This window comes from Argopecten irradians, chromosome 1, assembly GCF_041381155.1.
Source record: "Argopecten irradians isolate NY chromosome 1, Ai_NY, whole genome shotgun sequence".
Classification (NCBI taxonomy): domain Eukaryota; kingdom Metazoa; phylum Mollusca; class Bivalvia; order Pectinida; family Pectinidae; genus Argopecten; species Argopecten irradians.
The window spans coordinates 23,622,070-23,683,017 of NC_091134.1; the positions used below are offsets into that span (position 1 = coordinate 23,622,070).

Sequence of the window (60,948 nt, forward strand, 5' to 3'; positions counted from 1 at the left end):
AAATATGGTTTCAATTCATGTAAAAGTCTGGGACAAGTAGCGATCGAAAAGATTTACGTCTATTTCTATATTTTTTTCTAATACAGATTTTTGGAAAAAAGGAATTCATACCATACCAAAGTTTAAAATGTAATAAAAATTAATATGGTAATACGATATTTATTTATTTCGATGATAAAATTATATCTTGAAGACTTGCCGGATAACATTTGATGTATGGGAATTATTAATCTGAATATGCAATGAAAGAACATAAGATAAGACCTGTCATAAGCAGACTGCAAACCCATCAACTGCTCTTTGTTCAGTTTAGAAATACTTTCGTACAGTGTCTACAGAATTACAATAGTTATTAGAACGATTGGTTGAATCTTCTGCAGCATAATGTTTTTGCCTATACGGCAATTTATATCTAGCTAATGTTCTGAGAATTAGATGTTTACTTTGTTTTTTGGTCCTGCAGGTAGGGTGTTAGAAATGAACCTACTGCCCCAATATTGCATGAAGGGAAGAGGCGACTAAATTTAAGATTTGATCTTTTCAGAGATAAAGTCTCTTCTTCTTATCTTCTCCCTTGACACCGCCTCACTATTGGCCTTTCGATGAGCGCTGGCCCCTAAGAGGTAAGCTCACCAAAGTATATAAAAGTGGTAGTTTCTACTCCTGCTTAGCACTCGACATATATATAATACTAGAGGAACTATATGAACCAAAATTTTTACAAACTGTGTTCCACTTCCCCCAAGGAATTTTCTGTCCAAATTTGGTTTCAATCCATGTAGAAGTCTAGGACAAGTAGCGATCGAAAAGATTTACCTCTATTTCTATTTTTTTTTCTAATACAGATTTTTGGCAAAAAAATGAATTCAAACCAAAGTTTAAAATGTAATAAAATTAATATGGTGATATTTATTTTTAGCTATTGTGAATAAAAAATGGCTATTTGACGTAAGTTATGATTTTACCGGAATTTCACTGTTTTGGGCAGACAAACTAAATCAATATTTTGCAAATTAGTTGTCCATTACGTATGAACATTCCCTAAATTGACAAAATGAATGTGTTTTCTTTAACAATATATTTTAAAGATGGAAATACCTCGTTTATCAACTCATGCATCATCTCATAAGAAAACATGTCGCTGTTTCTAAAAATACCATAAAAATAGAGGGTCTGTGTACATTGTTATTTTTCAGCATTTTTCGCTTAAACTTAAAATTAATTATCTTCACTTATACGTAAAAAATCAAAGCCGATATGTTATGATTGTAACCTTAAATGATTAATACTTTCATCTCAGTAAGCCTAAACAACTTAACAGCGAACATATTCTTGATACTGCTAAATCTGTTATGGCACCGGCGAGTTAAGTAAAACCATTGAAGTATAAAAGGGTGAAATTTCACCTCTCTGCAAAGTGTAAGAAATACATCTTTTCAAAATGGCCACCAAATTGGTCATTTCCTAAAATTTCTGTACAAAAACTTCTACAAGCATCAACAGAAGTCTATATAGCAACTTGCTACAACTTGAGACAATTAGTTGTTTGAAAATCCCAAAAACTTTTGCCCTTTGTAAACTTTGATTAATGTTGAAACCAGACTGAAACCTCACAGGAGCAGATCCTTTAACAAGAGGCTCACAGGGCCTGTATCGCTCACCTGGATTGTAATGCCAAGTCATATTTTCTGAAGAAATTTTGAAGGTTCAACTCTAATTTCCCTATTGGGTCCCACTCTTTCTGCTCCAGGGGGTCGGAGCTAAAATTTGTACAATCTCTGTTCCCCTTTCCCAAAGGATATTTCTGGTTAAATTTGGTTACAATACATGCAGAACTCTAGGAAGAGAAGCTATTTAAAGGATTTACCTCTATTTCCTCCTCTACTGGGCCCCGCCCCTCCTGTCCCCGGGAGGTCAGAGCCAAAATTCATACAAGCTCTGTTCCCCTTTCCCTAAAGATGTTTCTGGCAAAATTGCCAATTACAATCCATGCAGAACTCTAGGACAAGAAGCGTTTAAAAGGAAATGTTGACGGACAGACGACCGACTCCGCGCCGTGACATAAGCTCACCGGCCCTTCTGGCCAGGTGAGCCAAACAATTAAACCAATCATCAAATTTACCTTCAGAGTGATTCTTTTCTTTAAAGAAAACAAATCGGAGCAAAGGAATATTGTACATACGAATTACAGGATGAATTGCTGACTGGTCATTTAGTTGTATCACTTTAAAATGACATGCGTTATATAATGGTCTGTGTCTTCTCGGCTGATAACCATGCCACAGGGATTAAATTGTCAATCTTCTTGTGTGTGTAGCTTGTATACTGCCACTTCAGCTTGGTAGTTGAATCGATGATCATAAATAAAATGGATTGTATTGGATTGTATTGTATTGGAAGAAATGATAAATACTGGTTCAAAAATTTCTTTAAAACAAGTCGAGTCTAGAAGGGATGTACTTACTCCTTCCTATAAAACATCAGTATATGGATAAATGGTTACCCCGTCAGTGAAGTTAGAGCAGATGTAATATAATGGTGTTTTCTTGGGTATGTATCAATGAGGTAGTGGTTTTCAACAGGCATAATCAACAAGGAGACACACCAATAATATTTCAGCAGTCTAAATACTTATAGAGTTTCAAATACTGGGGAGAACGTTTTTAAATTATCTTAGCTGTTAATTTGTTGAACATAATTAACGTATAAAATCAAAGCAGTATTAATTCTCTCCATTGTTGGGTGTTTTGTTAAATAGGCTTGATTTTAAGTTAATTGTTGAACCAGAATAATAAAAAAGATATTGTCTTAGGCGCACAAGAATATGATTTTTGTCTCGTGACCTAGACACATCATATTCTTCAAAATTTGTAGTACTCCTGCTTCCCATTACCAACGATAAAAGTGTGATGTTTGGCTTGCCTGAAGTAACTATAACATGATCAGGTAGAATGTGATGTTCAGTGTCATTGCCAGCATTCTCCAGTGAAATAACACTATAAACTGGGTAAAGGTTCCTCTATACCAGAGGTCATCCATTACTTCAATTTACCACAGCTTTACGTTAACTTCGACGACGATCCTCAGAAACAAACAAACATTGTCATCAATATATTGTATGTATACAGCAGAAGGAAGTTATTATAGATGGAGCGATTCGATGACATTCATTAGTGTTAGGAATTGGTTGGTTGATTTTGTTTAACATCCGGCCTTTTACAGCTAACACTATTTAAAAACAATTCCGTGCATGTCATTTGTTACTTTTTTTTTGTGTGTGTGACCTTTGACACTGTGGTATATTTTTGTTGGGTTTTCTTGTAGTAGTAAAACGTGGCACATTTTATATGGAAGCGATTAAGGTGTTTTTGATGATTTTGTAATACACACATTTTAGATATAATGATATTATATTTTCAGTTTGATTATCGCTCCAATACACAATACTCTTTGGGGTTTTTCACAGAATAACACACAGAAAAAAAATAAGGCTAAAGTATTCGTACACGAGACATCGTCACCGTTTCTATTGCATTTGGCGTTGATTTAACACCTCGGAGACAGTTTGAGCAGGGAGTGAAATATATCAATCACCATGCATGCCCGCTGTCTATTACCTTGCGCAATGCTTTAGCAGAAAGCTCGGCGTTTTTCAAACTAGTTGTCTTGTGTAATTAACAGGGGAAACAGGCAATTTTCGCAGGCTTTTTATTCATTTTGCATGGTTAAATAGGTGCGACAGCTACAAGGATACGTGGTTGTTATTGTTTGTTAAAACAACTCTTGACTTTAAAGCAAAATTGCTCGTTTTAGAGATTGTGCATGGTATTTATTCCATTAAATCAATATAATCGACGGATTGCATTTATGATACAATCAGAAAAATAGTAGCGTCGTTGGTGTCTTCAATTTAGACTGTTTAACATGGTCAAGATTCTTAATGTCTTCCGTTGTATTAAAGGGTTGCGTGCGTGATCTCCATACGAAAAAGCGTTTATGTTGTTTGATGTTCTTCTGGTAAGTGTGGAACAATGTTTTTTTTGTGTGTTTTTTTAATTAATTTTGTTATTCGTTAATTAGTTAAAGATATGACACAATATGTTATTCATTAAATGATTAGATGGTTAACTTTAAGTTTAACGTTAAGTGTTGTTAAGTATCGACCAGTGCCACATCATGTTTCGTTTTCTTTTTAAGTGCCTCCTACTTAAATGTTGATATAGTTTGATACTCTTTTGATTTCTTTGTCTGTACAATGCTGTTTCATTTAGTAATATTTTCCTTTTTTTGCTGTTTATTTAAAGGTGTTACGCAATGGATAAAAAACAGCCGATTATAAGAGAAAACTCTGCACTAAGAATGAAAAAAAAATATATTGTTGTTTTCGTTTTGCAAGAATAATTTCTTTTTGTCTGTTCAGCCAAACAATTTCGATTTGGATGGTCCATAGCTAAGGTGCGATTATATACAATATTAGTACCTTTGCTGATACAACACATCTTGTGTGCCTATCGTGCTGATCACGTGGGTATTTACATTTCATAATAATAAATAATCAAAGTGCGCTTTCATTGTGTTTCGTATTGGAGTCAGTGTCCAGTTATCCTCATCAACCCACACAGGCATTTATAAAGTGAGCCAACAGGGCAAAGATTACATTGAAATGCGATATATCAGTTCACCATATTGCGAGTTTAAATCTAAAAATTCGTGTCCTTTAGAATATATATTAATATCTAATTAAAAAATACTGAATAAGTAAAAAATGAAAAAGTATGAACCGCATTTAAATTTGAAATTGGAGCGGCCGAGTGACATGTATGTGTGAAACATCGAATAAGACAATTCTTGGATAGGTGACGGCTGCGTTGTTTACAATGCTAAGAAAAATACCTTTAAGCTGCTGACTTACCATTAAATACAGTCCAATATATCGAGTTATTGCATTCACTTTTGTATGAATGATTAACTATCAATCAATGCTTGCAAAAATTGCATAGGTAGTTTTGTTCAAATTTTACCAATATGAGGCTTTTGTCCGATTACCATAATATCTCAGGCGTTTGAAATTAAATACAAATACCATTTTGTATGAAGAAAAAAGTTATTGAAATCAGATTTCGATAGTTTGATCAAATTTTCACATAAAATAATTAAATAACTGTTGAAGTTGAGTTATGCACAGCCGAATTTACTAATGCATTATTTTTTTCTTGGCAACAATGAGGTTTATTTTTTTTTGGAAAGATAGTCTGCTTTAATATTTGAGCATTCCGTCGAAGATGAAATACTTGCGCAGCAATATTTAATGTGAACGATGGGTATGAAACCAATTTTACTCACGTAAAAACAGACAAGCGGTTTCAGTTACACTCCTGTATGGTGTAACAATAAGACCATTGACTTAAAACTCTCATCGTTGATATTAAATAACCTATCTTTGTTTTAAAGTTGTATGGTCTGTGACATGCTGTATTTATGACATAGAAACAGTATTTAAAGTGTTCTACATATTTTTCTCCGCCTTTCCAAGTTTTGGACTTTCAATATTTACCGACTTTTGTAAAATTCGTATTCACAAAGTTATAAACAGAATAAATTTAAATATTGATTTTTAACGTGTTCACGTTTTAAATAGCTCGGAAGTCTCCGAACTGTTTCGATATGTACGGGTATTGCCGATGTTAGCGACTTGATACGACTCGGGAAGTTCCTATTTATACGGGTATCGCCGATGTCGGTCACGTGATGCAACTCGGTTTTCCTATATTACCCGAAAGTTTTGAATGTAGCGTCGACTACAGCTGTTCTTTCAAAACGTGTTTTATTTCATGCGACATTAACCTCTATGTTAATAGCATATTGGTGCCTTTATGGATCTGAACCATCATAGATAAGCATCCATATTCACATGTTGTATCTTTTATGACAGTTTATGAAGGTGGAAATAACAATAAAGATAACTTTAAATGCGTTAAATATGTAATATTTGGTGTCCAAATGGGCGATAAATAGACATAAACGACTTGTTAACATATTGCACTTCGAAAATGTGTTGGAAGAACGACAACTCTTGCAAACGTATAGCTCTGCAATTTCAATAGTAGGGTTTTATTTTTACCTATAAATTGTCAGTTGTATTATGTACACGAGAAGGAAACATCTTGGGAATTTGTATCTTACTCAAAAGATTACTAAAGAGGTTTGACTTCCTCAAATTAAACTTGTAGGGTCACCATGGTCATGCATGAATTCCGCATATTCATTTCATGACAAATAGCATAACATGACAGTGGCTATAATATATTTGACAATTATTGAAGCGTATTTCTGCTAAACAAAACTTTATTTGGCGTTTTGCCATGTGCATTTAATATTAGCAGAAAAAATACCCTTTTCTATTGTTTGACATAAACCATTATTTTACGGATACCTCTGAGATATTCTGTTAAAGTTGTATGGTCTATCACTTTCGCTCTTTTTGTCATAGTAAAAACTGTATAGGTGCTATACACATTTTTCCGAGGTTTAAACTTTCTAATTTTACCACTTTTTATAAAGTTGCAGCAATGGAAGTATTTTAATTACAAAAGTAAAAAAATCTTTTTAACGTGTACACGTAAAAAATAGGCTCGACAGATACCGAATCTTTCCGAACTCTTCCGAACATCGTCGCGACAATCTCGAAGTAATACGAGAGTTGTGAAACCAAGAGAAATGTCAACAATTTTTCGTAAACAAAACACGTGGTCGACCTCAGCAGACTGGATGTACAAAGAAATTAATGCTAAAACATTACGATTTTTGATACACACTATTGAATTACGGCAATGTGTGAATGAGATGTTTCAAATAATCGCTCTGTGGACATAAACCAGCACGATTTGCTTATATTAGTCAGAAGGAAAACGTAAACAAACACATGTGGGCTTACGCTAGTTACCTGGATCTCCACGTGTAGGACGTGTTGACGCCAGTCACGTGATACGATTCGGAATTCCGACAAAACTCGAAGGTACTGAATTTGGCGGAGATTGGAGGTGTTTTATTCAAAACCAGGAATATATTATCCCTAGATTTCGGCTCTCTTATAGGCCGACATATGCTTTTGGGGAGCTAAATCATCAAGTTACATGTCCATGTTCAAATATCAAATGTTAAAACGACATATCGTTACAGTGAAATTTACCAGAAATACAACTTTAAAGTCCATAGATTACCAGAATTGAAATATCATCAGAGAAAAAATATCGTTTTATGAATAAATGCTGAATGTTTATTGTTTATTTTGTTTAAGTAAATGGCTGAAAAGAAATTTATTCTAAATAAAGAATAAACATTATTTCGATATTTTGATTACATGTATACTTTTATGTTAAACATTATGTATAAAACTATCTTCTTCTTAAATATAACATACTTCCTATTGAGCTTTCCTAATGTATTTAATTTACCAGGTATTTTACTCGGACTTTTCGAGAACATGAAATACACGTTATATTTGTATTGCACCATAATGTATGGCGTAAAATGCCACTGTACATATGAAGTCGCAGATAATCTTCCAGGAGACAAGAGTTACGTCTCTTTGGCTGTAATACACATGTTAGCAATACTGTGGTTAGGAATTAAAACAAATATGTTGAAAACTTGACAGAACTGTTACTCCGAACAATGGTTACAGATAAATAAAACTATGAATTAAAAATATAGGTTTGTTTACTACGCTATGTTTTAATGCGTCATGTCATTTGTTTTTATTATTTTTCATTTTTTTTTCAATGGCTAATGTGATCGTTTAAAGTGAATAGTCGGGCAAAGAAAACCAGTCTAAATGCGTTCATTGGCCTTCCAAAGTTCTGACATATTAATACGACTGTCAAGTTCTGCTTAGTTTCCCAGTTCTGACCATTAAAGTAAAGAAAAGTTGAAAGCATTGAAAGCGAGGCTGTGTGGAAATGTAACCACGGACATAGTGTGCCGGGAGGACGTTTTAGAATTCCCATACTTTAAATTAATTTCTTCGTACGCAGACAGATTTTGACGAGAGATTTTTATTTTTCCATTTCATAAGAAATTATACTGGATACATTCACACCATTTTTACCGACTTTAGCCATCCTTGCCCGACTGTTCACTTTAATGTTCTTGTGATCCAATAACACCCAGTGTAATAAGTGTATACAGTGCTATTTAGTAATTACCTACACCGTAATAATTAGGTTATTACACATATCTGTACCTCTCAACGTACTTAAGCCTACTGGCGATATCAGGACAGTTCGCCTAAGTTAAGAAGGCTTTTGGTCCTTAATGAACACGTCATAGTCTAGAAAAGTGGTAACTTCTGTTCCTTCTTTACCGAAATGAGACTTATTTGCTAGTTGAAGTTCAATCAGTCTGGGACGTTAGAATTGTATCTGCTGCCCTTATTACATGATCGTAAAAGGCGACTATTTTTTTCTTTTTAACGCCTCCCTTGACAACGCCCCACTTGTGGCCTTCGGTTTAGTGTTCGCCCCAGGAAGGCCCTGGGTTCTGCTCCTGCTTTAATCTAACAATGCAAGTTAAAAAACATGCATTTGAAATTAAAAAAAAAAAAAAAATGAAATACTTTTTGAAAAAATTGTTTCTGAGACATTCTCCAGTTATGACAGTGTCGTATCCAAGGAAGTGGCAGCCATTTTTCTTTTTGCTCTGCTTAGTTTCCTTCACTGGCCAATTCCCGATATAAAGCACGGGACTTGACAAACGTGCGTCACACAGCCCCGATATTGCAAATAACAATTTCAAATTGAAAATAAACACTGCAATCACCTTAAAAGGTTTTTTTTATTGCAACAATACATGAATGTGTTGTCAGCTAAATCCCAAAATATATCCAAAACGAGCTAATATACACATAAACCGACACGTGCTTGTTCTTGGTAGTTGTGGCTTTTTCGGGACAGGTAGTCACGTGCACATGGCCAGTCAAGTACATCGGTTAAGGTTCATGTAATGGCTTTAAACAGTGATATTTTGCAAGCCTAAAACTCATTACTGTGCTGCAATTGAACAGAACTAATTTCATTAATTGTTGGTATATACCCTGGCTAACTGTCAGTCTTACTGTTGATATGTAATTTGTGATGCTGCGTGTAAAATACAGTAAAATATGAGAAAAATGTATATTTCTGGAGAAGACATAGAACTCGTGTGAATTGCATTGATGGAACCAAATAATCATGCCATCGTGTTCAGTTGTGAATATGCCAGGTACTCCAACAGTTTGTTTGGCAAAATCGGACCAGCAAATAGCGCAGGAGCCTAGTGTAGTAAATGCAAATGGCTGCTATAAATGGCGGATCGAAAATATCGCATATAAGAAGCCATCTCAATTGATACAAATGTTTTTATATACACCATAAGGTACTCTGAACATAACAAGAAGACTCTTCACGAAAAAAATAGTTCAAACAATCTGTTTGGGGCGAAAAATGCAAATTTCCGGAAAGAGCCTCAAAGTCCACATTTTAACTATTTTTTTCGTAAATATTCTTCTTGTCATGTTCAGAGTACCTTATAGTGTATATAAGAGCACTTGTATCAATTAAAATGTCTTCTTATATGCTATATTTGTGATCCGCCATTTAAAGCAGCCATTTGCATTTACAACAATAGGCTCCTGCGCTATTCGCTGGTCCGATTTTGCCAAACAAACTGTTGGAGTACCTGGCATAGTCACTACTGAACACGATAGCATGTTTATTTGGTGCCATCAATGCAATTCACACGAGTTCTATGTCTTCTCCAGAAATATACATTTTTCTCTTATTTTACTGAAATTTACAGCAGCTTCACAAATTACTTATCAACAGTAAGACTGACAGTTAGCCAGGGTATATACCAACAATTAATGAAATTAGTTCTGTTCAATTGCAGCACAGTAATGCGTTTTAGGCTTGCAAAATATCACTGGTTAAAGCCATTACATGAACCTTAAGATAACATACGTGGAGATATGTGGACGGTTTATCATTTTGATTTCTATTCACTTGATTAGAAATTTTATTATGACAAACATGTTAATGATAGCTTAGAGGAGTTGACGTATTTTGTTGCCAAAACAAGCCCCATATACCTTTACAGGTAAGTTCTTTGTTTACGTGTAGTAGGTGAAACACAGTGGACAACTGCTAGGTGTGTATGGAAGTGTTTAAACTGAGCGCACGTGTGTCGATTCACGCACTTAGAGGTCAGTTAGAGCACAGGATACAAATCAAAAATGGCTGACCTCGACAAGGGGTTGTTTCATCAACGATTCTTGAAATACAAGTGTGTTTATTTTTTAATCTGAATTAAATACTGTTTAACTTGCATTGTCAGCTATAATGCTCAGCATGAAGGGAGTGGGACAACTATTTCGCCCGTTGTAAGTATAATGTGACCGGATGGAGTGTGTTGCTTGGTGTCTTCGGCGGCATGCATCAGTGATATATAACACTATAAAAAGGGCAAGAGTTTTCGCTATACAAGAAGACAAAGCACGAATATACCGCACGCGGTCTCCCAAAACGCGCGCCACGCACTTCATACACAAAACACACCGTATACATAGGAGGTCGTCCTTAGATGACCGTGACTTTTTATAGGACGTTAATTGATCAAACAAACAAATCAATCGGGTCCAGTTCGAACAAACGAAAGCATAATGTATACCATAATTGCCTTTATCCCTGCAGGTAGGGCGTAAGAATTGTACCTGCTGCCCCTATTGCATGATCGTAAAAGGCGACTACATTTAGGATCTTATCTTTTCTCTTCTTCCTAACTGACTTTATCTTTCCTAATGCCTCCCTTGGCACCGCCTTACTTTTGGCCTTGAGTTGAGCGTTCGCCCCTGTGAGGAAGGCTCTGGGTTCTGTCCCCTGGCCGAGACACACCAAAGTCTATAAAAGTGGTAATTTCTGCTCCTGCTTAGCGTTCAGCATACAGGGAGTGGGACGACTGGTTCGCCCGTTGTCAGTATAATGTGACCGGGTGGGGTGTGTTGCTTGGTGTCTTCGGCGGCATGCTTCAGTGATATAGCACTATAAAAAGGGCAACAGTTCCACTATACAAGAAGACACAACACGAACATACCGCAGTCTCCCAGTACACTCACCTCGCACAACATACACGCAACACACCGCATACATGGGAGGCCGTCCTTACATGACCATAGCTGTTAATAGGACGTTAATAAATCAATCAAACAAACAGACTTTTATAAGCCGTCCGCCGGTTATACGATTATTTTGGATCAAAAGATGCCTTACGCGGGCTAACTGAGGAAACAGATCAGAAGATGCCTTACGCGGGCTAACTGTGGAAACCTTTACCAGATTTGAAAAATATGTGGCTACACGTTAAGATATTTCAAATACACTGGAAATAGCTGAAGTATAAGCAACTCCTTGGCTATGCTTAAAATCACTCAGCTATATATATCACAAAACTATGCTATTGATAATTTTACATCAACCTATATCCCCTTCGAAATGAAATAACCATAACATGGACTCGTGTACAATTATTACTACATGCTACATATATATGTTTACTGTACTTTCAAGGACTACATCGACGTGAAAGCCGCGGGTAATCCGTCGGTGTGGGTTATTTGGACTTTGCTTTACAAAATCATAGAAAATGCCTGATTTGGGTTTTGCTATATCCCATTGCGGGTAATTTTCAGGGGAGTTATGAAAAATCGGTCGTTCGCATTCGTAAATGTTGAACTCTAGCAAAAGCCAATACCCTACCCTAAACTTTGATTTTCAGGTATATTTGATCTAAAACGGCTTCACCCAGTATCGAGTAACATGACGCATTCGCTAGTAAGAGGGCATTCACTTGATATAGCACTATACAAAGGGCAACAGTTCCACTATACAAGAAGACACAACACGAACATACCGCAGTCTCCCAGTACACTCACCTCGCACAACATACACGCAACACACCGCATACATGGGAGGCCGTCCTTACATGACCATAGCTGTTAATAGAACGTTAATAAATCAATCAAACAAACAAACAAACAAAGCATTCACTTGAAACAACAAAGGTTTACAATACAGCATTAAACGTTACTTCAATAGAGATATGAAGCTGATAACCGCCTAAAACACGTAAAAAAATTTAAACTTCTGTACTTAAAATGATAAACTATCACTAAATACTAGTTATGCCATATTAAATAAACCTTTAGACATAATTTTGTGATTTACATTTTATATATCTTTATCAGGAATATAACATGTTACAGGACATGTATTTTAATCTGGATGTAAGTATACAGCGTTTATATAATATGCCAAAACATTTACTTGTAATTTTAATACTTACAAAATGCGCCAAATTTATAGTTGATGTCGAAGAAAATGTATCAGGTAACAGACTCGGGTTGTATTGTGTTGTACTTAAAGATGATATAACGAACAATATAAAGAAATAGTGTCTTTGATTATCAAACCTAATAAAACCAACTAAAATACTACTTCTTCTAATAGGAACCTTTTTGAAGAAAGAAGGGGAATAATTTGATAGCAGACAAGGTTCATGCTATGTTCACACAAATATCTATTTACGTAAGCACCAAATATCAACGGTGTCGTGTCCGTGTAAGAGTTCGGACCACATACCAATACAAGGTATTCGACATCCAAGGACGTAAACAAATATGTTTTACCAACGTCATTTTTGTAACTCGAAATCCGCTAATTGAATATTCAAATGAGGTTTAAATAGTGGTTGCCGATTATCATATCTAGAGGCATATCAATAATTAGAAATGCATAGTTCCATCATTGACGATAACGAATGATTAATTTATTATAGATGCAAAATCCCGTGGTATTTCAACATTAAATTGTAACCAAATGTAAATATAAACATTGAACGTCTTTCCGTTGGTATTCATAGCCAACATGAATGCCAACTGGACAGAGGCAAATCAAACATGAAGCGTTCAATGCTAACACGGCGTAAAAACGTTTTACGCCACCACTGTGACCGAATACTTTTGACACGGTTCTCTTTGTAAATGGGTATTGGACAACCAAATTACGTTAGTTATATCCGCGCTAATTAACAACAAATTACAGTTTTTCACATTTGCGCTGAAAATTGACTGCACTAAAATAACATTAACTATGTGTATGAACTTATTCTTTCAAATATTTGCCAGATGCCGCGATACAATCATTTATTATTCATTTATTTGTTAATTATTCATTTCAAGTATGTCAATATCAGAGATTCCCCATCTGATAGAAAATGTTCTCGTTTATGGTTGCCGGATCATTTTATATTGTGAACTGTACCTTTCTTGTTATCTTAATAAATAATATTTTTTGAATTGCTCTGGAATTGTAATATAGTATGTTACGCTGTTTCAATACGCAATTTAGTGTTGACTGAGAGATATCCATGCCTTTCATCCTAAACACTGACAAATGTCGATTTATTTTCCCAACATACAATTATTAAGAAGATCGAATTTAAATGTAATTCATGGTTGTCCTGTCATTTCCCGCTTCGTTACTTTGCAGATTCCATATGGAGTCAACGTTATTTATGTCTTCAATATTTCTAGTTGATGTATTCTCCCAATTGTTTTTACTTATTTTAAAATGTTTGGCATTATCTATAATTCTACTAACAATGCCGATAGCTGATAGCATGATCCTAGAGGCGAACCTTTTGAAACCATTTCACAGTTAAGACTTTTTCTGAAGGTTTCAAATAATAACTGCCCTCTCAGATATGACGCCAGACTGGATCCTTTTCAGCACCATTTGTGATTGTTATATTTAGGTTAATGTCCAATTAACATGTAAGTTCATTTAATTTCGGTATTACCTGCATGCGATGTGATGCAGTTGAGAAACGCCCAAGTGTTTAGAAATATGTGATATGATTGTGTGAAGTGGAAACCTGTCCTTGTTGTTTTGCTGAAGCATTCTGCAAAAGACCAGACTCGGTCGTGTTATACTAACTGCAGGCAAGCCATTGGTCTTATTGCCTTTATAAGGAACGTTTAATTAAAGGTTGATTAAATTGTTTGATTGTCAGCTCAAGGCCAGAAATGAGTCGGTTTCAACAACGATGTTAGGATGAAGATAGTGAGAAAGAAGATAGGTATGACTCCAAATTTAGTCGCCTTTCATTATCACCGTTAGGAATGAAATTTGATTCTTATATATATATATATAATATTAGGCTTAGTCTTCCTTTAACAATGTTTAATGCTGTTTCATGCTTGTTTTCTTGACAAAAGTGTCAACTTAAACATCATGCCTTGTACGCTTCTCCATTTTTCCAAGAAATTAAATTGCAATTTGCATCTTGTTAATTGTTTTACCTTTAAGTATATCAAAATTTATATGTCCCATAACTAGGTGAAAACTTTGACATATCATTCTTTTTTCAGTAATCTATTGAAACCCTATGCATTAAACCCTATGCATTGTAAGTATTGTAATTCTCAAAATAATGGTAACATTTGGTGGTGCATAGCATACTTAAACATTTTTGATTCACCAGTATACAGCTATGGGACATACACTTTTAATGTTCTATGTATGCTTGTTATATTTAAGGAATCTTTTCATCGTGTGGAGAATGTTATTAGGTGACGTGGATTTGAATATTTTTATCTTGGACTACTGTTTAAACAGTCAATGGATACACTTCTCATTTCTAGGATTTCTTTCCTTATTCATTATCAGCGTGCACTTTTTTGCACATTAAAGGTTATTTTTTCGAAGTTGAATTGATTACTCGCTATCATGCCGCGGTGGTCAAGCGGTTACTTTTAAAAGTTGTCTCAATATATTATCACATGCCCTGCAGGTAGGGCGTTAGAATTGTACATGCTGCCCATACTGCATGATCATAAAAGGCGAATAAATTTAGGATGGATCTCTTTCTTCGTAACTGACTTTACCATTCCTTATGCTACCCTTGGCACCGCCTCACTTTTGGCCTCGAGTTGAGCGTTCGCCCCTATGAGGAAGGCTCTGGGTTCCCTGGCCGAGACACACCAAAGTCTATAAAATTGGTAGTTTCTGCTTCTGCCCTCGACAGGGTGTTGTTTCATCAACGATTCTTGAAATACAAGTGTGCTTATTTTTTAATCTCAATTAAATACTTTTTAAATTGCATTTAATGCTTTAATGCTAAGCATACAGGGAATGGAACGACTGGTTCGCCCGTTGTCAGTATAATGTGACCGGGTGTGGTGTGTTGCTTGGTGTCTTCGGCGGCATGCTTCAGTGATATAGCACTATGAAAAGGGCAACAGGTCCACTATACAAGAAGACACAACACGAACATACCACAGTCTTCCAAAACACGCACCTCGCACAACATACACGCAACACACCACATAAATGGGGGCCATCCTTACATGACCATAGCTGTTAATAGGACGATTATTAATAATAATAATAATTAAAAAAAAAAAAAAAAAACCAACAGAATTCCTCCACCTGGGTAGCGAATTCTCATATGCGACGTTTGGTTGTTTCTTCCGGCTTAACTCTACCTATAACCCCGACACGTCCTAAAATGACCCTAGCTGTTAATAGGACATTAAACTAATCAAACCAAACCAACCCGTTATTATGACCGTATTTTGTTACGTGTAATTAGGTCATAGAGTTCTGTTTCTTTAACTGGTTGGTTGAGTATACTTTACCTTCTATTAGCAACTGATATAATTTAATGACTGACACCCCTGATATTCGATTGTGACGTGTGCGCAATGATTTTGGAATATTTCGGTATATCGATGATATAATTGCAAGGACATCCATCTAGCAGAATGGCGTGATGAATATTGAATTGTAGTTATTTATAAACTATTGGCTTTGTTGAGGTTCGTATGGTGTTATACCGCCCTGGTAAAATAAATATTGTTTTAGACACCGCGAATTACCACACCATATGGACCAAATCAAAGGTCCTTCATTATAATATTATAAATGTTTTTTCTTCAACAAGACATGCGCGTGTTAATATCAACCCTGCGATGTCGCAAAAGGATTATTGTCCTTGTTTGTAAAATGAAAACAGAGACAATATGCTATACATCGAATCCCACGTGACCATTATTATTAATAAGAACAGTGGACAATATATTTATGCCTGAATGGATTCCAAATACATTTTCATGTTTTATGTTAAAATTGATAATTATCCCCCGCGAAACGCGTCTGCGGGGATATTAAATTGTGTGCGTCCGTCCGTTCGTCCGAGGTTCTTTTCCGGGCTATAACTCAAATCCATTCAAAACACCTTAAATATTTATGTATATATCAGACAAGTGCCTCAGTTGTGCATTTTGCTATTGCGGACCTGCCATTTTTTAGGATATTTTTACCGTCACCATGGAAACATAGTCAAAAATATCAAATTATTGTTCCTTTTCTTTCCAGACCATAACTCAAAAACCGTTCAATGCAGTTCCATGAAACTGTATATATCAGCCAACGGCCCTATTTGTGTGTTTTGCTGTTACGGAGTTTCAATTTTTTTTCAGTTACCATTGAAACTCGGTCTAAAATACCAAATTGCAGTTTCTTTTTGTTACCTGCTGTTATTTTTTTCAGTTTTACAATACTCACTTACATTTAAAGTTATACTTTAATAATAGTTACTTTGACCTTGATTTATTTAGGTTTTATACCAACAGTCTTGATTCAAAAGTACTCAAGAATAATGTATATTCTATGACTTATCTTACATTAAGAATAATATTCACTTCATGTGTTTATTTCATTATTTTCAGGAAATGGTTAAGGAATATCGTTAGCATAACCCTAATTCTTGTATTCAAAGCATTTTACAAAAAATATATCAATTTTTGACATTTAGTCAATATGTTGTTATTACATATTACCTACGTAGAATAAATAATGACATAGGGCGTAGCCCGAGGTCATCGGTTTCAATTATACAAGGGCGATATAACATCATATGAACCGAAACAAAGGTCCTTAATTTTTACATTAGATATGTCGTTACTTTTACAAATGTCTTAAACAATCTCTAATGTGTATATTAATTACAAGAAAAAATATTAGTCAAAGAATTAGTCCCTGAAGAATGCAGCGTTTGTTCAATGAAGTTCGCAAAGGAATATTAACTCTGGTGTTTCTAAAAATAGAAACACCGAGTCAATATGCAATATATTGCACGTCACGTGACCATGTGTATCTCAACACTCCAGTAACTTCGATTCGTCACTAGAGGTGACATTTCCTGGACATCCTCTACCACTAAACAGTCAGTTGAAGTCTTAAGACTTTATTTGAAAATTACAAATATTGATAGTGATAGAACGATCAGTAAAAGCGATAAATGGTCCAGATGTCTTCGTAATTTTTGGGATTCACGTGTATATGATTCAATAGTGTAGAATAACTTAATGGATTATTTACCACATTGAATTCGGTTCCGTGGAAGATGGTTGAAATTAAAAAAGATTATATAACACGGATACCGATAGTTGGCAAAATAAATTGTGGAACGACAAAGGAAATGTTAATGGTAATAAGCTACGACTTTATAGAACATTTAAATATGAGCCAACAACAAGTGACTATGTAAAATGTGTTAAATATAGAGAAAGGAGGGCCTATTATGTAATTTAAGATGTGGATCACTTTCTTTGGAAATCGGAAAGGGTCGGCATACCAGGCCGATAGTGCCAGTAAACGATAGGCTTTGTAAACTTTGTTTATCAAACGAGGTTGAGAACGAAATCCACTTTTTTTAACACAATGTGAGTTTTATAATGATTTACGGTGGGCTCTTTTAGTTGATGCTAAGTATTATGTTGATTTTAATTTATGGATAATCTCAACTAATTAAAAAAAAACTCATTGATAATTCTCCTCTAAATCTACTATCAAGTCAACTTTATGCAATGTGGAAGAGGTGAAGTCACTTTTTGTAAATTTTAAATCTTGTAACATAACGTGGCTATATACTTTTTTAATAGCTTGGGATAGCCTTACCTTGTTATCTTTTAGTATGTAACATTTTAGACTATTCCGTTTTATGTAATACATGGATATATAGTGTCTAAGTAAGCCATCATTTGCTGGACATGTCTTACATTTGATATAGTATTATGTATATTGAATACAAGAGTTTTTCTGGTTCATAAATCGTAATTTTCAAATATTTCCAAGACATTGTGCGTCCGATAATATTTTCACACTAAATGGTCTAGTGTATGTTACATTTGGTCCTTGGTTGTTGGAGGTTTTAAATGCGGAGGTTCTTCTAGTAGCTTTCGTATAAATAATTACACATATCATTCTGATCTTAAACATAGCAGCATCTAGGTAAAGATAAATGTTAATCAGCTACGGGGTATATAATAAAAAACAGAATATTGGATATTTGAATATTTTTATAAACAAAATCAAAAACATTGAAGTTGCGATATTAATGAATGCATATCCCTTACGTCTGTTATTAAATGTTTGTATCATTTTAGTCTGCAACATATTAAATTATTTGATTCGTCGTTAACATTTTACTATGTTTTACCTCTCTTACAGATTTAACACAGTCCTGAAAGATAGTCGTCAAAAAATAAATTTATTTCCATAACATCATTTATCATAATTTTTTCGTGGACGATGAAAATCAATTTCCATACTTTCCATGATTTCATATGAATATCGGATCATTTTCACGCACTCTCGTTTTCATTGTTGGATTTTGAGACTGCGTCAACTGAACGCTTGTATTGGTGCAGATATGCTCCTCCTAATCGATCAAGACCTCGTTTGTATTGATGAAGATATGCACCTCCAAGGGGATCAAGGGCTCTTTTGTAACCATGGAGATAGGCTCCACCTAATGGGTCCAATGCCCTTTTATAGCCGTGTAAATATGCGCCACCCAAGGGATCCAGAGCGCGTTTAGAATTATGAAGCCAAGCCCCTCCGAGAGGATCTAAAGCTCTTTTGAATCCATGCAAATAAGCGCCTCCAAGTCGATCAAGAGATCGTTTGTCCTCGTTTGCGTCATCATCCATGGAGCGCTTGAATCCATGTAAATATGCCCCACCTAGACGATCAAGAGCTCTTTTGTCCTCGCTTGTATCATCATCCATGGAGCGCTTGAATCCATGTAAATATGCCCCACCTAGACGATCAAGTGAACGTTTTAAATCACCGTCGTCGCGCTTGAAGCCATGCAAATACGCACCTCCTAATCGGTCAAGGGCACGTTTTGAATCAGCATCTTCACTATCCATTGCTCGTTTGAATCCGTGTAAATACGCCCCTCCTAATTTGTCGAGGGCTCGTTTTGAGTCGATACCATCGTTATCATCATCAACATCCATTGCGCGTTTGAATCCGTGTAAATATGCTCCGCCTAGCCTGTCAAGAGCGCGCTTTGCCTCAACATCGTCATCAGCACGTTTGAACCCATGAAGGTAGGCGCCTCCAAGTCGGTCAAGGGCACGTTTTGAATCAATATCTTCGTCACCGTCCATAGCACGTTTGTATCCATGTATGTATGCGCCACCTAGCGTGTCAAATCCACGTTTTTTGTAACCATGTATCCACATACCCCCTAATGGGTCAAGAGATCTTTTGTAACCATGGAGATAAGCTCCACCGAGAGGGTCCAATCCGCGTTTGTAGCTATGGATAAAAGCGCCACCCAATCTATCTAGGGACCTTTTACTTGGAATCTCATCACTGCCCTTAATTGCTTGAAGAACTCGCTTTAAAATAAAAAGATTTTCCTCTGGTGTGTTTAAAGCAACGTCTGTTACCTCATCATCTTTGCTATCCTCCGACGGAAAAGCCACATCTTCTACAATGTCTGGTAACTCATATGTATTGTTATCCTCGTCCTTTGCCTCGCGCGTGCCTTTGTGGATGTATGGACCCCCTAATCTGTCCAGAGGGTCATCACTACGGCCTGAGGAGAAGTCTGTGTCAACGGGCGATGGCGTCCAACCGCGAAGCTCATTCAAAATTTGTTCCTGTGAATATACAACCGAGAAGAATATTGTTAAATGACTAGGACACCTAAGCATGAAGAAATGGGTATTAGATATCAAAGTAAGTAATGACAAAAAATTGAGCCAGTATACTGACCATCTCCTGACTGGAGCCTAATATCATGCATATCAAAAAGTAAGTATTACAAGTCCGCTCGTACTAAATCATGTATATCCCGAAGCAAGTTTACAAGACTACCTGCCTTAAAAAATGCATCCAAAGAAAATATTAGAAGATTGTCTGCCTAGTGTTTATTAAACATTTTAAAATCCTTATCTGATTTTCAAAACTATTTCATTTGCGTTTTGAATTTTTATTTTTGCTTGTTTCACTATCAGTTACTACATGTAGTAGATACTTTTCCTCTTTAATTTGCAAAAAAAAAAAAAAAAAAAAAAAAGGAAAAAAGGAAAAAAAAGAAGATTTTAACACGTTTGCCATTGAACAAAATAAGGATCGATTGCACAGTTCCCCTGATTCGGTATGTAAAGCATGCGCCTGTTCCTCAATTTTAGATTGTGTAAAATCGTGTATTACTTTGTGTATAGATGATTCTTTTCTTCAATTTTGATTGGATGCAATTTTAATACATAACATACGAAGACACATTATATATAAAGCAAGTTACGAACTACATTAAAGACTTACAGCGTAGTGTGACACAATTTTGAAAAAAAGAAGTTTGAAATGTGCATTAAAATTAACCGTTGAAATGAGAAAATACGAAATATCCAAATGTTATAATTTCACACAATTGTTTAGCAGCCAGTGAATCAATGTACTACAAAATTAGATATGTGTTGTCACGCAAACCCATTATTAGACCAGGTTTATAACAGTTTAATCTATACGAACAAAAATTTCATTGCGTCATATATGGCTTATTTTGCGCTTAAATGTGTAATATTAGAGTCTAGCACATCATTTACTGATCAATAAATTCATAAAACATTACAGTGCACCGGCTAATTTCGCTAACCGTATAAAGTGTATATACTTGATATAATCTAAACCTGTGAGTATTATATTGCTATCTCTTAGGGTGATTCTTAGATACCCAACATGTTATCTACACACTTAAAGCATCATGTACTTTATATATAGGTCACATATGGGACTTGACTAAAGGATGCATTCATTGAACTACAATAACGTCATATGAACTAAGATGGATGAAAGCACTTCCGTATTAAAGTAAGAGTGATATTAAGCCATTGTCACAAAGTATTAGGTTTCTAAGAGCTACCACAAACATTCGATGTAGTTACACAAAAGATAGCTACGAACTCGGTTATGACGTATACCCATCACCGCTTCAACCAGCCACCAACCATCACCGCCTCAACTAGCCACCAACCATCACCGCCACAACCATACCCAACCATCACCGCCTCAACCATCCACCAACCATCACCGCCTTAACCTGGCACCAACCATCACCGCCACAACCAACTCCACTACCAGCAACATCAGTAGTACTACAACGGTCACCGCCACAATCACATTGTTATATAATGGAGTAATTTCCATTCGTTTTACGGGACGAAGTGAAACAAAGGGAAGTAAATCAAATAAATCAGGATGTCTATATAAAACGACACATATTGTCATCACTAATAAAACAACCAAACCACCTGTTCCACCAATACAGTTCCAATATGGTAATTATTACTACCACGGCTGTTATCTCTTACATCAGAATCACTGCCTACTATTTCTGAAATCCACATGGCAGCAATCTTAAATTTCATATAATACTGTCAATCTGAATTATTCACGTAATTACATAACTGATACATGTACAAATACATATTCTACATGTTGAAATGGAATCACATCTAACTTGATTGCAAGTTCTTTTCATAACTCGATCTATTTGTCCGACTTCCAAATATCGGACCCAGATCGGATGAATACTACAGGGATAGAAGATAACAATATTGTCTTGAGATGATCAAATGTAGAAGAACTCTACCATTTTTCAAAATCTGAAATATCAAAGGATTCTTAATCATGTGTTTTCAAATAATACATCATATGATCCCAAACAGAAGATCTAGATATAAAAAGGTGTCCTCTACTGATTGAGTCCCACATAGCGACCTTGCACGATTCGCTGCATCCCGTAAGAGTCATTAATGCGATATTCTATTACCTGTTATCTGAAAATAACTACAATCTGTCGTTTTTTTATTAGAGATATATAATAATTCTATGAGAAATGACCCACATCCATTAAATCTGTTCGCTATAAAACACGTTAATTATGGAAAGTAATATGGAATCGCTAACCAGAACACGTTTTACCGATTAAACTACCCAGCCGGCGCGCATTAATATCCATTGTGTAATATGGAGAGGGAAAGAGTCTCATTGCACGAATTATAATAGTCCCTAAGTGATGTAGTCGCGGATGTATATCCGCTATAATGGATCCACAATGCTGTAAAATTACACATATATAAACACTTTCTCATCAAATTGGATCCTAACACGTAACATCAAAACACCACATTTTATGAAACAGGGTTGGATTGGCCAACTTTAGCATTATAAAACGACCCAAGAGGATACGCAACTTTTTAACTTTTTCGCCTTTTCATTAAAATCGACACCTTGGTTTTTACGCATTAAAGTGTAGAATTGTCAATTCTATTGCAATGAATTTTCAAAATACGCGCGATATCGCCAGGTTAAAATTGTCATAACGGAAACCAATCGCCATCTGAGCTTAGGAAACCCTACAACTCCGTAACCGAATATAGTTAGTCAGGATAACTAATGCGTTTCTACTCCAAATTATGTTCGTTGAATTCTATTTCATTGTTAATGGTAGAATACGCCACGACTGATGGCTGGTACATTTAGAAAGAGACACACCAGCACCTGTTTACCTTACATAGTAATACACAATCTAAGGCCTTGTGTTGTAAGATAAACTGACCAACATACCATAACTTGTTGAAAAGATTTCTATAGCAGATTACCTCCCCCTTGTTTGGAACTTAAATTGCGAAACCAAAATCCATTGATGTTTTCAATATTCTAGTGAGTGGTGGCCAATCTTGTAGTAAGGTCGGAAACTCTAGATTTGGAAAACTACCGACTTCTTGGTGCACTCAATCCAAATAAACTCAATTCTTAAAAAATATCATTGCCACAATACATTTACAATGTGTGTTATGGCTATGAACATTTAAGTTTGTTGTAATCTATAATTTAAGTATCCTGTAACGTTCTGAAAATGGAGAAAAATAAAAGAATTATTTCACTGTAACATTGACAACCTAAGATTTCAAATCGAATATGCAAAAGATAACTTTTAAGACGTTTGTGAAAATAATGTTTTTCATATTGATGCAATCTAGATTTATTTGCATTTAAAATGAAATGGCAAAGCAATCCATACTTTTGTAAATAATAGATATGCATATTTCGAAGTAACGTTGGGTATTTTAAAGGAAGTACTGTGAAGCAGAAATTTAAAAAAAAAAGTCAATTTAGCTGATTCTGTATGTTTTCAAGATATATAAAACAATCCATTCAAATCTCAGAATTAAATTTCTCAAACACCAAATTATATGTATGAACAGTTCACGACGTAGGAGTTTATGACAGAAATTTCTGATTAGAATCACCTTATCAATTTCAATAAGTTCCCAGCATTTATGTAGACCATTGATCTAAAATGATACAGCCGACCCTGTTGCTGTGAGGAATTCATTAACTTCAAAGAACTGTCGGAAATTAATAGACTTTACCGTTACACTAGATCACCGCCATATGACTACGTGTACCCCTACACATGTCAACGAATAACGGTTAGAAGGAACATCCACAACAAATTCCTGATTACGTCAAAATGAGAATGACAATACAATCACCCACTCATTTTGTATGGTGAAAATGCAGTATATCCTTCTTTAAACGTAAATTACTCTTCGACATTGTCACAAAACTATTTAATTATTTCTCTATTTAAGAAGACATTTCGCCATACATACACGTTTGAAAATAAGAAATTCTACCGAAAGTGCAAGGTGGCATTTTCGCAGATGACCATAACAAGAAAATAATCAGAGAGCTTATTCATGGATATTTGTTTCATTTATATATCGAGCATGTTACACATTCTTGGTTTTATTTAAAGTGCATATTTATTTTAAGTATATCATTTTGTTGTCTAAGAACATTGCGTAAACACGTATTAACTAGTCAGGCGAGTTGATAGAACGTCAATTCACATGACGTCAGTACGCTACATTGCTGACAACGGGGATTTAACCAAACTTTTTAAAAGGTTACTTTATAACAAATCTCTATTAATAATTTAAATCTTATATACTCTATATTTTTTGCTATTGCTCACTTGATTTCAGATTGCAATATGTACGTGCTGCTTATCTGGTGTCATTCTATAGCAAACTAGGAAGTGAAGTCTATGTTAATACCAATAAACTTTTTTTTTTTGCAAATGTCACTGTCCTGTAGATCTGCGCTACTGTCATTACATATGTATTTAGTGATGTCTCTATGACGTTTTCAGTAACTATTTTCGTATAATGTAATTTGTCGCGCGGAAACGGCCGTTCCCGTCCTGATTACCAGAGTTCTGTTATATTTGTTATTTACTTTCCTTTCTCATCCAGCCTTTGTTGTGTTTTTGAAGTTCACTCAGCTCATATAATAAACATGAAATGTTTGCATTTGTTGTATGTACGTTACCTTGTGCACACTTCAAATGCTCTTGATGCCATATATACAAATAAATAAAGTTAGCAGCTATTACAGCCGGTACATCGACTAGAGTGGAAATGATATTAAATCCTTACATAAAAGACAGGATAAGACGCTAAGGAATAGCCTATAAAGATGGTGCTCAAACAGTCGGGATCTTCGTGGTGGGTAATCAAAGCATATTCAACAGTATACTAGCTTAAAAGTACCTTAAGAAATAAACGACAGAATGTTGGCAAAGCCTTTTTTCATTTTATTTGTTGCAGTAAGCTATACGGGGGTTTCGAGATGCTAAAAAGCTATGGGTGAAGTACGATTAACGCCACCTTTCGTCATCTGTGATGTCACAAAATTACCTCTTTAAAATGACATCGTTTTGGTATCTCAAAGCCGATGGATTTTGGCATTGCCTCCTGAAGCTCTTCTTGACCAGCTTTCGCTATGTTTCTCAATAATACCACTTTCTTTCAACATACTGGTGGAAAACATTGCAATATCCCATTGTCATTTCTACTCAAAATTTGGATATATGTAAATGTTCCCCATTTAACTACATAAACATACAACATTGCGATTTTATAACCTGTTCGGATCACATTGTCTCCTCAAAGTACCAGAAGTATATCAAAACCATATTACACCGGGGCTAATCGTACATACCCGGTGATATTAGAGTAACACGACAGGAACTATTAAGTTTTATTCCTTTGCGTCTCTGCAAAGGAATACTCAGCCTTAATCTGCGGTTTTTATTTCTACTTTTGCTGCCACTGCAACTAAAAAATCCTGTGTATATATACACTGGCTTGACAAATAGGTCTTAAAGTTACAAATCCCGTAATGTTGATTACCTACTTGATTCTTGGCTGGGATATTACAAAGCTAGGTTTAGCCATTTTCAGTGTCATCAAATTCACATTAAGAGATCTAATAGTCTGCTAATAACCACAAAAAGAGGAAAATAATTGTGAAGTCGTCTGGGATCTCAATTTAAAAATTTACATTCTTAATCCCCTACGTGACACATTGGTTTGGAGGCAGATTGGTTATTTTACGGTTAGAGCTGACACAGCGACGACTTTGACAAGAGTTTTATTACCGGAAACCTTGCAATTTCGCGCGTTTCCGTGAGTGATCGTGATTGATTACGATGAATCAAACATTTCCGGTAGCAGTGATTTAGTCGTGATATCTAAAATTTAGCAAACACCTCTAGTAAGTGGGAAAAATCATTTTCTACCTTACATAGATCGATCCCTGGATGGAAGGGAATTCACAAATGTTCAAATTTACATGCGCTGCCAGATAGAGGGATGTCTACCCCACCGAACAGAAACATCTGCGCTTCCGGTTTGTCTGTCATACCAAGAGCAAGACAGCATGCACACGTAGAAAATATTCGCGTTATGAACTGGAAGTTGTAAAACGTCATATGCAAATAATCTCGTGATTCGCGTGCATGCTGAACTTGGACCTACTGATCATCGCAGGCGGATGTTTACCAGCCTTCACATATTTAGTTGATGTTTACCCGGTATATTTGTAATTTTTTCAACAATATTTTTGACAATTCAAAGAAATAAATCTTCAAATTGAAACAGTTTAGTAGATAAATATTAGTTTCATTTTCCTAAATCGCGTTTTTGTAGTTTTAAACATTTGTTTTATTTTTTGAAATAACGGGGCAATTAAGGATCATTTCGTCATTCCTTATATAGAGAGCAGGACAAGAAAAACTCAAGATAAGCAACAAGAATATGCCAGTCTCCGAAATAACAACTGTCACCACTCAGTACATCGCAGACGTGGAGACCGGTTTAGCTGCAGTGGTCAGTACATGACTAGAGAGGTCATGTTGGTACAATCAATAATGATATAAGTCACTATTATACAGTATCAACATTCGCGCATGCTTCTTCTAATCTGATCTATGTGCATGAATACCATGGCGAAAAAGCATTAATGTGATTTTCTATATCCTCGGCTCGTTACGTTCATAAATGTTATTAGTTGTTTCCGGAATTGCAAGAATCTAAAGGGTTCAGATGGTGGAATATTGACACATGATTCAAAACATTACTCATGTTTCGCCACGAGACCCTGTCATCTTAAATAACTATTTAGTCTATAATTTATCTAATGCTGATAGCCGATGTATGGTAGGCTAATCCTACATTACAGGATTTATCAACAAGGATAGAAGTTCTGTCAGCATATTTCTATTTGTGATATCACATATAGTACATATTACAACGATTAGCCGTGCCTCATATTTTTATTTTCATTGCTTTAATATAATTGAACCATGCATTTAGCAATTACGAGACAGGTTATTGGTAAATGATCAATTTTATACTACATATTTCCACTTTATTAAATGTTAAAAAAAATACTAAAATGAACCAATTAGCATTTATTCTTCGAAAGTCTTAAAGATGCTCCACCGCCGACAGAGCATAAATGATATTCATCACTTGAACAATAATTGGTGTTTAATCGTGTATCTATATGTCTAATTAACACAAAAAATAACATAAAATAATTTATTTCGCCTTTGGTGCATGCGCAATCATTACTTCATTCCATATAAGATATAGTACCACGGAATTTTTTCGGGATGCAATTAATTATTTTTCGTATATTTAACTTTAAGTAAAATTAGAAGCTCAAACTTTTCAATGGTGGTAATAGTGTAAAGTAAGTAACTTTTGTAACTGAAGAAAAATACTAAATCGTCTGCTCCTGTTTTTGATAGTGAAACAATACCATTTGTCGGCGGCGGAGCATCTTTAAATATATGTGTTTACGGTATTAGTAAAACGTAAGATCGTGTTTAGATTGTGATAAAACCTGCAATACACTTTCATATTTAACGTTTCAGATTTCTATTTGTAATATTATAACATAAGCATTCTCTATCACCTGCGGGAATACATTATTAATATGTCTGAGAGGAGTGGGTGCACAGTAATTGCATAAACTAAATTCATCATCTAAATAATTTAACGCAAGCAAAGGTGGACCTGTATATATCATTGAACGCATCAACAAAGACTTGGTATTAAAATCATAACCATACCTTTAAAAATCGCGAGATCTATCTGTATTTCAAAGTATTTATCTCTGATAAACCATTCATATCTCAGAGACGATTGGAATGACACTTGGGGAAAGTATATTAGAATAAATTCCTTGAGGAAACAGAACGGGGCAATTCACATTACTCGTGCATTTTTTGTCATCAAACTTACTGTTAATAAATATGGCCGGTAGCAATGTCGTTATTCATTGTAATGATTCATCATAAAACTTATATAATAACAATTTATTTGCACGTTTAATCTACCATTCATCAAATAGATTTTACACGTCATAAAGAAATAACACATATCTGGTGACTAACTGGTATCATGATATTCATAATAACAGAGTAGGGGCTTTTACCCTAATTCGTTTTTTTTAAATATGTTGCGTTTGTTTAGGATGCTACGGTATATTCGTGTTGTGTCTCCTTATGATAGTGGAATTCTTGCCTTTTTATAACTTATCCTATCTCCCTTTCTCTCTGAAGCATGCAGCCAAATACATCAAACAGTACATTCCATTCTGTCACACAATACAGGATAGAGAAAGATAAAAGCGTCGGTGTTCCTCATCAACATTATAGTAATGAAGCTTGGTTGCAGTGTTCATTGAGCGCTTTGTGTGTTTATAGCCCTTTTCGTTTTAGAAAATTTCCAGTATACGTGAATTACAAAGATTTACATACGGAGTAAGTGTGAATCAGGATTTTAAAGTCAAGAAGTCGTGTCTTTCTGTCCGGTATTGTTAAAACGGACTGACTTTGGTAACATTTTATCGGTGCCCCCATGGGAGAGATTTGTTTATAAGCAAGTACCGTGCCATGTCTCTTGATACATTAAAACATGTCTAGAGACTGATCCTCTCAGTAAGATGAGCCATCAATGTCCATATTGAACATTATCTTTAGACATAAATTACATTTAATTCAAGTGCGTTGACGTTGACCTTTACTTGACATTGAATGTTCAAGCTAGGAAAGAACAGCATTCACATAATGCTCGTATAGTTTACGCGAGGTACAGTTTGCAATGCTGTTCAGCCGAGAAATTCAGGGGTATCAGATCTGAATAAGTTTTTACACGTGTCAAATTTATGCAGTGTTAACTAAAAACGAGGAAATTCAATTTTAGTGGTTCTTAATTGATACGATCTTGCTTCATAATTTTATGACTCAACCATTTATTAAGTCTTTGCGGAAAACAATGTTACGCGAAATTGCAAAAATATCATTTCTGCAAAAATAACCGACTCAATAGTATGTCTTCGTACTATTTCTTCTGGAGTTGAATTGGTATATAACTTTTCTGGTATTGATTAAAATCTAAAATGAAGTTTTATATTAACACATTGGAATGTTTGGTACCTACATAATTATAGACCTGAAATGATTTCGAATGGTACACTTTGAGAATACTTTTTTTAAATATTAAGTGCGTTATTATATAATACTATTATTAAAAAAAACCTTACTATACCTAAACATAACCTTTTTTTGCGTTAGTATTACATTTGACATCTTTGATAGACCATATTTTACTACGGTATTACCCAGAAGTAAATGATCTTAAACAAAGACTTTCTAGCTTAACCTCTACTTTCCCTTTAGTACCCTTTTATTATTTCTCTTGCTATATATAAACTTGTATGTATACGGTCCAGGAACGTTGGTGCTGTAAATCAAAACCTTAACTCTACCATTTTCGTAAATATGTCAAAAGGTTTTTATTAAGTCATGAAGGAAGTCGACCGCGATTGCGTGCGATTGTAACATCCTGATGTAACATTAAGTACCGAGGTACTATAAAACCCCAGCAAGGCCGACTTTACCTACTTTAAAACAAAGTTGATAAAATAAGGCGTCAATCAGCCAACGACAAACCCAATACTAAAGTTACTGCAGGGACTTCAAAGGGCTGTTTATGAAAATCAAATGACAGAATTCTACTCTACAAGTTATGTACTACTTTCTCGGATAATCCGAGTACAACTGACAGTATCGTCTGTAATTTACTTGATCGACAATTAAAATCAGCATCGACAATTACCGGCAAATCGCTTCATGCAGATCAAATCAAATATTTCGACCAGTTATTTTGAAAGACGTAACGCCCGTGACTTTAACCACAGCTCTTGCATTCAATTTGTAATTGAAAAGTAATAAGAATGAATTATGCAGACAACAAATACACCCGCCTTCCAATTTCACTGAGAAGAAGAAAAAAAAGAAAACTCTCCAATTGAACTTCGATTAATACGTCGCAAATTATTGTTAAATCTTTTTGTTTTTGTCTCAATTTTAGATTTGTTTCAAATTCTGAAACATAATCTGAAGGCTGGAAGATCAAGTGTCAGAAATTGTCAAAAATGCCATTATTTTTTACTCGCTAATAATTACAGCTTTCATGAATGTAGTGGTTACATTTTTGTACTATGATTTAATTCAAAAAATGCGTGGGAACGTAATGATTTAATCTTAAATGCTCATAATTACATTATGTTTTCAGGATGTATGAGTTTCTAATAACATTATAATGCGGACTTAACCTCATTCCTTTTTTTAATGCTTTTGGATTATTGTCATTATCTAGCTTCTATTATTATTATAGCAGTAATCATTTTGAGAAGGCATTATTTCTGGAACAAGTTCGTTTTAACGCTTTTTTGGTTGAAAAAACAAAGAGCCATCCCGTTACAACAGATATACCAGTTTTCATAAGATGTGCTGAAATACAGCTTTGAAATACTCTTTTGGGGTATTTTGGGTATTCTTCAAAAACACTTCTAAAAACAAGTTTTCAACATTAAAGGACAATAAAGGCAATTTTGTTCCAAAATGTCAGAGTGCAAAATCGGCTGACACCACTGTAAGCTGCGTATTTCGTGGTGCAATTTCAACGTTTATGTATCTTTTAAATGCTGCACTGTCTAAGATTCGCATTTAACATCTATTCTGAAAAAAATGAATACTTTTAAAAACATTTTTTCAGATATTTTTATCTCAAAGGAAGTAATGTAATTCAATTCCGTGGATGAAGTTTATGGCCGACATGTTTGGTTTCCTTTTCACATGAAAACCAGTTATGGTATCGGTGTTACCAGTCTAAGTCTGACTACAACGCTTCTTCGAGATCAAAGAAGAACTGTACTGTAGGTCACGCAAAGTAACCTGCTGAGTCCACGCGTACTGATGACGTCATTCATCATCGCAGATCACATGTCCACAAGAGAAATCTCAAATAGATCACGCAAATTTACCTGCTTAGTGCAAGCGTTTGTATGACATCAGTCATTATCACTCTCACAAGTCTTTGAAATAGGACAAATTTTAATAAAACAATCGTTTCCGTTTTATTCCCCCCCTCAAAGCCGATGTACACAAGATACTGATTAAGCTCATTTAGCGTGTTATCTAGTTTGTCCAGGATTATTTGGTATTCTTCTGACTGTCCTCATCAAAATGGTTTAACTTGAGAAGAATTATTAACAAAATAACGTCAACAGACTTATTTTTGTACAATAATTTTTAGCGTGGATTTGGTTTTGAACAGGTAAGCATAATGCTGTTTGCACATTTGCAGCAATTGCTAAACAAACTACATACAGATCATACAATTCGCAAAATCACATGTTTACGCAAATGATCTTGAGGGAAATGCACTACAATCTATAACCACTCAGAGAAAGGTAATGCACCGATACTTAAACAAACAAGAATTCCAAGGAAGTGGATATGTCGCCTGCACAGCAGTTTAAAACATCATAAAAGAGTTATTTACATTTGAAAATATTGTTAATAAATAGGTGAATTTATCAATTTCGTATCTGGACCCATCTTTTGAAATATGACATTTGCCTAATACAGTGTATAACTTTCAGTTTATGTTACATACCTAAGCAAGTGGAATTTAAGTAGAACTAATTATGATCTGAATTCATGCAATCACTAATTTCCACATGCCTGATCTACAAATTCTCTAGGATAAAATGAAGAAAAAAGTAACGTAGAATTGAATTCAAGGAATGATCAGTTTTGACGATTTTCAAGTCCCGCAACTCTTGTAAATATTGACGGATTTTGCCCAGTATCAGGTCCATCCGATACATTAATTGATATTAAGCAAATCCATAACTTCGTTGAAATCGGATAATATATTCAAAAGTAACTGAGCTGAAACCAAGAAATTATCTGTTTTGACGATTTCAAAGAACCTTATTTGGTTGAAATTGGACAATAAATACTTAAGTTATCGCACGGAAACCGCCGACATAGCGATACCTATATGTCACCCTTGTGTTGCATGGGACACAAAAAATAGTATATTTAATATTCGTATTATTGAATTGTTTCATCTGGTGTGCATTTTGATTCGTCTACCTAGATTATATTAATCTATTTGGAACAGATTTGTCTAGCATTGTGTTACATGCTTCTGGCCTTCACGGTATTATGTGGAATTAAACGTGATCTAATTCCGTAAGAAAATATTGTTTCTAGACTCATTTTTCATCCGCTTCCGCATCAATTTGATCATTTTGTGACATCTATTTACCATTGTCTTTGACTTATCGTCCAGTTATTCTCAGACTAAGCCACGTAAGACCTGCTCTAGGCTCATTAATCAATCACATGTATGTACTATATGAGCGTTACACGATCCTGACAGAGAGTTGAGTGCAAAATGATCCTGGTCTTAATTAATTCATCAAATAAGTCACCGTCTAAAGCCTGAAGCGTGTAATCTTTACCGTTGTACGCTGTGACCGCCAATTCGTTTTTAGAACCTATGAATTACGGCATTTGAACCTGTTTATGAAAACAATCCACACTATTTATATAAGAAGGCGAGTTTAGACAAATCATTTACAATTTAATTAAATATGCACCTGAAAAAAACCCCAATGCATCTGTGTCAAGGAAAAGTGTAGTCGATGGTAGCACCCAACATTGAGCTAAGTGATTATCGATGAAATTTCTAGAGACATGCACTGGACGTTCTCCACATACTAATATTAAGCGGTTGTTCGAAAACTTTTATTTGTTTTATTAGCGTCCTATTAACAGCAAGGGTCATGTAAGGACGGTCAACTATGCATTGTGTAGTGTAAATGAAGTACATGGTGTGTGTTTTGGGAACCTGCTGTATATTTTTATGTCTTCTTGTATTGCCGTTTTTATAGTGCTATATCGCTGAAGCATGTCGCCGAAGACGCAAAGCGAAACACCCCTACCGGTCACATAATAGTGATAACGGGCGAACCAGTCGTCCCACACGTGGTATGCTGATCGCTAAGCAGGAGTTGAAACTACCACTTTTATAGACTTTGGTGTGTCAGGGAACAGAACTCAGAGCCTACCTCACAGGGGCGAGCGCTCCACTAAAGACCAAAAATGAGGCAGTATCGAGGTAGGTGTTTGGAAAAAGAAAGTAAGTTTGAAGAATGAACAGATAAAATCCTAAATTTAGTCGCCTTTTACGTTCATGCAGGGGCAGCAGGTACAAATGTAAGGCCCTACCTGCAGGGCAGTTCAAACGAAACGGAACAAGACGGGACGTTGCGGACATGGAACACTGCATAGTGTATGCCACACATGCAATAACGACGGTCACGTGGACAAAGAAATCACTTTACACGAGATGTTATAAGGATATTATTTGTTGTTAACACCATCATAAACCTCTTAACTGCTATCTTGTATTGATAATTTGGTTTCTGTTATATCTCTATAACAAGAAAATGAATCAAAATAATTCAGGCTTCATTTATTGTATGCTATCCACGTCATGAATAAAGTCATGTAATCATTACCTCATCGAAAACAATTTGAGGCGTTTATGACCCTGCAGGTAGGGCGTAAGAATTGTACCTGCTGCCCCTCTTGCATGATCGTAAAAGGCGACTAAATTTAGGATCTTATCTTTTCTCTTCTTCCTAACTGACTTTATCTTTCCTAATGCCTCCCTTGGCGCCGCCTCACTTCTGGCCTTAAGTTGAGCGTTCGCCCCTGTGAGGAAGGCTCTGGGTTCTGTCCCCTGGCCGAGATACACCAAAGTCTATAAAAGTGGTAGTTTCTGCTCCTGCTTAGCGCTTAGCATACAGGGAGTGGGACGACTGGTTCGCCTGTTGTCAGTATCATGTGACCGGGTGGATGTGTTGCTTGGTGTCTTCGGCGGCATGCTTCAGTGATATAGCATTATAAAAAGGGCAACAGTTCCACTATACAAGAAGACACAACATGAATATACCGCAGTCTCCCAAAAAAACGCACCTCGCACAACATACACGCAACACCGCATACATGGGAGGCCGTCCTTACATGACCATAGCTGTTAATAGGACGTTAATGAATCAAACAAACAAAAGTTTATGACCATAACAATGCCACACCTGTCCGCACAATAACGTGCATTTGATAATTCATTTTTAATGGAAAACTTTCATATGAAACATTTTAAGTTATGTTTTTTAGGTCACCTGAGACGACGTTTCAAGTGACCTTTTCTAATCGCCTTTTGTCCGTCGTCGTGCGTCGTTCCGTCGTGTTCGTAAACAATTTACATTTTCGACTTCTTATCAAAAACCGCTCAAGCAATTTCAATGAAATTTTGCATAAACCTTCTAAGGCATAAGACCAATTAACATTGTGAATTATATGTTTATACCCCAGGGGGCTGTAGGAGGGGCCAAAAGGGGTAAAATTAACTAACATTTCAAAAAATCTTCTTCTCCACTCACAGATGTGGTAGAATCAAATACTCTTCTTAGATTGAAAGGTCTTAAGGTCCTTTACAAAAATTGTGAATTATATGACCCTGGGGTCTCATGTTTCCCACTGGGGAGGAGGTTCAAGTTTTCTATAGATTATACAGGAAAACAAATTTATGAACGTTATTTGCTTATTTTTCATAGGAAATTAGACAAACTGTGTTAGAATTTTTAGCTTGAGATAGCATTTTAACGTCATATCCATATTGGTCCTGGCCAACCCCCAGGGGCCTTAGGGGCGGGGCCAAAAGGGGTCAAATAGGCTAAAACTTCCAAAATCTTCTTCTGAATTCACAGATTTGATGGAACCAGATACTCTTCATAGATTGGAAGGTCTTAAGGCCCTTTACAAAAATGGTGAATTTCATGGCCCTGGGATATCAGATTTTCCCCTGGGAAGGGGGTCAAATTTACGATAGTTTATATAGGAAAAACAAATTATGAACATTTTTTGCTTTGTTTTCAAAGGAAATTAGTCAAACTGGGTTAGAATTATTAGCCTGATTTAAATAGCATATCCATATTGGTCCTGGCCGACCCCGAGGGGCCAGAGGGACAGGGCCAAAAGGGGTCAAATTGAAATGGCTAACTTTTCAAAAATCTTTCTTCTGAATTCACAGATTCGATGGAACCAAATACTCTTCATAGATTGAAAGGTCTTAAGGCCATTTACAAAATGTGTGAATTTCATGATCTAAGATTTCCCCCATTTGGAGGAGGTCAAATTTACTATAGTTTATATAGGCAAAACACATTATGAACATTATTTGCTTACTTTTAATAGGAAATGAGTCAAACTGGTTTAGAATAGCATTTTAACTCAATATCCAAATTGGTCCTGGCTGACCCCCGGGGACCAGAGGGGTGGGGTCAAAATGGCTGAAAACTTCTTCTGAATTCACAGGGTACTTGATGGAACCAAATAATCTTCATAGATTAAAAAGTGAAATTTATAAAATCACTGAGACTGAATGACTTCTAGTTTGGTTTTGTTGTTTAACGTTGGCAAAGCAAATTGGAATTTTAAGCATAACGTTTGGTTACATAATACTCTAACTATCAAAATTTTAAAAAACAAAAACAAAAATAATTCTATACGAAGGTTCAACTTTAAAGTTTATTCTAGTTCTTAAATACTTTTCTTTTACAGATTTTAACCATGTTTGCAATGCTCTTTCTGTATCACCACTCAGGTGACCGTCAAGGCATCTTGGGCCTCTTGTTTTTTTGTTTTGTTTTTGTTTTTTTATTAAAATACACAAAAACGTATTTCAGAAATGTCAACAAAACAGAAACAGACGCCAGTATGGTAAATAACGTGTCTAAAGACGTACAATCCTGCTGTAAAAATCGAGACAACCCCGTAAATATAAACCACCAATTTCGCAAACCATATTGCCTGTCTTAACATTGGTTACTTTCTTGTTGTTCAGGCTTTAATTACTTCTGAATGATAACTGTAGAAAGTAAAAACTTTGAAAAGGTTTTTAAAAAAAAACACGTCGACAGTGATTTTGCCTCTTTCTTCTCACCAAACATGTTAAATTAAATTTTCAAATATTACGATCGGGTTTTTATCCAAAAATGGGTTGCTCCGTCAGAAACATTCCTAACATTCAGTTTCAAAATCTAAAAGCTATAAACCTGCAGTTCTCAGGTTTTTTATTGTAAACAATTATGATTTTTCGCAATTCCATTACACTGAATTACTTCTTTTCATACCTGGTCCCTAAGAAGCCGTGCAAATGAAAACAATTAAGATGGATAAAGAGATGGTAAAAAAACCAATATAATTAACGCGCTTCGATAAATGTTTCGATCGTGCTTGATAGGATTATCACATAGCGTTGAAACTCGTTTATTTTCCAAACAAGTACCCATAAATATTGAAGTCTGTTATGAAGTTTTAAATTACACAAATAACGACAGGCAGAGAAGGTGAAAACGCATGCGTTTGGAACGAAAACACTGAATAGCAGCGATAAAACAAAAATGTTCCGATCTCCGAGAAGCAATTGAAATAAATAATGCTAAATCCATGCTTCATTGAAATAGTCGAGAGCATACACTCTGTTCTCGAATATATATATATACATATATTTATAGACTGGGGATTCTTTGTATTATAAAAATACATAATAAATATATACATTATCACTTCAGCTGTTGATGACCTTTGAAAACCTTCCAACAAACTCACAATATTGTGTTTTATGGTTATTATCCCTTGGGCTTATCCACATGTCCAAAGATATATTATTTTTTCATTTTATGAGAGAACTTTTTTCAAAAGTCCTTATTATGAAAATAAAAATAAAAGTCTTCAACAATTTAAAGTATTTGCTTGTGTTTTTGTCTTTCGTTACCAATTTCACACTTATATTAAAGTGTATAGATATCAGAAACTTATTTTCATATTTCATAAATTTTACATAAATATAAAATGATAAGATAAAAGTGATGAGAGATTGTTCGTGAAGTGTTTATTTTACCCGTGACTTTGACATTAGGACTTCCGGTAGGCCGACCTCGCAGTAGGAAGGCGCGTGATCACAGAAGAAAATAGGTATTTCTGTGTGAAGGTCAAGGATAAAGTCGGTCACTATCATCAGTACTTTAGGCGATACTTCACACTTCCTTTAATTGACTTGATTTTATTACCATTCATGAGACAAGAGAACTAGGTTGGTAAAATTAACTTACTAGTCTGTAAAGTTTGTCGATTGACCCACACTAAAAAGCTTACATAATTTACTTCATGTAATGTCCTCTTTATTGTCTCTCGAATATTGTTTTCCAATTCATTTGTTCGCTGAAGAACAGGAGAACAAATATTTTAATAATACGCATTTTATGGTATTAGTAATAGGTGATTGATTTTGTATATTTTGATATAATATCTGTATTGATTTATATTTTAGGCATAATTTATACAATTCTGACATCAAAATATGGCCATTCTATCTTAGGAGATTGCAGAGTACACGGAGAAATCAGTCTTCCACCCAGTTGGCCGTAGTAGGACAAAGCCTCTTGATTATATCGGACAAATTAACGTAAAGGCCATCTTGTGTACAGTTCTATCGGGTCTCCATGCTGATACCTTCTAACCCATTAATGAACCAGATTACCGCTGCTTCACACTTGTGATGTTTAAGAGCCAAGAAAGAAATCATTATCGGCAAGTACGAACTTTTCGGATAGGAAAATGCATTTTACGCACGTATATGATACATATTGGAGAGGGGCTGATAATAAATCCTCACTGTCTTACATCTTTGTAGTAAATAGACTAATGAGGCTTTAAAACATTAATGGTTCAATACGCTTGGAAGTCCGATTTCTACGCCGGGACAAAGGCTACTCAAGCCGATCTCCGCTGGTTATAGACAATGCTGGTGTTTAGCACATATTTAAAACCATTAAGACATATTGGAGGTGGGTCTCAAAGTCAGTAATGGACTACGATTTGCCGCTGTTAGCGTTAATGGAACCGTTTAATACATTCTAATCATGGCCAAATTCTAAAGCACGTTGATTGACCATTATATCCATTTCGGTTATCGATTTGAAAGATGAGCTTCCTTTGACACCATTCTTAAGCAAGATCGTAATTTTTATTGAGTAATAAACATACTTAGGGAGCTTCAAAATATATCATCCCTTTCTTATTGCAAGGTCAACTACAATCGGTTATTTTCAAAACCTGGAATTCATCTTCTCTAAGCTATGTGCGTAAAGTGAACATATTGTATCTTAGGCTATGGTCTTATCTACTCGTTATATGTTATTATCTACAGTAATATTGAATTTTGGGTTGATCTCTAGATAATTTGATAATTTACAGGTACTGATTACTTTCTTACGTACATGTTCTTTATTATTTTCGTAAGTACATGTTCTTGATTATCTTCGTACGTACATGTTCTTGGTCATTTTCCTATTTATAATCATCGTCTTCAGATAATTTATAATCATCGTCTTCAGATAATTTTGTCGGCTTTTTTTAATATGTATTACATAAATACATGTTTTGATACTTCACTAATATGTTCACAAAACAAATATAACGCAGTCTCCCAAAACAAGCACCACGCTCTTTATAAACACTACACAACGCATACATTGGAGGGCGACCTTACTTGACCCTGGCTGTTAAAAGGGCATTATCAATAAAAAAAATCACAAAAAAACTATAATTTTGAACAATAGTTTATTTTGATGAGAAACTGGAGTAAGATTGGTACAGTCTGAAGAGGAAATATTCAAAGAATTAAAAGATCCATCATAACAGAATTATGTGACGTATGTAGGGAATAAGTAGATCAATCTAACGATAACAATACGAAATAAGGCGACTATAATCCGCCGATTGCAATCAGGCACAAAATGATTGGTAAATGTCGACCACAGAAAGAAAGAACGCCAATAAAAATAAATTAATTGTACCTATGGGAAAATGAGATTAAGACACAACCACTGAAGCTAGAATTAACTATTGAAATATGTTTAGCACATACACTCCGAAAAAGAAATTCACGAAGACGAATCCCGTACCGAGTCGGTTGAAGTATAGTATTATGGCATGGTGTAAAGGTTTAGCCACTCGCCTTTCACCTAGCCGGCCGGGATTCGATCCCCGGCATGGACGTGAAAAGGTCAGAGATCACCGGATCACATGGGGGTTCTACGGGCACTCCGGTTCCCATCGTGCGCTTTCGTCCGGACCATCGAAATAAGTATAAGTTTTATTACTAGTTTCGCAATCGAAATAAATTACATGAAATTTATATTTATTGCATGAAGTGATTGGAATAGTTTGCTAGATATTTAATAATACAACTGACTTCCAGTACATTGAGGTGAGCGGCTAGAATACGCCGTAAACTTAACCAAATCCATGGGCGATTCAAACAAGTCGATTGTAGTGCGTTATTAGATGACTTCGCCGATTGTTGATTTTGGTTCTTTATAAATTTAATGGGTTAAAAACTATTTTGGAATGTTCAGGAAAAGCATCAGTACAGAAAGGTCCCCAGAGCTAATATCAACTATTACCCAACCATCTTCTTGGTTTTAATTGGAGTGGCAATTAATTCATCTGACAAGACTAGGAAGAATCAACTTCAACTAATTACTGATTAATTCTGACGAGGTCGACTTTTATCATGGAATTAACCTTTTGTAATTAACACACCGAGGGAAAACATTAATTTGTAATCCCCGGTAAATCGCCCAAACCATCTGTCATTACTCTTATCGACAAGGTCGGACCCATCTAAATAGGATTTGCGCGATATCCCGGATAAAATTCGTATACTCCTGGGTTGACAGAATGCCTCATGGCAAACATTTACGTCAATTCTTTTTCTTCTTTAGGCTTCTCGGTATCTTGCTAAGTCGTCTAAATCCAAACTCGTTATTTTGTAATATCTGTTTAGGTCTTTAAATTGTACGGCACCAATTTTGAAAATAATGCTACACGGTTTGAACTGAGGAAAGGCATTATACCAAAGAATCAAACCTACAAAATAAAGACTCTCATATTAAACGTCATGGAAAAAAACCACATTTCAAAATGAATGTATTAGAATCCATATGAAGAGGTAATATTTCAACGTTTTAACAGTCAGAAGTAATATAAAGTCAATTCTAAATGCATTTAGCCTGGAACTGATAAGCTGAAAAGATCTCATTTTAAACGAAAGTGAAATTGGATGTTTGCCACCTCAGATTTGTGATTTCGCTCGTATCCTCGTTTAAAGTTGCGACACACTTGGGTGTGATACGAAACATCTGACTTTATTAACGTTCGTGTAATTAAACATCAGATTGTTACTGCATTTGTCTCATGTATTTATACAAATTGTTCAAATAAATCCCCATGTTACAGAGGCAACTAAATGTTCAAATCAGTCGGCAATTCTCTCCCAGTACTTAAGAGCGAGCCCACGCTTTGTATTGAGTTGAAAATGTCATTCAGAATAGTACTCATAGTGTAATTAGCCTCAGTCCTAATAACTTCCCGGTACTGTACCCATGTGAGATAACAAAACATTGGATATTGTCGTTGAAAGAAAAAAAGTCAATAAAAGACTTCAATATAAAGAATGGACACATGGAGAATTTAAAACTCAAATTCGACACGTCCTTCTGATGTCACAATCGGTTAGCGCGCCAAACGTAACGACAGAACTTCATTGTGAGAGACACAGGATGAGACAAAGGCAATAATAATACGCAATCAAGAATGATATTTAAAACGAAAGTATGGGAATAAACTTCTTGCCGACAATGAGATGGTTTGCCATATAACGGTAATTGTTATTGCCGAAACTAAAGACATTTTCTTGATCTCGAGGCTAGAGTGGTTCAGTGATCGAGATAACGGGATAGCAACGGGAGAAGATTCCTTAATATCCCTTACAACTGTTAATATTTCTACATTTGGTTTGTGTATTTGATTCAGTCATATTTGCTTGCACAGTTAATTAAGCATGATCAATCGTTTGAATTTCACGTATTTTCTTCTAGCTCGTATATGACCTATAGAATATGTAGAAATAGTAGCGATTGACAGCGTTTAGCCTTTATACCAAATGGCGGAAATGTTCTATCCGCCACAGGCCAACGATAAATGCAGACTGGATACATCAAGTTTCAGTAGTGTTCGATAAGATTATAAAATTGGAGCCGGCCTCGTTATTTACATTTATATCCCATAGAACAACTCTCTCTCACGTACGGACACGCATGCCGGGGCTAAGCATTTTATAGGTTCTACGGAAATAGAATAAAACAAATATCCGGAATTTTCATTACGGCCCTTGTTCCGACTTTTAGAATATAATTCTGATTTAAGCCGCGCTTAGAAGCATCGTGGTCATTTATTTTCGAGAATACATCAATATATGCCATTCCTCTACTACATTGATTAGTCCGAAAGTAAAGGAACTCCTGTATCATTCCTCTACATTGCATAGCTCTTACAAACCATGTAACTAAATTCGTTAAAATTGCGAATTCGCTATAATTATACAAATACATGTACATCTTAACTCAATAGAATTCACTACATTCTAGCATTAACTATCATTTTTTATGAAATCCATGGCCATTATAGATACCAGCGCTTTGATTGCAGACAATCTTTATAATTTGCACGGATTGTCTGGAAAAAACCCCAGTTTACTACCTCCATTTATATTATTTACTTTTTGGGGGTCCCTGCCTTAACGTTGTTGATTTAATCCAAAATATGGACCAATCATTTTCACGTTGTTCAGCAGATATATACGTATCCACGTTAACATAAGTGACGTCGTAATGGTCACGATTTGGATGTCAGTTATATCACTATAGACTACACTTCGTCTCGGTTAATTAAAAAAAAAGCAATTTAACATTGTATGTGTATCGATGATGTCTATAACATTTTCATGTCAAAGATTTCATGTAATGATATATTGACCTCTAAGTTCGTAAAATAAACTTTTATCCAGGAATTCGTAGCCAATATGCACTCACGGATGTCCATCCTAAATATATTGATAGCTTGTTATTAAACGAATTCCATTTAGTTTCCCTGTAATATACAGACTATTGCTTTTAGTATAGTGTGACTGTGTGTATATGTTAGCTCTTTTTGCAAAATGTAAATCTATATTTGGTCGCGCTCTCCATAATAATTCTGTTTTATCAATTACTAATATGACTAAAGTTACTATGAATGAAAACCACCGTCCTTCAAATGAAAGGAAAAACATAAAACGAAGGACACGTTCTCATATCACATGTGGTTTTCCATCAAAGAATCAGCCGTATTCTGTATATAGAGGATGATAATTAGATTTGGACCACAACCATATACCTGTATAGCCTGGTCAGTCACACGGTATTGGTCCTCCTGAGAGCTTGCTATTCAATTACAACCTACCGGAATTACGCTTCCTTTGGCTGAGGAGAAATCGGGTCGGTATTAATTCTCGTGGACGACACACGAATTATAATTAAAAACGGACACAAGACTATCCGTGTGACATTGATTCCTCGACAAACAAAAGTCTTAATCAACTACGTGCTTCCCAACAAAACATGCGAAATCATAGCGAACCTAATACTGCTAAACATACCAAAGCAATGACATAGAATGGCGGGTTTGTTAGCAGAACGGAAATCTGAAGAAGTTCGTCTTGAGTGAAGATCGTAGATCGTAATGTGATCTGATTGATTTTCGATTGAAGAGATCAAAAATGAGTTTCAGATGGAATTATAAAAACATCTGATACATTTCCCTCTTCTACGATATCTTTTAATTGAGAGATGTACTTTGTAAAGATACGAAATCCCAAAACACAAAACAAAATGAAGCATACTTACTATCGAAAGATGAAGCTGACGGGGATACATATGTGTACGTCTTACAATAGGCCGTGACCCAAAAAGGTAATTTTGCATGACAGACAGGTGTTAATGTCGTTTTCTTTTTTTATTTCCCCCAGCTATAATTTCCGTTCATTGACTTCACTTGGATTCGTCAGCCAGCGATATATAAGCAAAAACGTTAGAATTGAACGTTTTCATTGATTGAAAAATGATCAAATCTTATAGCGCTTTTTGAAAACGATCAGACAAAACACAAACGAATACAAATAAACGAAACAGAAATAGTCACGTCATCAAAACTCTTGGGATTATGACATTGAATAAACCAAAGCAATACAAGACAAATGGTTGCACTGCTAGAGTACACCGCACATCCACTAGTGTCCTTTTAATGAATATCATATCAAAGACTAGTCTAGGACTTAAAGAAATGACAATCAAATGACACACCATGGGCCGAGTTACGTATGGCCCGAAGCAATGCAGCTTCGATGCTCCGTATGAACATTTATCCGCTTCACATCTCTCTAAGATCAATATTAATCCCCGCTTGTCCTCTTCCTTAGGCATGCCTGGTCCCTATGTAACCCCTATGTATCTTTTCCCGTCGTATATGTAGTTTGATCTCCCCCTTTCTTCACACAAATGTTTTAATCAATCTCTACGTGATTTCTGAATGATATACCCCCTTTTACGGCCGAGGTGAAGACAATCCAGAGGAAGGAAATTGAACCATGATTCTATTAGACGATATTCTATGTCACGTGATCAACAGTAAGCAATGGTTCAATATAACGAAGGGAAACAACAGTTAGGCAGAGGAGAAAAATTAAAAAAAAGGAAGCCAACAGTTTAATGAAATGAAAACTAATGCAGTGAAAGAGAGGAAGCTGAATAATGAGTAATATCCATTTAAGGTCAAGTCATGCTATGTTGATGGAGCGAGAATAGCGGTCATTTGATGTTGTCAAATAAGGATAATTGCTGTTGGGAAGGACTCGGTGGTTTGTATTAGATATGTTAAACTGTTTTCGTTACCGACAAATTGGATTAATATCTACAATTGCTACCGAAGCATATGACAATGTAGACACATTATCTATTAGACCAATATATATATACGTTATGAAAAATTGAATGATGTTTTATGTATCCATTATGACGCTGAATAGTCTATCAATGATTTACGTATTGCACTATACAGAGGTCGCTCAAAACATGTCAAGAATAAACATGTTTATGATGTGGGAAGAGGTCAAGAAAATATCATTCTGCAACCATTTTCAACCAGAGGCGAGAACAAAGTTGTTCAGAACAGATGCCCCTTAAGCATACATATGTACGACGCCATTATCGAATCGTTAGTTGAGGGCTTAAAGCACGACATTGATATGTTGTAATGACGTGGACACTGAAAGTGCGTACCTTTCCTTGTAATGGTAATTTGGAGACCTCTTGGAGAGGTTCGTGGAACACATACTATATCAGTTCTCCACAGCGTTAAAGACAGTGAAACCACGTAAAGGAATTTACTGTTGACACCGAAACGCACAACGTGTCTAATATTTTTTATTACACAGGCTATTGACTAAACGACATTTGTGAGATGAAGTGTAAAATATAGGGTATTCCCGCGGTTTCTTTTATTTAGTTGATTATACTGTTTGCTTTTTCTTGTATTGTTTTTTTTTAAATTCTTTGGGAGAGGATTAAATCCTTTAAATTGGTTATTATTATTAACTTAAACAATTAACATTAATTCAGAACAAAAAATAATATCGAAAACAGGAGTGGGATGAAAAAATAAGTCAATATACTACTGAAGATATGAAACTTAAAATATAATAAGAAATATCAAATGATTACAATTTACAAGATCTTACCCACTGCCATACTAAAATGCCTTGAGAAGAAACGTGATTGTGAATCACAGCCTTTCCAAATCAGGAATACAGTCGTAAACCCACTCGCAAGCTTTGGTCATAGTAGTATTTAATATATTTATCTGTAATACCCTTTGAATATCTAATGACGTGAAATCTACGCTTCCCTAGATAGCATAATTGATAGTAATGAAAGACTAAGTGGATAAATATATCGCTGAGTGGGTAACTAATGTGACTAATCTATGCTATTTACTGACAAATTATGTACAATAAACCCGTCAGCACACGCTCCAATCCGTAGTATTTGACAAGATTCACAAAATAATTCAACCTACTGCGGAGAGTGGTCTTAAGGACTTAAATAGTAAAGTGTATTCGTATTAAAGTCTTTAATTTTGCATTGATAACAGGACTGAATGTCTTTGTAGCTAACATCGTAACAAACCAGTGTCCATGTTTCTCCAAATGTGTATATGATGTTATGAATACTGGCGATTTAGGAAAACTCTGGTACCATTGTTCCGATTCCTCTTTCGATAACGGAAAGTTGCGCCAATTTCATAATGCTACCCCAATCAGGAGAGACGTTACTCTGTAATTTCAGGGAGTACATCTCTATACTATCTGTATGCTATCTAATGTAATTTAGCCCAAATCAGGTGACTTGGTATAACGTCCAGGTAGGCAGGCTTCACCGGCAAAAAGTACCAGGGCCCCCAAGAAGTTTACGCATGGGCAGCACAGTAGACTTATCCTGATCTCATTGCACTGACAGCAAATGATATTTATATTACTAGTTTTATATATCTGGTATATCATTGGTTAGATTTATTATATTTACGTCTTATTAACAGCAATGACCATTTAAAGATGGCCTCCTGTGTATATAGTGTTTGCGTGTTTTGGGAGACTTTGGTATATTCATGTTTTGTCTTCTTGTATAGAGGAACGAACACTTTTTTATAGTACTATATCATAGAAGCATGCCGCCGAAGACACCAAGCAACACACCCCACTCGGACATATTATACTGACAACGGGCGAACCAGTCATCCCACTTCTTTTATGCTGAGCGCTTACAGACCATGGTGTGCCTCGGCCAGGGGACAGAACCCAGAGCCTTCAAAGGGGTGAGTGCTCAACCGAAGCCCAAAAGTGAGGTGATATCAACTTAGCAACATTGCCTCTATCTTAATATCATAATGTGTAGCATGTCCATTATACTTAATGGGGATTCAATAAAACGTGCTTAAAAGTATTTGTCGTCAAAATGTTTCCAATGGTCTCTAATTGATACACGTCGAAGTGGATACAGAATAGTTCAAATCAATAAACGTCAGTTTCCTTTTTCGCATTTACTTGATAATGGGAAAAGAGTATTTGTTTTAGGGCGTTAGAATTGTACCTGCTGCCCATATTGCATGATCGTAAAAGGCGACTAAATTTAAGATCTTATCTTTTCTCTTCTTCCTAACTGACTTTATCTTTCCTAATGCCTCCCTTGGCACCGCCTCACTTTTGGCCTTGAGTTGAGCGTTCGCCCCTGTGAGGAAGGCTCTGGGTTCTGTCCCCTGGCCGAGACACACCAGAGTCTATAAAAGTGGTAGTTTCTGCTCCTGCTTAGCGTTCAGCATACAGGGAGCATGACCATAGCTGTTAATAGGACGTTAATTAATCAAACAAACAAACAAACAAAAGTTTTAGCAGTGATCTTAAATAAAAAGTTCTCTTGTGAACTGTTTTGTTACCTATGTACCAATTTACCCATTTCACCGTCTGCATCATTCAACGTTTGTTATTTAGATAAATGTACTGGTCGTGTGACTCTCCCGGAGGTAATCTCCGCTACGGTTGGGGAATCTCAGAAACAATGCATCAAATGAATATTTTAAGTAATTGTACATGTGTAGCATGACAATTGATAGCCTTCAATGACTGTTATGACCAATTGATTAATTTAGACTGTGTTATATAGCTTTACTTTCCAACACATCTTTTCAAAATTTGGAACTCTTACAAAAAGTATTCTTCTTTTGATGTGACGGGGTCTACTCTATAAAATAGTTTATTGGAATTTCAGCGCCCCTCAGTGGATTATTTGAATGGTTTGATTAAAACATTTATCTACTGGGATACAATTTGTTCTAAGTAGTTGATCGTGAGGATGTATTGAACAGAGAAACTGCTGATTGACATAAAATCGCAGGCGCCATCACTCTTACCCGACATGACTTTACCCGCTAACATTTCATGTGGTTTTGGGATTCCTAACTAGCTAAACGCATTCATTTTTTATCCTACGAATACCAATAGAACAGCTCTGATTTCCAATTGGAAAGGAAGGGCAATGCAATTGTTAACTATGGATCATGGTAATTAACAAAATAATTACCTACAAATGAACACTAGGTCATGATATACATAACTTTAAATACATGTTTTCGTGAGGTTACAATCCACAACATTAGAAAGATAATATACATGGCCTTTTTATATTGTGGTACATGGGCAGATCTATTATATCCATTAATACCGAAAATATGTACTAAAAATTGGCTTTTATTAAGAGATATTAAATGCCTCTAATTGACATGTTAAAATGTGTACGTTTCATCTTAAAGATGAGATTATCACGAAAGGATTTTAAATCCAGAAAAGCAGAATGATTGACAACCACCCACATTCATAATGTACAGAAGGCAGAAATCCACTGATAACTATCCGCTGTAACGCTTCTTATCAAACAAGGACGAGTAAGGTTTTGACAAATAAATCACTTTAACTTGGTAGGGGTCTCTGGTTTACGCTATTACTTGACATGCATGACATGCACTGCGCGTGAACTTAAACTCCCAATGACAAAGCTTAAAATCATGACCTCCATTTTAACCAGGCATTATTGCTAAGCTTACAACAGTTTAAAAAAACGATTAGAGGGGCATAAAATGAAACAAATATGATGAATGGTTTAAGGCCCCCCAACATAAATCTCCCACTTCTTTTATTAAGCAAAATGTTAACGCACAACTGCTACGGAGTATTGGATATGTCGGTGCTTTTCTCTGAAAGTTGTCTTCGTCATCAGCCTGAAATAATTCCTTTTAATATGAAATCAAAATCATACATGTAAAAATAAAGATATTGAGGTCAGCTCAATGTGGTCAACATTCGGCATGATGGATTTACATGTAATGACAACAATATTCATTTATATTACATACTAGGTCCTTTTCAATATGACTTGATCATCATCCCGAAAACAAGATATTAAGGACCCCCCCCCCCAACAAAGAATTTTAAAGTCACTTTGACAAGCTTAGTAAAACCCATATTGTTTATGAAGATGTAAGCGGATATTGATGTCGAGATAGGGGACTTCAGAAAATATAATACTGGTGTCAGGTCGGCCTGGCAGTTGATGTGATGGTCTCCGGTCGCTACTATTAGAATGATCTGCTGGAGCTATGTGACCTCCGCGTGGTCAAAGTCATTAGTGGTCAATGGAGGGTAGTGGATAAAGGAATTAGATATCACGCCAGATGCTGCTGACCATTACCCCCAAATGGCTTTACGGTTCTTATCAGAAAACCTTGTGCCATTTTTCAAGGATTGACGGTTAGCAATTAAGTTTAAATCCTCGAATTTTCGAGGTGTTTTAGAGTCAAAAATGCATACTGAAAGATTTAAATTGAATAATATCATTCCCAAAAGTCATTTTTTGTATCGATTTAAGATAATAAAATACCCAATATTTTGTTAAAAATACATCCAAGGGAAACAGAACGAGTTGTTAAAAATGGGTAATTTGTCAACAACACTATAAACAAAGAACACGGATATGCATTAGGTGTAACGCTGTCTAAGACAGAGATATACAGCATCGTTACAAAGATAAAACGGGTTAATCTGCACATGTACATGATGTAATAAACTCGTCGTGAAACATCGTGTGTGGGAGAGGATTTCATTGGCAGTCATTGTCAACAAGAACCTGGACCAAAGGCAGAAACAGGCATCAACATCAATCAACAATTTAAACAAAGGTTTAAAACATAGATAGGACGTAATTCCACTAATTAAGAGTCTGATTGTCTTTTGTCATTAATTTAAACATCCACATCGCGTGTGAGACGGGTGTTGATCGTCTCAGTGCCGAAGAAAGGGGGTATTTACAACTCAAGCAGGGATGTTTTATACAAGAATAGCAAGTACCTGTAGAAGTTACTGGTTTACTCTTATGTGGGAACTTATAACTTTATTTCACAATCTATTTTAACAATACAGTTGTAGTTGTATTTCAGGCATTTATCTAATTGGTCTACTGTTTTATCAGTGTTTTCCTAAATGTTTTTGTAACTATCTTGACAATTATTCTAAATGTAACAATTATTTTTATTTGTTTACGCAACTGATAAGACGTGAAATATCGTGACTTATTTGAGACCGATATTAATTGGCTGATAATGTGGTGTTTTATTTCATTTGAGAAATACGTGGTCCGTGTCATGTGGATTCCTTAAGTATTTGTTGCATAATGCAACATTGTAATGATAAACCATTTATATCATAAATATTTTCTTTATCATTACTTTGATAAATTTGATTATCACTACAACAAACTACTTCCGTGTAAATTAGTAATTATGTTTATTTATTCTGTGATGAAGGTCTAAAAGTTATCAGACTGCGGAGATCTTTTAGAGAGAAAATTCTCAAAATGTATCCCATTCCAGGTAACATTATCATTAACATACTTTCTGTTTAAATTTTTCTCACGGAATTCAGATTAAAACGTTGATAGTTTTGAAGTTGCGACAGATATGACAACATAATACTCAATATATTCACCCCGGTTATGATTTTAATTTCATATATATTGACCATTTATATCAATTTTGTTGCTGTGCAGCTATTTGTTATACCTTCAAATGAAACAACAAAAAGAGAAATAGTTTAAAAAACAGAACGATTTTTGTTTAAATATCGATTAAATTGTGAGCGTTTTATTTAATAAATTAAGATGTATTAACACAAGGAAAAATATGGTCCAGGTGTTTAACAGTTTTTGGACCTGTTAAATTACCAGGTGATAGGTATTTCCGCGTATTAAATCATGTATTTTTTCTTATTTTACGCTGGAAATGTTGACTTTTGTTTTGTTAGGTAGGTTTAACGATGGCATCCCTGTTTTGCGGTGTGTGAATATCTGTATGCAGGAAGAATGATGCGAGATTTTAGTATTACGTACATTTCCTTGTTTTTTTGCCATCTTCAAAATATATTTTATAATAAAGTTTAATTCAGGAATCAAAACGACTCGATAAATTATATGGAATCAGTCGCTATGACAAAAATTGAAACAATGCCGTTTTCTCGGTCACTCATATCTGAGCCTTATACTGTATCGCAAGTTGGGACACAAATCTATTAAATAAGTTCTGTAACAAAAAAGCACTGGGCTAATTCTACAACCATTAACCACTGATAATAATCGTGTACACCAGAAGCAATATTTTGTTTTGATATCATGTTAATTGCTGAAGGATGCATGATATCAGAAATATGTGAAGGATCGGATAAAACATTTCTTAATAATATGATTGCGAAACGGAATGATATAGGGAGTGATTCAAAAGAAAAACAATTCTAGACCACATCAGAATATCTTGTAAAAAATGTTTTTTATAAATATGTTCTGAGTATAAAATTCACTCACATGCTCGTTAACAGTATGGGTGTACTATAAACATATATCAGCTTCAAATTAATGAAAAACGTAGAAGATAAAATGCAAAGTTGAATGTTATTTTAGTCCTGTTTACGTTGAAAATCATTAACTATGACTGTTGCCAACGCGAATGAAACGTGACACAGATAAAGCTATATTGAAGTATGGTGACGTCTTCCTATGACATGTATGTTTGCAGCAGTCTGATCTCCCTTCATTTCTCTCTATGCAATGAACTATATATATGTCTCAAGTACAGCAATGCTATTTAGATTGTCAACCAAGCCGTAATTTTTAGAAAAGAATTTTGATACTAATTTGAGTAGAAAATCGACTCTTGCAATTGTGACTACAATTCAAGAACAAAATTAAACTCGTAACTTCGATAGTTCACAGACTGGTGTCAAGGAGTAATTTACATGTATATCATTATGATAGGATACAATATTGCCTATTTTAAAAGGATTTTACACTGAAACATATTCTCAAAAGTTTCTAATTCCGGGACACACACGGAAAGAAAGCATACTGATTGGTTTATTATATCTACGTGCTATCAACAGCCAGGGTCATATAAGGCTCCTATACAATTATGTATATGTGGTATCCAGTCGGTGTGAATTTCAAAGTCTGTGTTTTGGGAGACTATGGTAAAATCGTGTTGTGTCTTCATGTATGTATACATATAATAGTATATGCAAAGTGTGTCGCGTTTTACAATCATGCATTGGGACAATTTTACTGACGTAACATTTAGATTCGATGACATAATTTCAACTGCCTAACGGAACACAGCCGTCCTCAAAAGAACTCACTGGGTTATACAAAGTCCGCATAACCAACCAGCCAACAAATATAATGACACCATGTCATGGTTATAACTAGATCTATACAGCGTGTGTACCAAGTAACTGATTTCAAACAGTAGCCATAAGTATATGTAACTATTCGTACATCGTTCATACCATCATCATGACTACTTCTCTTGAACTAACCAAGTGGAAGGTCACGAATCAAAGATAATGATGTGTTGAATTTCTTCTCCCGAGATATTAGACATGATTGACATCAATACTCACACTTCTAAAGATTAAACCTGCGGGATACAGATTTTATCAGCAGACTGAGGCTTCATGTTGACCTTTTTACATTATCCTGAACATAGTGTATCAACATGCTGAAAACATGACCGTATTCTTAGTAGGGGTCTTTGAAAATTTCCGCTATGGTAAAGATAAAGATTTGTTTACAGCCTGTTTATGATTATAAAGAGTTTCTAAATGAGCATATTTCTTGACAGTGACAACACATTGACAGCAATGGACTTGTGCATGTCTTATCAAACTCACAAAAAAAGAAATTTGGTATCAGCACACCATCTGGCGTCCTTGTATAACAAGTGTATAACAAGATTTCAATGTTGGTGATGCGTTGAAACACAAGGTACCATTACTTTGTCTACACGGAAATAATCGGTCGGCCTTGAAGACCGATTTTTTTTTACTTCCTTGACCTGAAATGCTCAAAGGAGAAACCTCAGATGGTAACAAGTTTTTATGACTAGTTCGTCAGATTGATGCTCATGCTCCAATTCCTTATTGTTGCGAGTTTGATTACCAAAACAGGAGTGACTTTGTCATCGTATTCTAATAGAAAAAAATGTTTACCTAATATCACACAGAAGCAGCAATTTTCTTCGTCGGACATACAAGATCGAATTTAGGTGTTCACAAAGAGTGACGAGCTTTTTTGATCTCTCATACAGAAATGGGTTTGTCGCCTTGGTCTCTCTCACAATTATTACTCATTTTGAGTTTTTATATTAAAAGCCGAAAATTCGTCATCTTGATATTTCGGGGTATAATTGCATTATCACCTCGACAAGATTGATGCTTAAAGGTGTGCGCAAATTTAAATAAAAACTAACTTTCTAATTCCAATTGAAATTTTCCCCATTTTCAATAAGTTAATTTATAACAACACACGTGTCATGGAGGTCATACCGCATTTTCCTGATCAATTTGAATTCATACTACAATACTATCTTATACATTAGTATCGGGAAGGCAAGCGTTACCTTTATATTTCATGTTGTCTTTTCGCAAAATGATAACGTCGCGTGACTGTAATAGTGTCGATACAGATTTTTGTTACGATTTCAACAGCAAAGTTCAGTTATAATAGACTATGATATCATGCTATGTAGTAATGTAATAGTGAGACCCATGCCTGTTAAGTAGTGATATTACACTGCAACATCCCACCGAAGATATCAAACAGCACACCGTACCCGGTCACATTACACCGACAAAGATTACTTATTGTATTCTATATCGCTTCAAAATGCTATATTTAAACATTGCATTTATAGATTACAAAGGCATCTCCGTTTGATATTATGTTCAAAAAAGGACACAAAAAGATTGACATTTTCCGTCATAAACCGTCTTGTTCATCTCACTATCACAGGCTTAATTATTCAATATCGCAATCTCACTTGTGATCAACCATAGTTGTCATTGCCTTATCAAAAATATATACTCAAACTCTAAATATACACATGCGTAAGTTGTTGCTGATCTGTTAAAGCAGTTGTATATATGGTAAATATGAAATGTTTGAAACGCAATCATAACGGTTTAATTAAGGTGAAATGGTATTTTCAATTCAAGTTAGATTCACAAACATGTGCTGAATTTTGTAACAAAATTTTTAATATTTTATGATCTTGAAATGAACTTCTAATACAGACCATACTTTTCTTTGTTAGAATAAAAGGCGGTATTTGTTGTATTTGAAAGGTCAGCTTGACAACTATTTGTTTTACTGGGTCTTCGTTATTTAATCAAAGATTTTCATTCAAACGAAGCACATCATGAAACAGGATTTATCCTTTTCAGTGCGCTAACTAATTGCTAGATATACGTTGTACATCTATGAATCAAACAAAAATGCAGTGGGTTCACTTTTATGAGAGTTTTTAAGTTCTTGACCTTTGAGGTAGATGTTTTATGAGTATTTATCGTCGATCCCTGCTGTGAATGTTGACGGATGGCCCTAAGTGTATACTTATGCCTCTCCCCTCTTTTCATTGGAATATAATTTTTGGAAATGTAAATGGGAAATTCCTACAAATAGCTAAACCTAAGTCAAGTGAATATATGTGTGAAAAAGTGATAGTTATGATGTTTTACTGTTGAATTCTTCAACAATAAAAACCCATCAGCGATATATTTTGCTATGTTATGATACACAATTTGAGTGTTATTGAAAATTACACTCGCTTTTACAAACAATATTTTGTTGATATTAATAGGTAAATGGTTGCAGATTCTCCTAAAAAGACCATTCAATGTCCATTCGTTGTAGCTACTGTAAAAACTGTTATGCAAGAGTAGACAGGCAAAAAGCTGCGAAATAAACCCGACGTGAAATTTTCCACCTACTCTAAATAGCTAATCGCTTACGGGTAGCTAGCTAACAAAATAAATACAATCCGTAACTAGAAATTGATATTTGTGTGTTGACATAACTTTGTTGCCAACGTGATATGCGTATACCGACTATAGATAAATTGAGATAGGATGCTTGACTAGAGAACCAGACGGTGGGACAGGAATGTGATTACGTTCGGGAAGATAATGAATTCTTGGTGATGTTTAAAACTGTATGGCGTATAGACTCACCTCGATTGTTGTTCTCTGGAAACGTGTTGGTTTCTCTTTTGTGGAAAGGGAAGAATCCTGCTTTGCTGGAGCGCCGCTGACCAGTACCATCCAGCAGAATAGAGTTAGGATCACAAATTTGGCAAACATTACGATAATCTTCAATTCAGCTTTAATAGTCCCTCCGATGTCTTTTCCCGGTGTGTTTACACCTTTGTTGGTTCTTCAACTTCTTTAACTTATACTATGAGAGTTGTGAAAGTGATATATCAAGCTCTAAGCTAGTTTCGAAATTGGAAGTTTAGCCGTTTTTGTGTGCAAGTTTCTTATTTACTCCATGGAATTTTGTGCTACAGGGTTGTGTCAAACGTGAAGCGCCGGGAGGGTGATATACGTAGCATGTTATCAGGTAAGCCCTCCTCCGGTCCGTGTGTCAATTCGAAATGGACAAGTCCCTTTAAGTAGAGGCGCTGAACCCACACATACAGCTTTAAGGTCAAGCGTGTGCGTCTGTTAATAGTCCCGTTATCTCATTGTTTCTGTCGCGAAAAGCCAACAGTAAACACGACTAGCGGGACATAATGTATCCACGCCACGTGGTTGGAACACCATCCCTCATACAGGTAGTAACAAAAACTATCGATTCGGTGACACTAATTAACATAACTTCCTCGTGTAATTTATCCTGAAGCCAGGTAAGCTTTGGTCAATCGTTTGGAGTCATTGATTACATTGATTAGCATATAACAGTCACACCCTTTGTTGGCCATGTGCTCTCAACGCGGCGTTCCCTCCATGAATTGGCAATTCCACCTCAGCAGCACAGACAGCCAATCAGATTAGGCGTTGTAGTGGTGAATTATAGATGACAAATCAGAATAGGCGTGTTATATAGAGGAGGCAGGGTTTCCCGTTTACTACTCGGCCTATCTAGTATAATGCATCTCATAACTAGTGCTGGGTTCAGCTCTCGGGCCGTATTCAGCCTCAGCTAGGTCGAATCTTCACTGACACATGGAAGTTTTAGCAAAGTAGATCATTGATATGTCAAAGTAGATAACATTTCATTTACAATTACTTTGCTGATTTCATCTACCACATAATTTAGACATTCAAACGTACACACTTTTTAAAAGTTAAATATGAATAAATAATATGAATTATGCAAACATATGTAAATGATAGTGTTGATCTAAACGTGTTCAATTGCAGATATATGTATGACTCTTATAGATAACTTTAATAGTCGTTAATTGAACGACGAGATTTGGCCTAGTTGATGACACGCCTAGATCGATAAGTCCTTAACACACAACGTCATCCATATCGATGTTTCTGACGTCATACTTTGTTTTGAAAGAAAGAGACGTGACAAAATGCAATGTCAGCAACGGGAAGTGGTATGTACCGCATTTTAAACGTTAACGGTGTTGATATAATTGTTATCTTCTGTAAATACTTAACAAATTCCGCTACGTGTTGTCGACATTCATGAAAATCTTCATTATATCCCCGTCTCTGATTTGCAACTTTAAAACAACCAATTCACAACAACCATCAAGTAATATATTTCGGTCGATGTTTTATTCCTTTGGAAGCTTTACCTATAAAAGCAAATAAATATAACAAAAACTGTCTTCGTGTATAGGAAGATATTTAAATTAGAGATGTTTCTTGGAAATATTTTAATGTTGAATAAAGTTTGTTGTTTGATATTTTTAACAACCTGTCTTATTTAAGGACGGCCTTTCGCGGCACCCAAAGTATATTTAAAGGAGGCGCGTAGATATGTATTTTAATCATTAGCTTTGATTTGATATTATAAAAGCATGGCTTAATTGACAATAATAGGTCCAAGTTCAACTAAAACTACATGTTGTAACAAGTGAACTCTAAAGTTTTGTATGTCATCCAAGATGACGAACATTTCTCATGAACATCAATTAAGATTTTAAATATTCAAAAATGGGATTGGATTGGAAACATATTTTTTGTGCTTCCATCATTTTATCGTTCATAGCGGCATGTAAAGAGGATACTTCGATTAGGTTTATTTGCTTTGAGTTATTATATTTACGTTTTATTAACAGTTATTATCATTTAAGGACGGCCTCTCGTGCATATGGTGTCATGCGTGTGTGTGTGTTTTTTATTATTATTTATTAACGTCCTATTAACAGCTAGGGTCATGTAAGGACGGCCTCCCATGCATGCAGTGCGTTGCGTATATGTCGTTTGAGGTGCGCGTGTGTCATGTACAAGGTGTGTGTTCTGGGATATATTCCTGTGGTGTCTTATTGTGTAGTGGAACTCTTGCTCTTTTTGTAGTGCTATATCACCGAAGCATGCCGTCGAAGACACTAAGCACCACAACCCACCCCGTCAAATTATACTGATTACGGGCGAACCAGTCGTCCCTCTCCCTGTATGCTGAGCGCTAAGCAGGAGCAGAAAATACCATTTTTATAGACTTTGGTGTGTTTCGGCCAGGGGACAGAACCCAGAGCCTTCCTCACAGGGGCTAACGCTCAAATAAAAGTGAAGCCTCCCATAGGAATAAGGAAAGTTTAAAAGAAATAAATCATGTCCTAAATTTTGTCGCCTTTTAAAGGCAGCAGGTTTAATTCCTACGCCCTACCTGCAGAGCAGAGGTTTTTAAAGTGGCATAATTGGACGTAACTTTCTCATGGGAAGTCTGTTGAATACCATAGGTTTGTGTAAAATAAGTTGTATGCATGTGTTATTTACTTAAAATTAATAACCAACACGTGCATTGTTTAATACGTTGTAAACATCAGCTACAATATAGACTTAAACACCATGTAAAAACATTTTATAGTTTATGTGAAAGCATAATACTGTATCAATGTGATAGCGTGTTTGATCGTTTGCATATGGCACAATGTACTCCACAACAGACTAAATAACTTACGTTTTTCAGTACTGCAAAATGTTTGGCTTCATGTTTGTCCCTGTTACAGTCAATCCAAAAGATTGTAGATATTGTAATTTTCTAAACGCTTATTTTCAGTGATTGGTTAATGAACATTTTCGGAACATATGACTTAAAGCGTCAAGTTTTAATGGGGAATGTAACTCGGAATACTTCAAAAGGTTGCGGGTGAGCCTTCAGTAGCCTAGTTAAATATCACTCATAGAATGCCAACAACCAGCCCTATTTTGATGTTCTATGTGGGATGCTGTAGATGTAGAAGTAAAATTGCATTTGTTAGAGTAGGGTGTCATGGAAACGATTATCCTGAACAAAAGGTCAAACTTGAATAAGCGTTAGGGGATACACAAAAAATGAAGTTGTTGAGAAAAAAGTTCTTTTTAAAGGAGTTTACTTTCATGCAAGAAAAGTACAAGTCCTCTTTACTAGCAGACATACCAAATCAATGGCTGTGAACTTTACAGTAAAAAAAATAATGTAATGTAAAATGTACGAAATCATACATGTCTTCTACTTTGTTTTTGGTATTGAATACTTTAAAATACCACCGATTTTCAAATCGTATTTTGACAATCATCTGAAAATATGATTAACAAAAATATTGTTGAATTAAAGGCAAATGTGGGATTTGCAGAAAACAATCGAAAACTGGTTTTATTAATGCATGTGTAATTGAAAAGAAATTGTTATTTCTTCTCATCCTTTCACACTTTCATTACTTTGTAAAATACCATATTGTCATATTTAAATTGATTGTCGTTATATAACTAAGAACACATAAACACTGCCTCGGGAATAAAACCAAGAAGAACTTAATCAGCCTCGAATATTCACTCTGTCAACCTTTCATGGATTGATGGTCATTTTATACGTTTTAATTATGTATTGATAGTTACTCAGGTGAGACTTCAATAGTCCTGATCACTAATGGCATGATGTAGCAGTGCATATCTCCGCAAAAAATTGAAATCAGAGACTGTAAAAGTTCTATATCTGGAATTGACGACTTATTAAATTCCAGCCGGTGGATGACACAGGCATGAGTGTTTATAGCTCATTAGTCAGCTAGCCATAACAGAAATGTTCATTAATCTCCACTTAGTGGTGGCGTGATTCCCTTTGTGACTGTTTCCTAATACAAAGCTTTTATGCTGAGTTTCGTTTAGTCTGAAACAATAATCAAACCTTTCATTACATATAATCATTACATATACAGGCTGAAATGTCATTCACAGGTTGCTGCTTTCCCCAGGTGTAATTAGTTATTAATGATGGTTTTTTTTCTACTGTTACACAATACCGTTACACAGGCCAAATACATCAAAATAACTTTTACATAGCTGTTAATAGGACGTTAATGAATCAAACAAACAAACAAACAAACATGTAATGTCGGATCTAACGGTTTATTCCCTATTTGACGTGTTAAGGATGCAAGCATTAAAATATTTGTATTAACAAATGGGTTATCACATTTTAAATTCCGAAAAGAATATGAAATGTCTTTTTGTATAAAATAGAATGACTTAATTGACCCCCTACTGGGAGTGGGACGACTGGTTTGCCCGTTGTCAGTATAATGTGACCGGGTGGGGTGTGTTGCTTGGTGTCTTCGGCGGCATGCTTCAGTGATATAGCACTATAAAAAGGGCAACAGTTCCACTATACAAGAAGACACAACACGAACATACCGCAGTCTCCCAGTACACTCACCTCGCACAACATACACGAAACACACAACATACATGGGAGGCCGTCCTTACATGACCATAGCTGTTAATAGGACGTTAATAAATCAAACAAACAATCCTTAAGATGTTATTAATGAGGGTAAAAACTGATCAGGATTTGAAACTTGAAAAATTAATGAATATGTGATAAATACTTCTTTGTTTACTGTTGTTTGAACGGTTTCGAGAAATATTAAAAATGGGCCATGTTGAAACATATGTCACTTATACCAGATCTGTGCAATAATGCCATAAACAATACGACAACCTCTCAATAAATATCCCCATTCAAACACGCAACACATAGCGAATGTAGACTGACCACAAGTCTCTAGAATATTGAAAACGATATGTTTCAAGGTATACAAATAGACTTGAAATACTCATATAGACTACGTATCCTAGCTATTTATAGTACATTCCTTTCATTTTTATGCATATGAGCACCTTTCCTAGCATATATTCAATGAACTATGCGTTTTGCAAGAAATACTTGTTTTATTATGGTTAAAACGTCCTTTATACAGCATTGTTAAGTGTTTGTCGTTATAGACTGATAGAACTATAACAACACATCGGAAAAACAAATGGCGATGCAAATTAAATATATTGATCACGTAAACGTGAAAGTAAGTATACTTCAAATAGGCGGGTAGACATTTACGAGGGATATTTTTGTTATGTGATATACAAAGGTCACCACTCATGTCATGTAGGTATTATCATTAATCCCCTGTCTACGCCGACGTAATTATGTACAAGACGAGTGATGGAGTGATCTCGTCGCTGAGGCCCAAAGGGATACAGAAACCTCAGATATCTCCCTTGAATGGCCTTGAGATTATTAAGTCAGGAGATGTTCTTTTTAGATTTTTTTTGTTTGTTTTAAATTACCCTCTTCTCTCGTGTTTTGTTTTCATAAATGCTATTTGTATCATTAAAAGTGGGTTTTTTTAAATCGCCTCAGACGGATATAGCGTCTTAGTGTCTACATACAAAATTAAACACTGAGGCTGTGAAAAACAAGGTGTTCCCATGAGGGTTTAACAAATACATTATATCATAAATGATGTCTTTCTCCACTAAATTTAAAATATTCTTTAGAGGAATTGGAATCTTTGATCCGCTTTTAAAATTGCGAAAATGCATTCTATTTTAAACCTACAATGGTCTGTAATTGAACCTTAAGATTTCTTAGCAATTTCAGACGTTCAATATGATCGGAGATATCAAGAAAACCTCATCTATGTAAACTTCCGTAACGTCAGCATGTTCCACAGGGACCTGGCACGAAATTTTTTAAGCAATAGTATACATACATATATTATAGTATCAAGGGTATGAACTCGGCGGTCGAGAAAAACGGACCTATTTTTTTCAAACCGTGATTATTTTAATAAATGGGTTCTATACAACATTGACGGATAACTTATTTTAAAGAGAAATAATTTATCTTTCCATTGAGTGCTTGATGAACAAAATTGGCCAAGTATTGACGATGTTATGGCTTGATGAATCGGGAAATTTACGAAAAATATGCTAGGTAGACATTTCCCTGTCCGGTCGAAATGTCGTCTCGGCTCTAATGGGTACCTCAAAAACCAAGCCAAAATCACAAAATCTACGCTTGTGGCGCTAAACACTACCCATAACTGTGTTCATCCACAATCTCCTTTGGAGGTGTCACGGCCCGTACTTTGTTGAAACTCCATTTAAACATCGTGTAGCTCACTTACTTTAACCGTCACCGCCATGTTCATTTGTTCTTCGGAACGCTTCTCGAGTTTACCGACAAGCACAACATAACATAATTTGCATAATGTAGTCACGATATGTAAAGTCGAGAAGCGTTCCGAGAGAAAAATGAACATGGCGGTGACGGTTAAAGTACGTGAGCTACACGATGTTTAAATGGAGTTTCAGCAGAGTACGGGCCATGACACCTCCAA

The 60,948-nt window shown here is 35.4% G+C and overlaps 1 protein-coding gene across 1 annotated transcript; it reads right to left on the reverse strand.

Moving 5' to 3' along the window:
• Window positions 1-18,438: 18,438 nt before the first annotated feature.
• LOC138321484 (feeding circuit activating peptides-like) lies at window positions 18,439-55,089 on the reverse strand. The gene is made up of 2 exons (XM_069265213.1): window positions 54,338-55,089; window positions 18,439-20,047 (listed from the first exon to the last, which is right to left on the reverse strand). The coding sequence occupies exons 1-2, from the start codon at window positions 54,464-54,466 to the stop codon at window positions 18,737-18,739; spliced, it is 1,440 nt and encodes a 479-aa protein (XP_069121314.1). The 5' UTR covers window positions 54,467-55,089; the 3' UTR covers window positions 18,439-18,736.
• Window positions 55,090-60,948: the final 5,859 nt, after the last annotated feature.

Excerpts from the sequence above, each read along its gene's own strand:
- LOC138321484 (XM_069265213.1), bottom strand. The coding sequence starts at position 54,466 with ATGTTTGCCAAATTTGTGATCCTAACTCTATTCTGCTGGATGGTACTG. Across the intron at positions 20,048-54,337 it reads TCCAGAGAACAACAATCGAG|GAACAAATTTTGAATGAGCT; the intron begins GTGAGTCTATAC and ends GTATATTCACAG.